General features: G+C 37.4%; 1 pseudogene; it reads left to right on the top strand.

Annotated features, from left to right (window-relative positions):
• Positions 1 to 35,524: 35,524 nt before the first annotated feature.
• Positions 35,525 to 47,743, top strand: LOC114626426 (annotated as a pseudogene).
• The last annotated feature ends 24,346 nt before the right edge of the window (positions 47,744 to 72,089 follow it).

Raw genomic sequence — 72,089 nt, 5'->3', positions numbered from 1 at the left:
TAAACAAGGAAAAATTAAAATGTAGGATGTGCACACTTTCTACTAGGTTGTTAATTCCCATACTTTCCACAAAACTTGGGGGTTTTATATCTAGCTATCCAGAAAGTCTACATAGACAAGTTGATAAAGACAAGATCCAGACATTAATTTGAGTCTTAAAGAAATAAGGCATTGATTGCCATCCTTGATATTTCTTGGTAAAAATGTCTTTGATTTGTAAATTCAAGACCGTCATTGGACCAGTACATTCACTGGCTACTGTTAAGAGGTAGAGAAGCTCTGATTTAATATACATTATTAACCAAAAGTTACCCAGTTGGCCTTATGTGTTCTTCAAGTAATCCATTTCTTTTTTATGGTAAAGTTTTTATATTTAAGCATGATAACACAATAAAAGTTACCTTCCCAATCCTTATAATTTTTGACATCTATTCTTTTCTGATTTAACAATGTAGAACATTTGGGGATTTTAACGTTGTTATCTCACTGTGTTTAAGATATGTATGTATGTTCTTGTGTGTGTTCACTTGATTATATGAGATGTGATATGTGAGATGAAGGTCAGAGAACAATCTCAGGTCTCCTTCTTCCTTTTGTATCTTGTTTGAGACAGATTCTCAATGTTACTGCTAAGTACACTGGGATTTTGCTATGTGAGCCTCTCATCTCACCATGGGACAGCTGGCTATTGCATGTTATAACATCCAGTTTTATATAGGGTGTGGGGTTCTGAACTTGGGTCTTCATCTTTATACAACAAACACTTTTCTTATTAAGGGTTCTCCTTTTCTTCAACTAGACAATTCTGGATGGATCTTAATAAAAGTAAAAATCCACTTCCTCTGTGTCATTTCATTTCTCTAGAGTAGACTAATATAAATTTTGAGGTTTACTGTACAACTCCTAACTTGAAGACATTTGTTTTCCTTACTTTCCTGCTGTTGTGAAAAATTTCTGAAAAAAATCTTCAGAATTTACCATGTCATGAGAATATTCTGTATTTTTTCTATTTGAGGGTATTCTGTTAGTAAATGATGTGTGCTAAAAATGTCTCCTGATTAATGTATTAATGCTTAACTTGTATTTCAATGGAATACTTGGATGTTTTTCTTGGCTCTACTATTTGTAACCATGATTATTTGTATGAGACTTGGTCTCCATAGACTCATGTATTTTAACGTTTCTCTCTAATTGGTGGTACTGTTTGGAAAGATTTTAGAACCTTTAGGAGGTAAAGTATTTTAAGAAGAACTAAGTCACTGGTTTGCCCCATATCCTCTTCTCTTTCTGCTTTTTATGTGTAGATGAAATATAAAAATTACTTATATTTAGCAATATTTCTTGTAAAAGCTTGTCAGTTTTATGTTGTTATTATCAACTATTTTAGTATTACTTTTATATATTTTATTATTACATTGTGTTTAATATCCTTGCACATGGATATTTATGGAGTTTCTACAATAGCACATTGTTTGTAGCTGGTCTATTTTTGTTTTCTTGGCTACTTAGTGTATTTAGTCTACTTTCTGTAGTCACTGGAGTATGGATTATCATTCATCTATCTGACTTTTGACTTAGTAATGTACCAGTTTTCTTTCTGTCACTCTTTCCTATATTCTTTTCTTACCCCCTTTTTTTGATTTTATATTTTATATGGATTATCAATTTTCTCCTCAATTATCTTGATAGTTAAATATTTACATGTAGCTTTTTATTCTTTTATATTGAGGCCATTATATATGATGGTGAACATGATTTACCACCATTAATCTCTTAAAAATAGAGACACATTCTAAGAAAAACATCTTTAAACAATATGTCACTAAGCAAACAACATAGAGTATAAATACACAGAAGCAAATGCTACTGCCTGCTACATAGCTAAGCCATATGGTGTGCTCTTCTGTTCTAGGATACAAACCTATGCAACATGTTATTATAAAGAAAACTTTAGGCAAATGTACCCAAATATATCTGGGCATAAGATAAAAATATATCTAACAAGCATGTTTAGACTGTAGTACAAATAATCATACCAATGTATGCTACTTACTGTATGTAAAGCTGGTTGGCTGAGAGCTTTTCTGAACAAGTTGGTTATGATGAAGCAAAGGCAGAACATTGTTACACATGGCTGTAGGATACATAGTGTCTACTGATGTTGCTTCTACTTTTTAAAAAATATTCCTTTTAAAAAATTACTGACTCTTAAGGAAGGAGAGATGGCTCAACAGTTCAATGCTCTTGATATTTTTCAAGTAGACCTGAAGTTGGTTCTTACTAACCCAATGTTGAGTGATTCACAAATCCCTATATCTTTAGTTCCAGTGGATCTAACACCCTCTCTGGTCTCTATGCATACATCCACATATGTAAAAATAAAAATAAAAAATAATAACTATGACTTTTTTACTTTATAAAACCTTAACTTTTTTAGTAGTACTTCCTTAAAATATAAAAAATCTTTAATTATAGAATTATTTTTATTTTCATTACATAAATTTTTCTATATAGTTTTAAACTTTAAAAAGATTTTTTTGCTAAAAAGTAGATTACAACCACACAGAAATTTAGACATAAGTTTTTTTCAACCTTCTTCAATAAGTGTTCAATCTCTCCTCTAGCCCACCATGCACCAGAGGTAGTGGGAAAGAAAAGTTATTAGGACACAAGGGAAGTAGACCAGTTTAGAAATAGTTCTTGAAGAGTGTGTCCATTCTTCATTATAAGGATACCAGCAGTTCACTTCAGTAGCAAACACCAAACACAAATCAGAAGCTGCAGTTCAGTCTACTTGGGAGTCACCACACATGAGGCAACAAGGGCAGGCAGTTCAATCCAGAAGTAACCACAAGGCTTACCAAATGGCTCAAGACCAAGAAGCCCCAAGAACCTCAAGAGAAGGTCTTTGCCAAATCTCACTCAATGGCATCACAACAAGCTGAACTTGTTCATTGGTAAGGCAAACCAATGCACGCATGTCTATATGTTGTTAGCAAAGAATAGTAAGGCTAAACAAAGCAAACCAATGCTCAGGCTTCCACTTGTCTGTGGGGTCTTATTTATATTCCTTCTTAACATCATACATCTTTTCACATATTTGCTATAGCAAAACATTCACCTGTGTCAGCTTCAGAAAAACATTCCTTTTTATTAATTATTTTATTTATTTACATTTCAAATGTTGTCCCCTTCCCTGGGGACAACCCACAACCCCATCCTCCTCCCCTTTGCCTCTAAGAGGGTGCTCCCCAACCCACCCACTACTGCCTCACCCCTCTGGCATCCCCCTTCTCTGGGACAACAAGCCTCTATAGGACCAAGTGCCTCCCCTCTCATTGATGTCAGATAAGACAATCCTCTGCTACTTATGTATGAGAGGCCATGGGCTACTCAACAATACTCCTTGGTTGGTGGTTTAGTCTCTGGGAGCTCTGAGGGGTCCAGTTAATGTATATTGTTGTTCTTTCTATGGTGCAATCATCTCCTTTAGTCTTTACCTAACTCTTCCATTGAGATCCCCCAGCTCAGTCCCACATTTGGCTGTGAGTGGCTGCATCTGTCTTAATCAGGTGCTGGCAGAGTCTCTCAGAGGACAGCCCTACTGGGCTCATTTCTGCAACCAGTTCTTGGCATCAATAATAGTGTCAGACTTTGTTTTCTGCTGATAGGATGGATCCCAAGGTATGGTTGTCTCTGGACGGCCTTCTCTTTAGTCTCTGCTCCATTTTTTATTCCTGTATTTTCTTTAGACATAAACAATTCAGAGGTTAAAATTTTTGAGATGGGTGAGTGGCCCCTTCTCTCAAGTGGGAACCATGCCTATCTACTGTGGATGGCCTCTTCAAGTTATATCTCTCCTCTGTTTGGTATTTCCACAAATGTCATCCCCACTGGGTCCTGGGAGCGTCTCAGGTTCCTGGCATCTGGGACTTAATAGTATTTCCCTCTCCCTATTCCCCACTCCACATTGCTACATATTTCTGCTTATTCTCCTGGCCCTTTGAACTTCTCTCATGTCTCATCCCATAACCGATCCTGTCCTCTCCTTCTTCATTCGCATTCCCTCTCCCACCCATATTCCTTCCTCTATCTGCTTCCCACTATTATTCTGTTCTGCCTTTTAAGTAAGATTGAAGGACTTTGCCTTCCCATCTAGTTAAGCTTCACAGGATCTTCATAAGATACACCATGTTGTATCATGGGTATTCTGAACTTTTGGGCTAATATCCACTTATCAGTGAGTACATACATGCAATGTTTGTCTTTTTGCATCTGGGTTACCTCACTCAGGGTGATATTTTCTAGTTCCATTCATTTGCGTGCAAAACTCGAATTCATAGTTTTAATAGCTGGGTAGTATTCCATTGTATAAATATGTACTACATTTTCTGTGTCCATCTTCCACTGAGAGACATCTGGGTTCTTTCCATCTTCTGGCTATTATAAATTAGGCTTCTATGACCATATGGGAGCATGTGTCTTTGTTATATGTTGGGGCATGTTTTGGGTGTATCCTGGAGAGTGGTATAGCTGGGTCTTCAGCTAGAACTATTTTCAATTTTCAGGGAAAATGACAGATTGATTTCCAAAGTGGTTTTACCAGCTTGCAATCCCACCAGCAATGGAGTAGTTTCCTCTTCCTCCACATCTTTGCCAGCATCTATTGTCACCTGAGATTTTTGTCTTACACATTCTGATTGGTATAAGATAGAATCTCAGGGTTATTTTGATTTGCATTTAGCTAATGACTAAGGATGTTGGAATTCTCTTTAGGTGCTTATCAGCCTCAGTTGAAAATTCTTTGTTTTGCTCTGTACCTCATTTTTATTAGCGTTGTTTAACTCTGTAGAGTCTAACTTCTTCAGTTCTTTGTATATTTTGGATATTAGCCTTCTATCAGATGTAGGGTTAGTAAAGATCTTTTCCTAATCTGTTAGTTGAGGTTTTGTCTTATGAATAGTGTCCTTACCCTTACAGAAGATTTTCAACTTCATGAGCTCCAATTTGTTAATTATTGATCTTCAAGCCAGAGCCATTCGTGTTCAGTCCAGGAAAATTCCAGTCGTGCAATGTGTTCAATGATTCTTCCTAATATTTCTTCTATTAGATTCAGAGTATCTGGTTTTATGTGGAGGTCCTTGATCCACTTGGACATAGCTTTGTGGAAGGTGATAAAAATGGATCAGTTTGTGTTGTTTACATGCAGACCTCAAGTTAGACCTGCACCATTTGTTGAAAATACTTTCTTTTTCTCACCATAGGGTTTTAACTTCTTTGTCAAAGATAAAGTGACAATTGATATGTGAGTTTATTTCTGAGTCTTCAATTCCATTCCATAGATCTGTTATTGTTGAGAATTGTTTTTGCTATTCTAAATTTTTTTGTTATTCCAAATGAAGTTGAGGATTTTTCTATCTCTGTGATAAATTAAGTTGGAATTTTGATTGCATTGGGTATGTAGATTGCTTTTAGTAAGATGCTCAGTTTTACTATGTTAATCCTACTGATCCATGAAGATGTGATATCATTCCATCTTCTGAGTTCTTCTTCAATTTCTTTTTTTAGGACTTGATGTTCTTGTCACACAGATCTTTCACATGCATGGTTAGAGTTACACTAAGATTTTTTATATTATTTGTGACTATTATAAAGAGTGTTGATTCCCTAATTACTTTCTCTGCCCATTTATTTTTTGTGTACAGGAAGGCTACAGATTTGTTTGAGTTAATTTTATATCCAACCACTTTGCTGAAGCTGTTTATCAGCTGTAGGAACTCTCTGGTAGACTTTTGGGGGTTGTTTTGTATATTATCATAACATCCTCAAGTAGTGATACCTTGACTTTTTTCTTTCCAATTTGTATCCTTTTGCCTCTTTTTGTTGTCTAATTGTTCAAACTACAACTCTGAGTACTATATTGAATAGGTAGGGAGAGAGTGGGAAACCTTGTCTTTGTTGCTGATTTTAGTGGGATTGCTTCAAGTTTCTCTCCAGTTAATTTGATATTGACTGTTAGTTTGGTATATATTGCTTTTATTATGTTTAGGTATGTGCCTTGAATTACTGATCTTTCCAAGACGTTTAACATGAAGGGGTGTTGTATTTTGTCAATGATTTTTCAGCATCTAATGAGATGATCATGTGATTTTTTTTCTTTGAGTTTATTTATATAGTGGATAACATTAATGTATTTCTGTATATTGAACCATCCTTGCATCCCTTTGCTGAAGCCTACTTGATCATGGTGAATGATCATTTTGATATTTTCTTGGATTCAGTTTGCATGACTTTTATTGAGTATTTTTGCATCAATATTTATTAGCAAAATTGGTCTGAGTTTCTCTTAATTTGTTGGATCTCTGTGTGGTTTAGCTAAGCATAATAGTGGCTTCATAGAACAAATTAGGGTAGTATTCTTTCTCTTTCTATTTTGTGGACTAGTTTGAGAAGTTTTGGTATTAGGTATTCTTTGAAGGTCTGATAGAATACTACAGTAAAACCATCTAGCCCTGGGATATTTTTGGTTGGGAGACTTTTAATGACTGCTTCTATTTACTTAGGGGTTATGGGCAGGTTATATAGTTTATCTGGACCTGATTTAACTTTGGCCCCTGGTATCTGTCCAAAAAGTCATTCACTTAATCTATATTTTACAGTTTTGTTGACTAAAGCTTTTGTTGTAGGATCTGATAATTTTTTTAATTTCTCTATTTCTGTTGTTATGTCTTCCATTTCATTTCTAATTTTGTTAATTTGGATGCCATCTCTGTGCTCTTTATTAATTTGGCTAAAGGTTTATCTAGTTGTTTTTCTCATAGCTTTGGTGATTCATTGTATTGTTATTTTTGTTACTACTTAGTTGATTTCAGCCCTGAGTTTGGTATTTCCTTCTGTCTACTCCTCTTGGGTGTGTTTGCTTCTTTTGGTTCTAGAGCTTTCATATGTGCTGTTAAGTTGCTAGTACAGGATCTCTCCAATTTCTATATGAAGTGCTGTGTCTTCATTTGCATTAAATTCCAGAAAGTCTTTAATGTTTCTCTTCATTTCTTTCCTTACCAAGTTATCATTGAGTAGAGAGTTGTTCAGTTTGCATCAGCATTTCGGCTTTCTAATATTTTTGTTGTTGTTGAAGAACAGCCTTATTCTGTGGTGTTTTGATAGAATGCAAGGTTTATTTCAATCTTCTTGCATCTTTTGAGGCTTGTTTTATGTCTGATTATATGGTCAGTTTTGGAGGAGGCACCATGAGTTACTGAGAATAAGGTTTGTTCTTTGTTTTAGTGTGAAATGTTCTGTAGATATCTGTTAAATCCATTTGTTTCATATATTCTGTTATTTTCACTGGATCTCTTTTGAGTTTGTTTCAATGCAGTGTTTATTGGTAAGAGTGGGGTGTTGGAGTCTCCTACTATTATTGTATGAGGTTCAATGAATGTTTTGAGTGTTAGTAACATTTCTTTTACAAATGTGGGTGCCTTTGCATTTGGGAATATATGTTCAGAATTGAGAGATAATCTTTGTGGATTTCTCCTTTGATGCATTTGATATGTCCTTGCCCGTCTTTTTTAATAACTTTTGGTTGAAAGTCTAGTTTATTAAATATTAAAATGGCTACTCCAGCTTGTTTTTTTCAGGTCATTTGCTTGAAATTAATTTTTTTTTTTTAGCCTTTTACTCTGAGGTAGTTCTGTCTTTGTCACTGAGGTGTGTTTCCTGTATGAAACAAAATGCTGGGTACTATTTATGTACACAGTCTGTTAGTCTATGTCTTATGTTGGGGAATTGAGTCCATTAATGTTGAGAGATATTAAAGTCCAATGATTGTTGATTCCCCCTATTTTGTTTTTAGAGGTGATATTATGTTTGTGTGGTTCCCTTCTTTTAGGTTTGTTGTGAGATGCTTAATATCTTGGTTTTTCATGAGTGTAGTTGCCCTCATTATATTGGAATTTTCCTTTTAGTATCCTTTATAAGGCTGGATTAGTGGAAAGACATTTGTCTTGGAATATCTTGGTTTCTCCATCTATGATCATAGATATTTTTGCTGGGTATAGGAGCCTAGGCTGGCATTTGTATTCTTTTAGGGTCTGTGTGACATCTCTTCAAGATCTTCTGGCTTTTAGAATCTCTTTTGAAAAGTCTTGTGTAATTCTGATAGGTCTGCCTTTATACATTTCTTGGTCTTTTTCCCTGAGTCTTTTAATATTCTTTCATGTCTGTATTTAGTGTTTTGATTATTATGTGGTGAGAGAAATTTCTTTTCTGATCCAATCTATTTGATGTTCTTTAGACTTCTTGTATGTTTATGGCCATTACTTTCTTTAGATTAAGGACATTTCCTTCTATGATTTTGTTGAAGATGTTTTATGGCCCTTTGAATTGAGAATCTTTACTCTCTTCTATCCCTATTATTCTTAGGTTTTGTTTTTTAATTGTGTCCTGAATTTCCTTCATGTTTTGGGTTAGAAGCTTTATGCACTTTGTATTTTCTTTTTACTTTTCTGTCAATATCTTCTATGGAATCTTCTCCGCCTGGGATTCTCTCTTCTATCTTTTATATTTTGTTGGTGAAGTTCTTGCATCTATAAACCCTGATCTCTTTCCTAGGTTTTCCATTTCCATGGTTACCTGTGTATGTGATTTCTTTATTGTTTCTATTTCCATTTTTTAGATCCTGTGTGGTTTTGTTCAATTCCTTCAACTTTTTTGTTGTGTTTTCTTGTATTTCTTTAAGGGATTATGTCTTTCCTCTTTAATAGCTTCTACCTATTTACCTGCATTCTCCTGTATTTCTTTAAGGAAATTATTTATGTCCTTCTTAAAGTCTTCCATCATCTTCATGAGATAAGATTTTAGGTCAGATTCCTGCTTTTCAGGTATTTTAGGATATCCATGGTTTGCTGTGGTGGGAGAACTCGGTTGTTATGGTGCCAAGAGGAATTGGTTTCTGTTGCTTATGTTCTTTTGCTTGCCTCTCACTATCAAGTATTCTTGGTGTCAATTGACCTTGCTATCTCTGACTGGAGTCTGTTTCTCTTATGAACCCGGTTATGATGGATCTCCTTGAGTCAGGCTGTCTCTGGGAGTGTGAGTGGGTCTGGAGTGTTAGATCTGTCCCAGCTGAGTTGTAGACCAGAAGGAAGATGTGTCTCTGGCAGGGTGGATAGATCCCACATTTGTTGGACTCCATGGGATTCTTAGTTATGTCAGGTATTATGTCGGGAGTCGGGGCGGGGACAGGGGAGAATGTATCACCTATGAGCCTTATTATGACAGACCTCCTGGGAGTCAAGCTGTCTCTGGTGGAGGTGGGGAGTACCCGATATGCACCAAGATCATTTTTTCACGTTTTCTATAGCATAACATCCTTTACTGTTCATCAGTAAAACTTCATTAGGCATAACTGACTTTTCAAAAGAACTAGAAATTTCCACTTCATATCTGCCTTTCTGTTTAAGAATTGTCCTTTTCTCTCTCTAACATTAACAACTTACACACAGTAAAAATAATTGTAAAGAAGCATCACATTTTAAATAAATGGTCTATGTCCAATACAGTCAAACAATAGTCTAACAAAGCAATTTATATCAATATATAATAAACAAAAACCTTAAATTTCTATCAGTATAAAATAATTCAAAGATCTTAAATTTCTATCAATATACAATAATTCAGACAAAAATATATAATGTTTATTAATATACAATAATTCAAACAAAACTTTAAATTTTTGTCAATCCCTGATCATATCCAGTAACAACCTCCTGTCCTAGATGATAACTATAACATATTAAATGACCAAACCTATACACCCTAGCTTAAGGACCTAGGGTTACAGTCTTCTTATAATTGCATCCCGTTGAACTGAGGTGAAAAATTCTTATATGGGCCCCCAAAGGGGAAAAAATAGTTAGTCTTAAAAAAGCTAGTTGTCTTGCTTGTTCCTTATTTGCATATATTGTATTGCTATTCCCTCAACCTAAAACTGATCTTAATACTTGCACTTAATTAAAATGGTATAAAAGCAAAAAGGAGGAGGGGAGATGGTATGGGGGGGGTTCTACAGAGGGGAAATGGGAAAGGGGATGACATCTGAAAAGTAAATAAATAAAATATCCAATTAAAAAAAAACAAAAATTTTTAAAGCTAGTTGCATCATTTGTTGCCCAATCTCTGTGTTTATCCAGTCTCTGTGTGATCATTCATTAGTGATAGCCTTTTTGAAGTTGATTTGCATACAAATTTGGAAGAAACCAGAAACTGAGACACTCTGTGAATCACCTAAGCTATTTGCTTTGTGAAGGAATTCATGTCTCAGCTGATAAGATATTTTCCCTGGTCAGATCTAATCTTTATAAGTTTTGTTGGTAACCAACAACTTTTTCCCCTGTAGATACATAAGCCTAACCACATCCCCATCTTAAAACTATTACAGGTTTCCATTCTAACGTCAACATATCCTAACAGTATATTGGTTAGCCCAGTTCTTCAATATTTTCAACACCCAGTGTCTCTCAGATACTGTTGTTCCTTTTCACTAACATTAACAAAATTTCAAGTTAACAATGCATTATTTAGGCTATCCATGGGGTTTTATTCTTCCTTTTTGTTTAATGAGCATTTATTTTAAGGTACAACTTACTCTATAACTGCTTGTTCTGTGTGATTATCGGATATATTAGTAATATGTTTTGTATTGTAATATGCAAAGAATTATTTACTCTTACTGGATACATATACAGAAGCATTATCAATTTTAATTTGTTCAAGTAATGCCATAATTGCCATTATTTCCAATAAATGTGTAATCATAGAATACAACTTTTCAGAACTTAAAGCAGTTGCTCATTAAATGGTGTGATGTATATACTTTTTTTTCCAAATTCTGCACAATAGAAAATATCCATCTGCCAAAGATCATTCTATTGGTACCCCTAAGGTACTAACAGCAGGTAACAGTGTTTGGTTGTATAGAGAACATATAGGACATTTTTTTATTGTTTATTTGGCTTGCAATATATGAGACTGAATATGAATAATATATAATGGATAATTTCTACTTCTGATAGCCTATTGTAATTGTATAAATAATAACCTTAATTCTGAGTTATCAGGTACAAATTCAGCAAAATATATTATCTATATGCAAAATAACTATTTCTACATATAAAGAATTAGTAATTATGTAAAGAGGTTCAGTATAATTCAATAATACCATAAAAATATCATACAATTGTTTTTTGAACCAATATATATAGACTTTTGACCACCTTGCTTATTTTATCTGACTTATAACCTATCGTTCCTATCTACTTTTGCATCAGTATAAAAAGTTAGTAGCTTTGGAATTGGTGCTCTCTTTTCAATACTTGGAAGAATAAAATTAGTTGTTTTTATAAACTGTATACATTTGCTTTTTGTATGTCTGTTAATAACTTTGTCCAAGTAGTTACTACAAACATTTTGCCAATCCTCATTGATTACCCAGCATTTGTAAGAAGTATTACAATTTCAGCCAGATCTGTTACTGACAATTGACAGCCTTATTCTACCTTTGATAATTAATTAGAATTTTTACATTATTTATGATATTAGAAAATCCATTCCATAACAGTATCTTCCTTTTGCATAATGAGCCCAGTAGGGGAATGACTGAAGGATAAACTGACCAAAATACAATTAAGTTTAAGACCAATTTAATCCACATATGCCTATTGCAGTCTCTGTTCTACAATTTAACTCTTATGATTATGCTTAAGATTTTGCTTAATCTGCTTATGATTTTGGACATCTTGGACTGTTTAAATTGGAATATCCTTGCAATGTTTAAAGCAAATTATTTAATTCATATGTGCTTAATCCAATTGCAAGCCTCAGCCATTTAATATCTCCCATTAATTTTTGAAATAGTTAAGTGTCTGCAATTGGTCCTACGGATCTGTAGCTTTTGTGGGTGAATTTTCTGTTGATTGATTTTATAGCCCAAATAACTAAGAGAATCTCTTTTTTTGTACTTTTTCGGGAACAATCTGTAAACCCCAGCATGGCAGAATTCATTGGATAACCATAAACATATTCTCTAAAACATCTTTGTAAGAATTTGCCAACAAAATGTCATCCATATAATGATAAATGATAGATTACAGAAATTGCTTATGAATAATTTCTAATGGTTATTGCACAAAATACTGACATAATGTTGAACTATTTAACATTCCCTGTGGAAGTACCTTCCAGTGGTATCTCCTTAATGGATGACTATTATTCAAAGTAGGCTCTGAGAAAGCAAACCTTACCCTATCTTTCTCATGAAAGGGTATTGAGAAAGAAAAAAAAACAACAACCTTTCAAATCAATTGTTATTACAGACCGTGCTTTTGGTAACAAAGAACATAAAGGAAGTCCAGGCTGTGAAGAACCCACTGGATGAATTATTTTTTTAAACTGCTCTTAAATCCATTATTCTCCATTTACCTTATTTGTTTTATACTACAGACATGGGGATCCCACGGCCTGCTAGACTCTTCTGTAAGTGGAGCCTCCTGATGCTGTAATACTAGTTGTTCAAGTACCTGAATTTTTCTTTTGTTATGGGCCACTACTCTTGCCAGATATGTTGGTTTGATAACCACTCTAAGGGCAAGGCTGTCTGTACGTCACCAGTGACCTGTTCTATAAATTTAGAAATTCAATCACTGTGATATCCTGTTTTTGACCATGGGCACAGTGTGAATTTTTTTTTATTATCATTTGTATCATTTCTTCTCCAGGAACATCTACCACATCACCTCTAATTTCCTTGTTTACTAACCCCAAAATTTCAGAATATTAATTTGCATAACTCATTGTTGTAAAAGTTCTCTTCCTCATAATTTTATGGGCATGTCTGCCACATAAGGTTTCAACTTCCCTGTTTGCCCTTTTGGTGTTGCATTGGTTATCTAGTGGACACTTTGCCTTATTTATGATAATTTACCAATTCCTATGAATTTTGTGTCCACCTTCTGAAGTGGCCAATGTAGATTCTAAGACTCTGGAAAAGTACACAGTATCAGCTCCTATATCTACCAACCCTTCTATGTCCATACTGTTCAGTTGTATCATTCATTTGGGTCTCTGGTCATTGACCATTGTTGGCCAGAATATATGTTTTCCAGTGCTACCAAAAGTCCCTGTTTGTTCAACTGTAGGAGCCTTTCCCTAGATCTAAGGAAACAATAATTGAGCAATTCTATCCCATGATTTAAATTTTATCTTCCTTGCTATCTCCATCTACTATGCCTGGATATACAATAAATCCTTGTAAGTCAGCAAAATGCCCTCCACCAAGCAGGTGGTCTTTACAGTAACATTTATTCCCCCTGCTAAATTACACAGTGCTATTTTGAGTGTTCATGCCCCCACCATGACAAGCATTATAATTGTTGACAAATGTCTAGAGCAGATGATATCAATCTCTTCCAATCTTCTGGGACAACCGTATGCTGTGTTGCCCAGTTATTAAAATTTCTTTAAGAAAAAGAGAATGCAATCCATATGATATAATAATGTCTTTAAAATTCTTTAGAACTAGGATTTTTATCAGAAGCCAGGTTAATTCATTATAGGCAGGAATACCATCATTAACAGGCATATGCTGCATAAAGACTGGGAAGACTGAAGGTGCCTGTGTAGACCCAAGCAAATCCTCTGGTGGTATACCCAGTTGCACATTAACCTATTGTCCCTGTGCTGCCTCCTGTTTTTCCCCACCCCTTATCTCACTGAAGTATTTTGGGCACCTGGTGACGAAAGAACATGGAGCAGGGTGGAGTGGCTATTTACCTTCCAAACTAATTTGCTTTCCCTTTTCATCTTGTAATACATTCCTGGTCTCATTCACCAAGCCTGGACTCTGCAGTTCTCTTAGCCTTGGCTCTTGTAACTTTCCAAGCATTTTGACCTTTATTCAAAAACTCTTTATGTGCACAGCTAACTCTGCAATCCTTTTATACATAAGAGAATTGAGTGAACCTTCTGAGTTTTCAGTGGCCTTCCCCCAATATTTTTCAAAATGGTATACATGAAGACTATGATGCAAAACCAGAAAACCCCTTCTAGGACCACACTAGAAAACCAGCCAACAGCAGTAGCTGAAATTTTTCTGATATCATTAAGCGACATTGCTAACCTCTCACAAGATACCATTTCCTCTACCATATAAGAAGCAGATTTACCCACTATGTCAAAGCTACATTGGCCATCGCCAATAGGCATAAATTTTTCTCAACCTACTTTAATAAACATTTAAAGTCTTTGCATAAGTATCATCAATGATCAAACTGCTATATGATATATGATTATGTTAAGACTTTAAAAACTTCCCAGATAATCAGAGACTTAGCATCATTAATGCAATTGCTTCCTGACTTGGAGCTCATTTTTTGTTTTTGTTTTTTGTTTTTGTTTTTATTTTTCATATTATTTTGTCAGGAGCCATTTAAGAAAGACTATGTATGGCATCTGACTTTCGTGGAACTGGTCCACTGTTTTGCATGGGTAAGCTCTGACAGGCAAGGGCCCAACATACTTGACCTCAGGATAGCTTCTTGTAGATGATATGCTTTTCCAATACACTTTCCTGTAGCTCATTAGCCTAAGGATTCTTGGACATCAGCCTACCCTATTAGGCAGATTTCCTGCAGATCAATATAAAAAAGAACTTTCACAAATTAATCATGTTTAGAAGAATTAACTATTTTTATAGATTTACTTATTTAATTCAAATAATCTTAGGAATAAAATGTTGAGATGGTTTTAGTTGTTTTGCTAGGAAGATGTAATAAAGTTAGAATCAAGACTAGAATATGTCCAGTCCTCATAATAGTAAGTAAATGCTGCATAATAGGAGATACAATGGAAGGCAACCAGGAGGGGGAATGGGATGAGGAACTCTGGGGGAGGCTAAAAAGGGGGAGTAAAGATGGGAATGTAAATAACTAAAATAATAAAAATTTTAAAAATAAAATGGGCTTCCAACATCACACTAAAAAGAGAAATAGACCTGTGACAAATTTGTGTTGAAGGAAAAACATTCAGGTTCAAGGAAGAAGCCACAGGTGTGTACTATGATAAAACAAGGATTTCTGAAAGTGTTGTTTTGAATTTATAATGAGCATATGGAATGACATACTGCTTTCCACTTAATATCAACTTCCTTCTGTGATGTAACATTTTATCTATGATGTCATTTTCTAAATAGCTTTTGTCTAAGAAGGTATTTAAAAGACAGAGAAAAGAAGTAAACATAGTGGCTTGGGGTCACTATCTCATCCATCTATCCATCCATCCAAATGTATAGGTGGTAATTGTTTTCTGCTTTACTCATTTCACTTGATGTGTGTGTGTGTGTGTGTGTGTGTGTGTGTGTGTGTGTTGTCTATGTGACTGATTTGTTTACTTTCCTTTCCCTTTCTTTTCTTTCCTTTCCTTTCTCTCTTTTTCAAAAAGAGTTGCCAAGAGTCCTGACCAGGAAGAGACTTCTGGCTGACTCTCCAGAGAAAGGAACTCTAACAGTTAATCCTTACTTAATTCCTTGCTGTTGTCAGGCTGTGCATTCTTGCCAATCCAAGATATTTAAGTTTCCTTTGATCAGTACTATTGACCCAATAAGTTGCCAGTTGCTGCCACTGGGCCTATCTGCTATCAGCATGACCTCAATCTCAAAGGCTTCCTCTTAGTCACTGCCTTCCAGAGAGACACAGAACTGATGACAGGTAGGCTCACTCCATTATTTCCCCTGTGGGGGAACCACAGGAAATAAACTCAATATCTAGAGAAACATGCATAAATAGTGTATTAGACCTTGAGTCTGATAGAGGTACCTGCATGTGTTAGGCATACACAAATATAAAATTAAATATAAATATAAAATAATAATCTTTTACTTAAAGTACCTTAAATTTTAAAAAAATGTAATTTTAGTAATTATTTTCATATTTATTACATAAACTTTTATTTCTATTTATTTGCTTTCCTAATTTTCTAATTTACTCGTACCAACATTTTTCTCCACATTAATTTCAGCAGTTCAACTAGTTGTAGTGTGTGTGTGTGTGTATGTGTGTGTGTGTGTGTCTGTTCAATGCATGTCCCTCTATGTATATGCATGTGTGTCCATATATGTGAGGACCAGAGGAAAACTTCAGGTGTTGTTCTTCAGAAGATTTCCTACTACAGGGGGAGGATTATGGTTGACTTTTATAAATTTTCTAGATAGAATCTTCACCAGACTACAACTTAGCAAGTTAATGATGATGAGACAGGGATATTCATGTATCCTCTTCTACAATACTGAGATTATGAATTCATTCCACCACATTTGACATTTTTTTACAAAAATTCTTCACTCAAGTCCTTATGCTATCACAGCAAACACTTTAGTGAACCAGCTGTCTTTAAGCCCTTCCTCTATATTGGTTAACAGATGTTATAATATTTTATCATGCTCTGAGAAACAATAACCTTATTATCATTACAGTTTGCCTTGATATAGCTTATGGATGATGAGTCTGGAGAGCTCCTATTGACTTTTGGTTTCTCACTGTTTTCTTTTTAATACATATTGATTCATATCTCTGGCTTGTTTAAAGTGGTTGTTTTCTTAGACTTTTATATTTATTTATATATTCTGAATACTAAGCACTTTTAAGACATATTATTTGAATATGTGCTTTTATTGTATAGCATACACCATAGTTCTTTGATGTATTACAGTTGAAAATTTTCCTTCTTTTAGTTGAAAATATATTTTCCCATACACTATATTCTGGTTATTATTTCCCTCCTCAAACTCCTCCCATATAGTCAGAGACACACATTCACAATCACAAAATTCCATAAAAACACCAGAAACCATAGTGTGTATGAAAAGGACCTAAAAGGAAATAAAAATTAAATGGAAACCAAAACAAAACCAAATTAAATGACCAGATAGCACATTATAAAACATGAAACCTCCAAAAATTAAATTGAATTCATTTTTGTGTTGAACATTTACTTCTGGGAATGTAATCTGTTCTTAAGAGTGGTTTGCAGCCTTTTGGCTGGGGCAGACACTTGGCTGGTCTGCTCCCATGAAGACACCATATCCTGAGCCACCCTAGAGGAGCCTTTGTACTCAGAGCAGCAAATAAGAACCCTCTCTCACCACCCTATTCCCCAGAGCCACAGTTGGGAGCTTGGGACACTCAGGACCCATCAGCCACCCAAACTGCACCCCTCCAGAATGCCCTTCCCCTTCTGCCCCTCACTTGGTCCTTTTGGCTGGGGCAGACACCTAGCTGGTCTGCTCCCAAGAAGACACCATATACTGAGCCATCCTAGAGGAACCACTGCACTCAGAGCAGCAGACACCATATCCTGAACCATCCTAGAGGAACCTAGGATGGATCCTCTGTGCTCAGAGGAGCAAAGGAACAATTGGCCTCAGAGCAGCAGGATTTCAGGATCCCAGAGCTCAGGATCACAGAATCACAGAGACATCTGGACTCTGAGGAGTTCTGACACAAGCAAGATAACTCGAAAGACAGGCTCCAGTCAGAGTCAGGGAGTACAGGTAGCACTAGAGTTAACCAGATGGTGAAAAGCAAGCACAAGAACATAAGCAACAGAAACCAAAGTTACCTGGCATCATCAGAACCCAGTTCTCCCAAAATAGCAAGCCCTGGACACCCGATCACACCAGAAAAGCAGGATTCAGAATTAAAATCACTTCTCATAATGATGATAGAGGACTTTAAGAAGGACATAAATAACACCCTTAAGGAGATAAAGGAGAACACAGGTAAAAAGGTAGAAGACCTTAACAAAGAAACACAAAAATCCATTGAAGAATTACAAAAAAATACAACCAAACAGGTGAAGGAATTAAGCAAAACCATCCAGGATCTAAAAAGTGGAAGTAGAAACAATAAAGAACTCTCAAGGGAGACTACCCTGTAGATATAAAACCTAGTAAGGAGTCAGGAGTAACAGAAGCAAGCATCACCAACAGAATACAAGAGATAGAAGAGAGAATCTCATGTGCAGAAAATATCATGGCAAACATTGACATAACAGTCAAAGAAAATGCAAAATGAAAAAAGCTCCTAACCCAAAACATCCAGGAAATCCAGGACACAATGAGAATATCAAACCTAACGATAATAGGTATAGATGAGAGTGAAGATTCCCAACTTAAAGGACCAGTAAATATCTTCAACAAAATTATAGAGGAAAACTTCTCTAACCTAAAGAAAGAGATGCCCATGAACATACAAGAAGCCTATAGAACTCCAAATAGACTACACCAGAAAAGAAAAACCTTCCACTATATAATAAAATATCAAATACACAAAACAAAGAAAAAATGCTAAAAGCAGTAAGGGAAAAATGTCAAGTAACATATAAAGGCAGACCTATAAGAATTATACCAGACTTCTCACTAGAGACTATAAAAGCCAGAAGATCCTGGACTGATATCATACAGTCCCTAAGAGAACAGAAATTCCAGCCCAGGCTACTATACCCAGCAAAACTCTCAATCATTATAGATGAAGAAACCAAGATATTCCATGACAAAACCAAATTTATGTAATATCTTCCCACAAATCCAGCACCACAAAGGATAATTGATGAAAACCTTCAACACAAGGAGGGAAACTACAACCTAGAAAAAGCAAAAAAGTAAACTTCCAACAACCCCAAAAGAAGATAGCTACACAAACATAATTATACCTCTAATAACAAAAATAACAGGAAGCAACAATCATGTTTTGTTAATATCACTTAGCATCAATGGACTCAATTGCCTAATAAAAAGACACAGACTATCAGACTGGATACATAAACAGGACTCAGAATTTTTCTGCATATAGGAAATGTACCTCAGTGACAAAGACAGACACTACCTCAGAGTAAAAGGCTAGAAAACAATTTTCTTAGCAAATGGTCCAAAGAAACAAGCTGGAGTAGCCATTCTAATATCAAACAAAATCAACTTTCTACCAAAAGTAATCAAAAAAGACAAGGAAGGGCACTTCATACTCATCAAAGAAAAAATCTACCAAGATGAACTCTAAATTCCGAGCATCTATGCTCCAAATTCAAGGGCACCCACATACATAAAAGAAACTTTACTAAAGCACAAAGCACACATTGCACCTCACACGATAATAGTGGGGAATTTCAATACCCCACTCTCAGCAATAGACAGATCATGGAAACAAAAACTAAAAAGAAACACAATGAAATTAACAGAAGTTATGAACCAAATGTATTTAACAGATATCTATAGAACATTTCAACCTAAAACAAAAGAATATACCTTTTCCTCAGCACCTCATGGTACCTTCTCCAAAAATAGACCATATAATTGGTCACAAAACAGGCCTTAATAGATACAAAAAGATTGCAATAATTCCTTGCATCCTATCAGATCACCAGGGACTAAGGCTGGTCTTTAATAATAACAAAAACTGTGGAAAACCCACACACAGAGAAAAACCTGAACAGCACTCTACTCAGTGATGACTTTGTCAAGGAAGAAATAAAGACAAAAATTAAAAACTTTTTAGAATTTAGAGAAAATGAGGACACAACATGCCAAAACTTGTGGGACACAATGAAAGCAGAGCTAAGAGGAAAACTCATAGCTCTAAATGGCCACAAAAAGAAACTGGAGAGAGCATACACTAACAACTTGGCAGCATACCTAAAAGCTCTAGAACAAAAAGAAGCAAATGCACCCAAGAGGGGTAGACAGGAGGAAATAATCAGACTCAGGGCTGAAATCAACCAAGTAGAAACAAAAAGAACTATACAAAATATCAACAAAACCAAGAGCTGGTTCTTTGAGAAAATCGACAAGATAGATTAACACTTAGCCATACTAACCAGAGGGCACAAAGACAGTACCCAAATTATTCAAATTAGAATTTAAAAGGGAGATATAACAACAGAAACTGAGGAAATTAAAAAAATCATCAGAACCTACTACAAAGGCCTATACTCAATAAAACTGGAAAATCTGAATTAAATGGACAATTTTCTAGACAGATACCAGGTACCAAAGTTAAATCAGGATCAGATAAACCATCTAAACAGTCCCATAATGCCTATAGAAATAGCAGCAGTCATTAACAGGCTCCCCACAAAAAAAAAAAAAAAAAAGCCCAGAACCAGATGGTTTTAGTGCAGAATTCTATCAGATCTTCAAGGAAGACCTAATACCAATTCTCTTCAAACCCACAAAATAGAAACAGAAGGAACATTACCCAATTCCTACTATGAAGCCACAATTACATTCATACCCAAACCACATAATGACACAACAAACAAAAAAAAGTTAAACCAATCTCCCTTATGAATATTGATGCAAAAATACTCAATAAAATTCTTGCAAACTAATACCAAAACCACATCAAAACAATCATCCACCATGATCAAGTAGGCTTCATCCCAGGAATGCAGGAATGGTTTAATATCCAGAAATCCATCAATGTAATCCGCTATATAAGAAAACTCAAGAAAAAAACACATGATAATCTCACTAGATCCTGAGAAAGCATTTGACAAAATTCAATACCCCTTCATGGTAAAAGTCTTTGAAAGATCAGGAATTCAAGGCCCATATCAAAACATAGTAAAGGCAATATACAGCAAACCAGTAGCCAACCTCAATCTAAATAGAGAGAAACTTGAAGCAATCCCACTAAAATGAGGGACTAGACAAGGCTGCACACTCTCTCCCTTCCTATTCAATTTAGTACTGGAAGTCCAAGCCAGAGCAATTAGAAAATGAAAGGAAGTCAAAGGGATACAATAGGAAAGGGAGAAGTCAAAATTTCACTCTTTGCAGATGATATGATAGTATACTTAAGTGACCCTAGAACTTCCACCAGAGAACTCCTGAGCCTGATAAACAACTTCAGCAAAGTGGCTGGATATAAAATCAACTCAAACAAATCAGTATCCTTCCTCTACGTGAAAGATAAATAGGCTACAAAAGAAATTAGGGAAATGACACCCTTCACAATAGTCACAAATAATATAAAATATCTTGTTGCAAATGTAACCAAGCAAGTGAACAATCTGTTTGACAAGAACTTCAAGTCTCTGAAGAAAGACATCAAAGAAGATTTCAGAAGATGGAAAGATCTCCCATGCTCATGGATTGGCAGGATTGAGAGAGTAAAAATGGCCATGTTGCCAAAAGCAATCTGCAGATTCAATGCAATCCCCATCAAAATTCCCACTCAATTCTTCACAGAGATAGACAGAGCAATTTGCAAATTCATTTGGAATAACAAAATCCCAGGACAGCAAAAGCTATTCTCAACAATAAAAGAACTTCAGGAGGAATCACCATTCCTGACCTCAAGCTGTACTACACAGCAATAGTGATAAAAATTGCAGGGTATTGGTACAGAGACAGGCAGGAAGATCAATGGAATAGAATTGAAGAACCAGAAATGAACCCACACATCTATGGTCACTTGATCTTTGACAAAGGAGCTGAATCCATCCAGTGTAAAAGGACAGCCTCTTCAACAAACAGTGCTGGTTCAATTGGAGGTCAGCATGTAGAAGAATGCAAATTGATCCATTCTTATCTCCTTGTACAAAGCTCAAGTCAAAGTAGATAAAGGACCTTCACATAAAACCAGATACACTGAAACTAATAGAAGACAAGGTGGGGAAGACCCTTGAATACCTGGGCACAGGGGAAAAGTTCCTGAACAGAACATCAATAGCTTAAGCTCTATGGTCAAGAATTGATAAATGGGACCTCGTAAAATTGCAAAGTTTTTGTAAGGCAAAGGACCCTGTCAATAGGACAAAATGACAACCAACAGATTGGAAAAAAATCTTTACCAATCCCACATCCGATAGAGGGCTAATATCCCATATATACAAAGAACCCAAGAAATTAGACTCCAGACAACCAAATAACCCTATTAAAAAATAGGGTATAGAGCTAAACAAAGAATTCTTAACTGAGGAAACTCCAATGGCTGAGAAGCACCTAAAGAAATATTCAACATCCTTAGTCGTCACAGAAATGCAAATCAAAACAACCCTGAGATTCCACCTCATACCAGTCAGAATGGCTAAGATCAAAAACTCAGATGATAGCAGATCCTGTCGAGGATGTGGAGAAAGAGGAACACTCCTCCATTGTTGGTGGGATTGCAAGCTGCTGCAACCACTCTGGAAATCAGTCTGGCAGTTCCTCAGAAAATTGGACATAGCATTACCTGAGGACCCAGCTATACCTTCCTGGGCATATACCCAGAAGATGCTCCAACATATAACAAGGACACATGATCCACTATGTTCATAGCAGCCTTATTTATAATAGCCAGAAGCTGGAAAGAACTCAGATGTCCTTCAACAGAGGAATGTAAACAGAAAATGTGGTACATTTATACAATTGAGTACTCAGCTATTAAAAACAATGAATTTGAGAAATTCTTAGGCAAATGGATGGAACTAGAAACTATCATCCTGAGTGAGGTAACCCAGTCACAAAAGAACACACACGGTATGCACTCACTTATAATTGGATTTTAGCCCATAAGCTAGCAAGACCCAAGATACAATTCGCAGACCACATGAAGCTCATGAATAAGGAAGACCAAAGTGTGAGTGCCTCAGTCGTTCTTCGAAGGAATAACAAAATACTCATGGAAGCAAATATGGAGACAAAACATGGGACAGAAACTGAAGGAGGGGTCATCTAGAGACTGTCCCACCTCGGTATCCATCCCATGTGCAGTCACCAAAGATAGATGCTGATGTGAATGTCAGGAAGTGCATGCTGACAGTAGCTGGATATAGTTGTGTCCTTAGAGGTCTCCAAGAGTCTGACATATCCAGAGACAGAAGCTCACAGCTAACCATTGAACTGATCATGGGGTTCCCAATGGAGGAGTGAGAGAGAAGACTGAAGGAGTTGAAAGGGTTTGAGGCCCCATGGGGAGAGCAACAATACCAACCAACCAGAGCCCCCAGTGTCTAAACCACCAGCCTGGGAGCACATAGGGAGAGACCCATGGCTCCAGCTCTATATGTAGGGGAGGATGACATTGTATGGCATAGGTGGGAGAAGTGTCCTTGGTATAGTGAAGGCTGGATGTCCCAGTGTGGGTGATGAGGTGGGAGTGAGCGGGTGGCTGGGGCCATTTCCTCATAGAAGCAGGAGGAGGGGGGATAGGATAGGGGTTTCCTGGGTGGGAGGGAAATGGGAAAAAAGGATCACATCTGAAATATAATAAAATATCCAATAAAAAATAAAAAAAGAAAGATTATTTGGTACAATGAAAAAAAAGAGTTGTTTGCATACTCATTGAGACTTTATTGAAGGAAACTTTTTTCTTTACAAGTTGTTATCAATTGGACATAACTTCTGGGTTAGTCATGGGGCCTAGTTCACTTGCTCTGTCAGTGATGATAATGAAATTTTTTATATTTACTTTTCAAATATACATAAAATATTTACTCTTTCTTTCTATAATAGCTTATGCTTTGATGCAATGTTAAAGAAAAAAATATGTTTTGAACAAGATACTATTCTATAGGTATAGAAGTATGTCATTAAGAGTCATTTTATTAAAATATTCCTTTAGCAACAAAATATATTAGGCTTTTCTCTAGGGTCCATGATCTACCAGTCTATTATACTTGTTGACTTAAGAAGATTCATGTATGGGTTTCATCACATGGATTGGAGTTTATATACAAATTTTTAAAAAGTGGTTGGTTACTTCCATAACTTCTACCATTATTGTATCACTCAGAATTCTCAACACCAATTTAAAAAATGACAGTACATGCTGGCAAGAATGCAGGTTAAGGGGTACACTTATTTATCACTGGTGGAAGTGGAAGCCACTAAGAAAATCAGTGTGATCATTCCAGAGGAAGTTGGGAATTTATCTACCTCAATATTCAGCTATATCACTTGGTAATAAACCCAAGGACTATATACTTTACTGCAGAGAGACCTGTTGCTCCTTACTTATTGCTACTCTATTCACAATAGCCAGAAATTGGAAACAGCCTACATGTTCATCAAACAATGAATGGATAATGAAAATATCACATATTTATACAATAGATTATTCAGCTGTTCAGAAAAATAAAATTTACAGATAAATAGATGGAGCCAGCAAACAAATCATTCTTGAGTGAGGTAGATAATTTAGCCTTGAAAGACACATAGAGCATGTATTCCTAACCTTTTTCTGTATCTTAGATAAACATCCAAATTTCACCATACCTTTCCAGGATGGCTTTTTAAAAATTGCCCCATGGCCATATTAAGGAAGTTTCACCCTGTCTTATTCACCTGTATTATTGTTCTGACAAAATCAACTTTAAAAATAAAGGCCTTATTTTCGCTCATAGTTCCAAGGTATCTTCCTTTATGGCAGGGAAGTCACAGTGACAGAGGCATAAGACATCTGATTACTTTATTTCTTCAGTCAGGAAGCAGATAAAAAGAGATCTGGCTCACAACTCTAATTTTCTTCTATATCCTGTTCAGGATCTCAACCCAAGGAAAGATGCCAATCACATTTATAGTGGGTCTCCTTACTTCCTTTTATCAACACAATCTGGAAATTCCCTCAGAGATAAACAGAGTTTACTAGATGATATTGTATCCTATCATGGTAGCAATCAATACAAATCGCCACACCCTCTGTTCCTGAGTAGCAATGTGGTGGTTTCAATAGATATGACACCTATAGACTCACATGTTTGAGTGCTTGGTCAATAAGGAGTGGCCCTGTTAGACAGTGTGAATTTGGTAGAGTAGGTATTCCCTTATTGAATGAAGTATCTCACTGTGGGGCAGGCATGAAATCACCTATGCTCAAGCTAAGCCCAGTATTATAAATAGTCTTCTGCTGTCTGTGGATCCATGTATTTGTATATGATGTAGAACTTTCAGTTCCCACTCCAGCACCATGTCTGCCTATATTCTTTCACTGTTCTCACCAATGATGATAATGATCTAAACCTCTGAAATGGTAAACAATATCTAATTAAATATTTTTTATAAGAATTGTCATTATCATGGTATCTCTTCACAGTAATGGAAACCCTAACTAAGATAGAAGTTGCTAACAGGGACTGGGGTATTTCTGTTATAGGCCTGAACATGCTTCTGTTTGGAGGAATGTGAATTTTGTGACTTTGAATTAGGAACACATTGGAATGCTTTAAGCAGGTCTTAGTGAACCATCCTATTGGGAACATGGAAGATAGTAGTACTCAATATGATTTGAACTGTGGGATTTCAGAGTAGAAGAATTTTAGTATGTTGCCTAGAGATCATTCTTGGGATATTTTCAGGAAGAATGCAGTTGCTTTTTTTCTTATCCAAAAAAAAAAAAATGTGCTGTAGGCTAAATTGAAGAGTTTGGATTAATTGCATTTGCAGAGATTTCAAAACAGCCCGGTGTAGACTGTCTTGTGGGTATTAGTGTTCAGGCTTACAAAGATCTATAATGAAAAGGAGTAAGCTGAGTAAGAAACAATACAAAATGGATTGTTCAAGAAGAAAAGGCGTATAGGGAATTAGAATGGAACAAAATCCTGTGTTCAAGGAGATAGGCATATTAAAGATATTAAATAGAATAAAGGGGCTTATGACCTTAGGGAAATATCCTATCCAGCTAAGTTTCCATATTGTGAAAAGAACAATTTAGGTCCAGGTATAGTGGTCCACTCTTTTGATCCAAGCACTCAGGAGACAGAAGCATGCAGATCTTTGAATTCAAGGTTACCCCAGTATACTCTCAAGCTTAAGCAGTGAAGGAAACCATTGAAAACAGAAAGGTGATGATGATGGAATTGAAAAAAATCAGCAGAACTTGGCAGCTTCAACCAAGTGGTTCTGGCTTTTAGTCAAGGACAGAAGAAAAGGGTTATAGAAATTCCCTCCATGATTAATGAAAGACTCTCAGACAAGGCATGTGGCAGGGATGTCGTGCATAGAGACCCACAGAGGCCATTATGTGAAGCCAGGAAGGAAAATTCTGGATTGCCTTGGATATCCTAAAAGGTTAGGGATGCCAAAGCTCTGGGATAACTGCTCAGAATAGATTCTAAACAAGGAGATAAGATCTAAACGAAAGAATTGTGTTGCAGTCCACAAAACTGAAATGAGTTGGAAATTTTAAAACCCTTTTGACATCAAGCATGAAGATGCACACTTTGGAGTTTTCCCAGCTGTTTTTCAATCTTGCTTTGGTCCAGTATTTTTTTGATTATACTCCCTTCTCTACATTTTTTTAAACTGTAATGTATACGTTGTGCCATTATGCTGAAGTAAGTGATCTGTTTTTAATTTTGATTTTACAGAGGATTACAGTTAAGAGATTGCCTGAATCTCAAGAGAGATTTTGAACCTTTGGCTTTTATACAAGTTTAAGACTGTTACAAACTGTGAGGATAGTTGAAGTTAGACTAAATGCTGTTTGTTATGTGTAATGGCTATATGCTTATGGTTGCCAAGGAGTAAAATGTGACAGTTTGAATAGTTATGGCACCCATAGATTCATGTGTTAGAATGTTTGGCACATAGGGATTGGCACTATTAGGAGGTCTGTCCTTGTTGGAGACAGGGTGTCACTGTGGATGCAGGCATTGAGGAATCCTATGCCCGTGCTGCACTCAGTGTGACAGACAGTCTCCTTCTGCTACTTAGGGATCAAGATGTAGGACTCTCAGCTCCTTCTCCAGTACCATGCTTAGCTAACTCTACCATGTTTCCAGCCATGATGATTATGAACTAAACTATTGAAACTGTAAGACATCTCCAATGAAATGTTTTTGTTTTGTTTTGTTTTGTTTTGTTTATATGAGTTGCCATGGGCATGATATCTCTTCCTAGCAATAAAAACCCTAACTAAAACAAGCAGACTCTTTACTATCACAAATAATTTTATCAAATCCTACTTATTATTAATTCATATGATTCTGTGGTTGTATTTCCATTTAACCTATTAGCTCCAGACTAACTTAAATGGTCATTATCAAACCATACTTCTGTCTCACAAAAAATTTTATTGGTTACCAAACTCCATTCCTTTAAATGTTAATTTTTTGCAAATGTTTTATTTCTTTATCTTTGAGTATTTTTTATTCAAGATTTTTTTAATTCAAGAAACTTTCTTTTGCATATCAAATACCACACACACACACACACACACACACACACACACACACATCATAGGAGACATAAATTCTCCCTTAGGCACATGAAACATTTTCTCTTTTAGTTTGTGTTCTTCAGGCTGTAATACTGACCCATACCAGCTACATCATCAACCATCATGAAGAAGAAAAGAAGAACACTGTAGTGTACCTGCCTTCTCTTTCTCTTTCTTTTCTTTCTTCTCTTTCTTCTAATGTGAGTTATGCATCTTTATGTGTACAGCTCTTGTTGGCAGAGTTTTGTCCCAAACTCTTGATTTCATTTTCTCTTCTCACTTCACTCATACCTTTATACTTCCCTGCCAACATTGTTTATGCTTTTGAAATGATTTGTTAAATTCACTTTGAGATGAATAATTTTATGAGTGCTTATATTTACCACAGAAAATCTGAGTGATACAACTTCCATTACTTTCAGATAAACTATAAACCTTGAGCTATGAAAAACTACAAGTTTTTTTCCATCCATCTTTTCCATTTCTTCCTATTGCACCTCCTCACTTTTTTCTAATAGTGGAATCTTATTGTTTTCTACACTGTTGATACAATAGTATCTTTCCTTCAATACATTAAATGACATTTGTTAAAGTATTTGTTCCCATACCATCTATAGTTTAGGGTTCTTATTTGCATTGTTGTGCTGTGGAAACAAATGAGCGAGGAAAAATACAACTTAGAAGATGTTAAGAACAAAAACAATTGACTCCACTTTCTGAGAATATGCTCAAAAATAGTACAATTACATAATATGTAGAAACTTTCCACAAAATAATAAAATATCCATTTTTGAAAATTAAATTAAACAAGTAGTATTTAACCTTTTACGACTTTCACAATATTGTTTCAACAGTGAAAGCTTATTTGCATAATCTACATATGTATATTCTGAACTTTATCTTCCCTTAGTATCTATCTGCAGTTTAAGTGTGTCTATGACGCTGGATCTTAAAAATTCATTTAGGCAGCCCTTACCGTACCCACAGGGTGTTATCTTTTTTTATACTGTTTCTATTAAAATGTGTAAACGTTTGCTTGATTTAGTAACAATAGCAAAGGTATAAGGAAAGATAGTGTCTATGAAACTGTCAGCCTAGCATTGTGATGTATAAGACACAATCGGAAACACTTCTCCAGTATTGTTGTGTTAAAAGTTTATAATAATGAATGTCTGGGTGGAATTTATTATGCAATAAGATATTCAGGAAAGGGGAGTTTTTGGCTAAACAAAGACAGTGAACGAGTTCTGGGAAACCTGGAAACACTAGAGACTAATGAGTTACTTTGTACGACTGGTAAAAAAGGAAATGAGGGATAGACAAGATAACTGCTGATGCCCTAACCAATTTCATCCCTGGGATTGCTTTCGGAATCCTGTTTACTGTACATCAGTCCTGCTACCATAGATAAGGACATGAGCCTGAATCCAACTTTGTTATTCTGTGTTTGTGTGTGTTTGTGTGTGTTTGTGTGTTTGTGTGTGCTTCCCTTTGTTTTATTTTGTAATCATTTTTTGTCTTTTATTTATTGATCTTTTTATTTTTTTTACATTTTAGAATTTATTCCCACCCCCCAGTCCAACCTCTTACTGTTCCACATCCCATACCTCCTCCCCACCCCCATCTCCATGAGGCTGTTCCCACAACCCACTCTCCTCCCAGCCAGACCTCTAAACTCCCTGGGGCCTCCAGTCTCTTGAGGTTTAGGTGCATCTTCTCTGACTGAACCCAAACAAAGCAGTCCTCTGCTGTATATATGTTGGGGGCCTCATATCAGCTGATGCATGCTGTCTGGTTGGTGGTCCAGTGTCTGAGAGATCTTGGGGCTCCAGGTTAATTGAGACTGCTGGTCCTTCTACACGGTCAACCTCCTCCTCAGCTTCTTCTAGCATTTTCCTTATTCAACCACAGGGGTAAGCAGCTTCTGTCCATTTATTAGGTGCAAATATCTGCATCTAACTCTTTCAACTGCTTGTTGGGTCTTCTGGAGTGCAGTCACAATTTCTTTTTTTCTTTTTTCTTTTTTTTTTTCAGTCATGATTTCTTGAGTGCTCCATAGCCTCAGTAATAGTGTCAGACCTTGGGACCTCCCCTTAAGCTGGATCCTACTTTAGGCCTGTCACTGGACCTTCTTTTCCTCAGGCTTCTCTCCATTTCCATCTCTGCAGTTCTTTCAGACAAGAACAATTTGTCAGAGTTTTGACTGTGGGATGGCAACCCTCTCCCTCACTTGAGGCCCTGTCTTCCTGCTGGATTTCTTTTTGTTTCTTTTTTCTTTTCTATTTTTTCTTTCTTTTAAATTTTGTTTGTTTTTTAATTAATACATTTATTTAAATCCAAAATGTTGCCCCCATCCAGAATTTCCCCCATCCTCCTTTCTTTCACCTCTGAGAGGATGCCACCCTGAGCATCCTCTTTCTCTGGGGCACCAAGTCTCTACAGGACTAGGCACATGCTCTCCACTGGGGCTAGACAAGTCAATCAGTCTTCTGCTACATATATGCTGGGGGCTCTTTGGTTCAATCTTTAGACTCTGGGACCTCCCAGGGGTCCAGATTAGTTAAAACTGATGGTCTTCCTATGGGGTTGCCATCTCCTTCAACTCCCTTAACTCTTCCACAGTCCCCTGAGGGGTCCCCGACCTCAGTCCAATGGTTGGCTGTAAGTATCTGTGTTTGTCTCAGTCAGCTGCTGGTAGAGCCTCTCAGAGTACAGCTATGCTATGTTATCGTCTGCACGTACAACATAGCATCAGTAAAAGTGTCAGGGTTTAGTGTCCTCCCATGGGATGAATTCCATGTTGGGCCTGTCACTGGTTGGCCATTCCTTCAGTCTCTGCTCCATTTTTGATGCTGAAATTCTTTTTAGAAACAATTCTGAGTCAAAAATTTGAAGGTAGGTTGATGTCCCCATCCCTCCACTGAGGGGTCCTGTCTAACTACTGGAGATTGACTGTTAAGGCATTTTGCCTAAGGTCACCCATATTGAGTACTGGGTGCCTCTCACGTACCAGGTCTCATGAAATGAAATTGTTAAGCTGAAGCTGGGGTTTGATTCTTTTAATGAAGCTTAGTTCAGAATCTTGTCTAGCCTAGAATCTCTATTAGTGCCCTTTATAATCATAACCAGACGTATCACAGAGTTAACTAGACACCAGTCAATATCCTCACCATTTAAAAAACTTGGTCGTGCTGAGAAACAAGAGACCACATTGCAATTATGAACCAGTCAGTTGTGATATGCCCGAAGCTTTAATTGATCTTAACCTACTCACATTTATACAAAAGACCTCTGAAGAGAGCCCACATTCCCATGCTAGGAAGACAGTATGCTTGTGTTAAAACTCTTTATTTCTTTAAAAGACAAAGTTAATCTGAAAGAAAATTGGCAATGTTTATTTATCATGTGGTAGCTAGTTATTTAAAAACTGTAAGTATTTGTAAACCTATGATTTTGTATTCACAGGTTTATGGGTATTTATTGACCTTGATGCTTATGCATAAACCCTTCTGCCCTCATTCTTTTCCACCAATGTCTCAAAGGTATTTCCAAAGAAGACCCATTTTAGAGTAAAATTAGGTAGCATTGATTGGAAGATGTTTGACTAAGATAGTGGTCTTGAAAGCAGAAAGTTTTCTCATCACTCTTTCCATGAATTGAGATTGTTTGATTGGCTTGGAGGAGTGAGCCCTCAAGGGGTAGTTCTTTTTAGGAAGACTGATTGTGTTAAAGGCAGAGTGTTTTAAGTAACTACCAGTCTTAGTTATCTCTGATACAAACAACTTAAGGGAGAAAGGGTTTCTTAAGGCTTGTAGTTCAAAGTTAGAGTGTATTTTGGTAAGTAACTCAGAGCAGGAGGAGTTGAAATCAGATGATCACATGTCATTTATAACTGGAAAGCAGAGAGCAATGAATACATAGCAATTTTCAACTATTGTCCTCTACCTTGTATATATAAACATCCCTTGCCGGAGGAATGGTCCTTCCTACAGTTAAGATGATTTTCCTCACATCTATAAAGCAAGATACAAAGTCACCTAAGAATTCATTAGATAACACTAGCCATACCATTGTCCATAGCTGGAATAACTGGGACAACAGTCCCAAAGTGTGCAATAGAGTGGCTGGAAATATCTTGCTCCAGTATGTGCTATTGGAAAGGATCAAGATTATTCTCAGAAACTTTTCTTCAAAAGATCTCATTCTTTTGTGAAACTCATTCCAACCATGAAGTGCCCTGTCTGCATCCACTGCCTAGTCTATGTTGTGGCTTTGTGTCCAGCCCAGCAAATACAAATATGACAGAGTAATTACATTTCTTAATCTGGAGAGGAGGAAGGCCACATATGAATTTTTCTTTGACTTTCAAATACCAAACATTTGTCCTATGAAAGACTTTATTCTTTTTTTAAAAAATCAAATAAAAATGCTGTATTAGAAAATTTGGGTTCAGAAAATTCTATGACATGAATATAGTTAAGCAGACAAATCTGTGGCCTGAGTTAACCTCTTGAACTCTCAGTATGTGTGATTACCAGCAGATGTCCTGAGGGACTATGGTAAAAACAGAAGAAAGGAACAAATATGACAGTTTTATAGAGAGGTTCCCTCAAATATGAGCAGTTCCACCCCTTGTCCTTGGCCAGAAATCTATGGTATCATTTTTGCTTGTGTATTTGTTGCTTGGTTGTTTATTTAAGTTTCTTTCCCTTCAGATGCCAGAAATACTTAGGGACACTGATGGATACTTTGGTTTCTTGCTGTTTTTCTTATCCTTTTCTATAAAAATCCAAGTAAACATTACTTCCTGTAAGTACTATGTGAGGATGTGACTCTTCCCAGTCAGATACCTGGGAAAGAGAGGTACATAAAACCCTTCTGAGTGGAGCAGTTAGAACTGAATTTGCCAGCTCACTCCTCGTGCCTCTGTCCAATAAAGCCCTATCATTCCATGAACACAAACTGCCAATGGTACCCCTTTCCTGGAACCCACTCCTAATATACAGGAGCTCTGCTTGCCTCCATTCTCTTAAATTTTATGTCACCTTTTAATAAAAAGTCTTTTCTAAAGCAGTCTATAATACCCAAAAAAGTCATTGTTTAAGTTTACAGAAGCTGCTGGCCTGGATAAGTTGATGAGCATTGAATACCAGAGACCCTTGCCAACCCAAATTATATTCTCTGTCCTTCCACTGGGATACCAGAACACTGTCTTGTCTTTCAGGGGAGGTGAAACACAGGGATGTTAGGCTGCACTTCTTCCTCACCTCTAGGGTGCCAGGCAGCTGACAAGCCACTAAGGGAAGGACTTAGGCAGTTCTAAGGTAAGGATCCCAACCCATGTTTCTCCAGGGACAGAGGCTGTCTTTCCCGTACTCCTGTGTATCCAGATGCAGCTGCAGACAGCAAGTAGTCAGGAACAGGAGCCACAAGCCAGCAGTGAGCCCAGGACTTAGCAGAATCTTCCTGACCTCTGAATGAGTGCCGGAAATAAGGAGGAATTGGAAGGGGGGCCTCTATGGAAGACTCAGGCATGGCTCTGTATGACTAAGGCCTCTCCAGGCAGTGATCCAACAGGAAGTTGGTCAAGAGCTAGTTCGAATTCCTGCCATTTTCAGTTATGAGATATATCAGGGGTTCTGAACTTGCTACAACCCTAACAATTCTTCTGTCTGGTGGCACAGTCCACTGCCCCACAAGGCTACTTCACATTCCCTGTATTCCCCCAGTTCAATTGAGCCAAACAATAGTCACTCATGAATGTATGAGGAGAGACATCTAGTGAGTTGTTGCTGTGGGAAATGATGTGTCAGGCTGTATCCCTGTCTGAGGAAGTACAAATTGTTAATAATTGTTAATGATTGACATACTTTCTTTAGTGATCTAGTTTCCCCTAAATTATCCATACTTTCATAAGTAAACCATTAATCTGTGCTGCTGTAAGTAACCAAATTATACTAGTTCATCAAGCAAAACTGGCTAGAATTCTAAACACAAAACTACACCAAAATCATCTGTTTAAAACTTGCCTAAGAGCATATAAATAACTGACAGCAGATCACAGAAGTAAGGACGCTGAAGAGTAAACTAATCTGTGTAGAATCAGACCTCACATGCTTGAACTCCCTCAGCACTGAGTTCTCCATAATTCCTGGATGACACTGGTAACTCCCATGAAGGCTATCAGGAAAGCAGCACAAAACTCAACTTTTGGGAGCAGCTGCCTTAGGTCTTCCCCGTGGAAGAACTTCACCATAGTTACATTTTGATTCATGGAAAACACTGTTGCCTCCCAGAAAACTCTACTCAGCAGCAGAACCCCACCACTCAGCTTTTCTCTGGATAAGCATAATACTTGATAAAATCTGAAACTATAAGGTAATACAGGCACTTTAACTTTGAAGAGATACTCCTTTGAGTTTTACATAGAAATGCAAAGCCAAGGAGTTTCTAAGAAAGGAATTCTATTCTGCTCACCTCTGAGACAGGTTTACCAGAGGGCAGTGAATCTGTTTACTTAAATCAATATGCATTGATTTATCGTTTATGTTTTTGTCTTTATAAATTATGTCCTCCTAGGAGAGAACCTTGCTTTCTTGTTTAAATTAACTGGGTTTCTCTAGAAAGGCATAAGAGCTTTTCAGAAGAAAAAAAAAGTGCTGATTGAACTCTCAGAGGAATCCTGTTAATATTAAGTCTGTGGCTTCTTAATTCTGACCAGTCACCTTTCTGATTTAATGCATACCAGCATGTAAACACCTTAGCAAATCAAACCTAAGGATTATCCCACGCATTACCAGAGGTCTTTAGTATCTGGGTTATTCAAGTCATTCCTAATTCTTCCACTATGAACAGTACCACTTATTATTTCTGACACAAAGTTGCCACCAGCTACTTCCTATAATGGTGTATATTTGCGACCAACTGTCCCTGCTCCGTATAGTGATTTTCACAGTTACTTAAACATAAATTTACTGAAACTATTTTAAATTCGCTATGATGGGTCAGCAGCAGGTAGTCTTGTGACTGTCTGCTTGCATGTGTATATCATTCTTAATTACATTTATCAGTTACTTTTCTCATTGTGGCAAACTGTGTACACAAGCAATTACGGTTCAAGCATACTATCCATTATGGTGGGGATGGCATGGAGAGAGGAGGCTGCAGAAACTAATAATGTGACATTCACAGTGAGGAAGCAAGGGCAAATGAATGCTGTACACAACTCTGCTCACTGTTTTCGTTCAGGTTAGGACTTCAGCATGTGCATTGATGCTGCCCACATTTAGGGTGCTCTTTCTTCCTCCATTAGTGTAGTCAACAAACTCTTTTGCTCCAGTAAACATATGTGACAGAAGTTCTGTCGTTGGATACAGAAGAGACAGGTAGAGCTAGGCAGAGGAAGAAGGAGGAGGAAGGAAGGAGAAGAAAGAGACGGAGAGGTGGAGAGACAAGATGGCAGGAGATGTTACCTTCGTGTCTCTAGCAGTTATTCATATCAAGGTTAGATAATTTGGGTTAACAATTCTAATGTGTGGGCATCTTGTGTATTGAGTATTTGGTGATATATAAATCTATTTGGTTAATCTTTAAGCATTGAGAGTCTTATTTCTATCTGGTACTGGAATTGTTATATCTACTGTATGGAGGCAGCGGATAGTCTCTGGGTTTGGGGGCATGGACTCCATGGAGCTGATCTGAGGAGGCAACAGCCATGCCAACATCTCCTGGGTCCCAGGCTGGCTCTCCTGACTAGCTAGGGTGCCATTAGGGTGGGAACATGGTGGCCAGGCCAGGGAACTAGCCAAGCCACCTGCCTTTTCAAATACCCCACCGCCCTACACTACAGACATATTCAGACAATTGTCTCTTGATGATGGTAGACCTTATGAAATTGATAATAATAATTTTCACAATAGATATTGGCATTTATTTTATATTGCTCTAGGCATATTGTATCCACATAAACATGTATCTTAAGCCATATACATATATATACAAATATATATATATTGCTTATATATTAAATAGATATATCATGTATGTAAAATAATTACATAATGATTTTTTCTAAAGACTCCTAGATTTGAGAAAAATCCATGTCATTTGGAGAAGAATGAACACATCTTCCAACTTATTGTAATCTTCACTTACTTCAATGATTTTGAACATTCAGGAATCTCCAGCACAAACCTAAACCTTGATAGTTTGGAGGAGTGTTCAACAGAGCAAAACTGTATTTTGTATCTTGTGTCAAGGTTTGGCACTGATTCATGTTCATGACCTCGGGAACACTACTGGCTGCTCATGAGCTTCAGCTTCCTCCACAGGAGCCAGAAGGGAGAGGTATACTTCAGGAGTTTACTGTGAAGAGATCCTCTTGTAAGCTGGGTGGAAAACATCTTATCTATAGTAGAGATTTAGACAATGTTTCTCCTTTACTGCAGTGGCAGAAGTTTGGAGCTACAGAAAGGCCAGGGCAGCAGGGAGTCCATGAGAAACCTTTGAGAGTCTATCCTCAGCTGTGCATGGCCCTCACCCACAGTCAGGCAGAGAACAGAGGACTGGAGGTGCTTTGAAAGCTGACGCATTCTGTAAGTCCTATGTATTGTTCTTAAACAGATGGCTAAGCATTTCATGGCCTACTCAGACTGTAAAACCTCAGCACTCCCATATTTCTATCCACTGGGCACATATCAGTGTACTGAGGAAGTCTGTTCTAGGGTCTTCTCTCCAAATCCACCAACCTCTGCTAGTTCTTTTATAAACATACAGAAAGTAGCCATGCCATCTAAAATAGTGTTTACTTCCTCTACTAGTTTAAATAAAGAAGAGGCTGGAAAAATGGACCAAGCCTCAAAGAAAAAGAAAAAGAAAAAAGAAACTTGTGTTTCTTTTTAAAACTGGAGGAGTGAGATTTCAAAGGGAGCTCATCAAGGGCTTCTTTGAATAGATTTTAGGAGCAGATAACCTAGTCAGTGACACATTTTAAGCATGAGAACCTGAGTCTGATCCTAGAACCTAAATAATAATAATAACAATAACAATAATAATAATAATCCAACACAAGAGAGATCCTGTGGGCTCTTTGATTAGCCAGATGGAGATTTCTTGCTTCCTCCAGGACACAGAGCAACTTTGTCTCAAAAAAGTATATACAGTGCTGAAGGAACCATATAGGCACTTATCTGCTGGCCTGAACTCATGCACACACACACACACACACACACACACACACACACACACACACATACAGGTTATTTGGAGTCTATTGGCCGTGTTGCTGGTATTCCATTACAAAGACCATGCTGTTCCACATAGTAAAAACGTAGTTGACTTGAATAAATTGGTTAATGGGTCTGATTGTAGTAGTAAACATGCTAATATTCGGCCCAAGAAAACACTACACAAGTGGGTATGAATTACACTTATCTTGTTTCTTCCATGTGTTTCACATGCTTTCAACACTTGAAGTTCTGGTGCTGAGATCTACCAGATAGGAGGCTTTGAATAGGCCAGACTGTTTATGTAACATCATAGAATAGATTTCTATCTGCATTGGTAGCATATTCTATGCAATAGCCCAATGTATAAGAGAATATATTCTAGGACCCTGCTTTGTTTTGCTGCTCATTCATTTTCTACCTATTTGTTTAGTGTTACCCAATAAATACATAAACAAAAGGGTAGATAAACACATTCTTATCTAATTAGACTTACTCATGCATTTTCCGATTTCTCAAAACAACCTTCAACCAACTCAAATAAACTAAGCTCGGCAGTACAATATTGTAATTTTCTCTTTGGGGTCTAATAGGAAACACCTGAGAAGACTTGCCACTATGCAATGTCTTTTTGAAAACACTTTATACCTGTATTTGTGCAACAGAAATGAAATAAATCTCTTGATTTTGTGCTAATGATGACTCATGGTTTTTAGCAATAAAGTTTTCTTTTAAATTCCAGTCAAATTTTTATTTAATTGTTAAGAACATATGTGAGATTGGACTGGGGTTTGACTTAATTGGAGAAATACTTAATGGACCAGAATATGGATGGAGTTTGGTTTTGTAGCCCACTATTGTTCGTCTTTATCCCAGAACTAAGAATGCAAAGACAGCAGATTCCTTTAGTTCACTGGTTGGCAAGACTGACCAAATATATGATCTCTGGGTTCAAGCAAGAGTCCCTGTCTCAAACAAAACAAAACAGAACAAAACAAAACCAATCAACCAACAAACAAATTGAAAAAGAGGAAACAAAAGCAGGTGGAGATCAACTGAGGACACTCAATTTTTACCTGTAGCCTTCAAATACACTTTGTACAAATAGATTCACATACACCTCCATAGGTAGCTACACACATATGAACATGTACACATACACATAGAAGTAAGAATACATCACAAAAAAACTAATTGGACCTGAGTTTTAACTTTTTGAAACTCACTTTTACTGAAAATTCAATAAGAATAGATTTATCTTGTAGGGGATTCTAGAAAGTATCAAATTGGAGAAACTCTATGTCAACCAGTTTATACAAATGATGTTCCAAATACCAGAAACTCTAACTGACTTTAAATTTATTCAGCTCAAGTTTAAGAAGTATGACTTCTTTTTAGTTCTTAAGCAATCTACAAACACCTTCCATTTATGAATAAGATTAAAAGCCATAAACTAAATGAGCAAAGATAAAAAGGGAATCATCTGAGGAAATCTTTGAGCCATGGAAATGGACTGTGTGACAAGTCAACTATGTCTGGCATTAAAGGGAAATGAGGGAAGCATCTTTAAGCTGGGTCAATTTATAGCATGTCTCTTGTATCACATGTTTCATTATTTTGATTTTGTTCTTAATTTATGTGATTAATTATAAAATCTCTGTGTAAAAAGAGAGAGAAGCACTATTCTACCCACCCAGAAACTCACTGAATGCTGAGTTATGGACTCATGTGCTCTGGTGGTAGGCCCAGACGAGAGTATTTACTACAGTATCCCTTTTAAAAATCTTATGAATATAATATTTATTTGTAGCACTTATCAGCCAAATATGTCTCTATTCTTATTAATAAAAGACAAAAGCAAATGCCAGACATAGAATTATTGAAGAATTTATCACCTAATTGGAAATAAGTGAAATTAGCATGGCAGAAACCTTACAATTTTCGACGTTAATAAACTGTATTTCAATTGGAGCCCTATCTCCCTTCTGATCCACACCTGTTCCTGCACTCACAGCAGATTGGCTTTCCCAACCCATACCCCTGCCTGTCTCCCAGGAGGACTGATCTAACCAAGGACAAAGGTGAGACTCCATTCCAACCCCATGCCACTGGAGACCCCAACAGACATGTCTCATGTCAGAGCCCCATCTCCCTTCTGGTCTGAACCTCAATCTGAAATTGTAATGGATTGGCATTCCCTCTCCCATCACAAAGGCCTGCTTGTCTCCCAGAAGGTCTGCTTTAACCTGAAACCCACAGAACTACCTGCATCCTGGGAGGCCTAGTCCAATCCAAGACACCCAGGCCAGTTAACAACAGAGACATCCAGTTGGCAAAAGGCAAGTGCAAAATACATAATCAACAAAAGCCAATGCAATTTGACACCATCAGAACCCAGCTCTCCTACTACAGCAAGCCCTAAATATCCTAGCAAATCAGAAGATCAAGATTCTGACTTTAAATCCCATATCAAGAAGATAATAGAGCCGGGTGGTGGTGATGCATGCCTTTAATCCCAGCACTTGGGAGGCAGAGGCAGGCAGATTTCTGAGTTCGAGGCCAGCCTGGTCTACAGAGTGAGTTCCAGAACAGCCAGAACTACACAGAGAAACCCTATCTCGAAAAACCAAAAAAGAAGAAGAAGGAGGAGGAGGAGGAGGAGGAGGGGGAGGAGGAGGAAGAGGAAGAGGAGGAGGAGGAGGAGGAGGAAGAGGAGGAGGAGGAGGAGGAGGAGGAGAAGAAGATAGTAGAGACCTTTAAAGAGAATATAAATGATCCCCTTAAAGAAATACAGGAAAACAGGTTGATGCTCAGCCCAGCATGGGCCTGGTGCGGACACCATGACATGGTTCCTGCCACTGGGATAGGGCCCCAGTGTGTGCCTCCACAGTTGTTGATGCCTGCAATGAGCATACAACTTGTTTGTGTAATAATATACATACTTTCTAGAACCAGTGCTATCAGTGGAGGACTCTCCTTTTTTGAGGAATGTCCTCCTTGCCAACATTAATTATACCATGATAATTAGAAACAGCTCATGTCCAGGAGTCAAGGGTATGGCTATGTCTTAGTCAAATGGTGAACACGAGGACTTACATGACAACCCTTAAGGCTATGGAAAAGAACTCTAGATACCTGAGTTCAAAAATATATAATTTCTCAACTACAAAAGCTAAGGATGCAATATGAATTATACAATGATCTTCACAAATCTAAAGAAACAAAACCAGCTGCACTGTGAGCCAACTTTTAGAAAGTTACTAACAAAGGTGATAAAAAAGATATAAGAAGTGGTGATCTCAGGAGATCTTACTCAGTACAAAGGGCCAGAAAACATCTTTAGCAAAATCAAAGAAGAAAACATCCCTAACCTAAAGAAAGAGATAACCAAGAAAATACAGGAAGCCTACACAACACTAAATACTTTGGAAAAAGAAAAAAGAAAGAAAAGAGTAATACTCCTGCCATATAATAATCAAAGCAATAAATGTATAGAACAAAGGAAGGATCATAAAAGCTCTAAGTGGAAAAGGCCAAAAACTATGTAAAGGCGCCCTATCAGAATTATGCCTGATTTCTCAACAGGTACTACAAGAGTCAGAAGATCCTGGACAGAAGTCTTACAAATCCTTAGAGAGCACAGATGCCAGTCCAGACTATGATACACAGGAAACTTTCAGTCACCATAGTTGGAGAAACCAAGACATTTTATGAAAAAAGAAAATTTAAACAATATCTTTCTACTAATTCACCCAACCAGAAGATATTAGAAGGAAAACCCCAACAAAAGAAAGGTAACTACACCCAAGGAAACACAAGCAATTAATCATATCACAACAAACCCAAAAGAAGAGAATCACACAGGCATAATACTTCCTCTAACAACAAAAAAACAGGAACTAACAATTATTGGTGATTAATATATCTCAACATCAATGGACTCAATTCACAAACTAAAAAGACAAAGGCTAACAGACCTGATATATAAACAGGATCCATCATTCTGCTGTATACAAGAAACATACCTCGACAATAAAGATAGACTCTATCTCAGAGTAATGGGCTGTAAAAATGTATCTCAAGAAAATAGTTCTAAGAATCAAGCTGAATTAGTCATTCAAATATCTAATAAGATACAATTTCAACCAGAAGTAATCAAAAGAGATGGAGAAGGACACTTCATACTCATCAAAAGAAAAACCCACCAAGATGAAGTCTCAATACTCAACATCTGTGCCCCAAATGACAGAACGTATTGAATTTCACAATATAGTGAGAGGCTTCAACACTCTCATCAATGCACAGGTCATCTAAACAGAAATTAAACAGAGACACCATGAAACTAACAGAAGTCAGGAACCAAATAGATTTAACAGATATCTACTGAACATTTCACCCCCTTAAAGAAGTCTATACCTTCTCCAGAGCACTTCATAGTACCTTCTCTAACGTTGACTACATATTCAAACAAAAAAAAATAAGCCTCAAGATGTATAAGAATACTTAAATAGCCCTGTGCATTCTATCAGATCAACATGGATAAGGCTAGACATCATCAACAACAGAAACAACAGAAAGCCCCCATACTCATAGAAACTGAACTCTCTATTCGATGATAATGTGGTCAGGGAAGAAATAAGGAAAGAATTTAAAGGTTTTAGTGCAGAATTCTAATATACTTTCAAAGAAGAGCTAATAAAAATTCCTCAAACTATTTAACAAAATAGAAACAGAAGGAAAAATACCCAATTCATTCTATGAGACCACAGCTACACTGATACCTAAACCACACAAAGACCCAACAACAAAAAAAAAATATTCAGATCAATTTAGTTTATGAACATCAATGCAAAAATACCTGATAAAATTCTCACAAACCAAATCCAAGAACACACCAAGAACCACCACTGACCATGACCAAGTAGGCTTCATTCCAGGGATGCAGGAGTGGTTTGATATATGAAAATACATCAACATAATCCATTATATAAACAATGTCAAAGAAAAATCACATGATCTCATCAATATATGCTGAAAATGTCTTCAATACCCCTTTATGCTAAAAGACTTGGAGCCATCAGGAAATTAAGACACATATCTAAACATAGTAAAAGTAATATACAGTAAGCCAATAGCCACCATTAAATAAAATGGAGAGAAACTTGAAATATTCCCACTAAATCAGGGACAAGACAATGCTGCCCACTCTCTCCCTATCCCATATGATATGTGAAGTTCTAGCCTGAGCAATAAGACAACAAATGGAGATCATGAGGATACAAATTATAAAGAAAGAGTTAAAAGTATCAAAATTTGCAGATAATATGATAGTATACATAAAAGACCAACACATTTCTACCAGAGAACCCATACAGCTGATAAACATCTTCAGCAAATTGTTTGTATATAGCATTAACTCAAAGAAATCAGTAGTCCTCCTTATACAAATGCGAAATGGGCTGAGAACAAAGTGAGTGGAACAATGCCCTTCACAATAGCATGAATAATATAGACTATTTTGGTGTAACACTAACCAAGCAGGTGAACAATCTATATGTCAAAGACTTCAAGTCCCTGAAGGAAGAAGTCAAAGAAGATGTCAGCAGATAGATCTCCTCTGCTCATGGATTGGTAGGATTAACATAGGAAAAATGGCCATCTTATCAAAATCAATCTACAGATACAATGCAATTCCCATCAAAATTCCAACACGCTCTTTTTTGTGTGGAACTTGAAAAATCAATTATCAACTGCATATGGAAAAACAACAATCCTAAAATAGCCAAGACAATTCTGAACAATAAAAAAATTTCTGCAGGAATCACCATCCCTGACTTCAAGCAGTACTGCAGAGCAATGGTGATTATAAACTCCTTGATATTGGTATAAAAACAGACAGTTGATCAGTGGGATAGCAACGAAGACCCAGAAATAAACCAACACACCTACGGACACTTGATTTTTGACAAAGAAGACAAAAGCATGCGGTGGAAAAAGGAAGGCATCTTCAACAAATAATACTGGTCTAACTTGATGTCTGCATGTATAAGAATGCAAATAGTTTCATATTTATCATCTTGCACAATACTCAAGTCGAAGTCGATAAAGGAAGTCAACATAAAACTGGATATACCAAATCTATTTGAAAAGAAATAGGGAAATAGTGTTGCATAAATTAGTGGAGACAATTTTCTGAACAGAACAAAACACAAATAGCTCAGGCTCTGTGTTAATTGATAAATGAAGCCTCATGAAATTGAAAAGCTTATGGAAGGCAAAAGACACTGTCAATAGGACAAAATAGCAATCTATAGATTAGGTAAAGATCTTTACTAACCCTCCATCTGACAGAGGGTAAATTCCCAAAATATATAAAGAACTCAAGAAATTAGAGTCCAGCCATCATGCTGGAGACTATATGGAGAAAGGAGAACATGCCTGTATTCCTGATGGAATTTCAAAATTGTACAACTATTCTGGAAATCAATCTGCCACTTGCTCATAAAATAGGAAATTGTCCTACCTCAACACCCAGCTACCTAGACCTGGGCATATACTCAAAAGATGCTAAACTGTATTACAAGGACACATATTCCACCCTGGTCACATCAGCCTTTTTCATAATATGGAGAAACTGGAAGCACCCCAGATGTCCCTCAACAGAAGAGTGAATACTGAAAATGTGGTTCATTTACGGAATGGAATATTAGTCAGCTATTAAAAACAAGGACATCATAAATTTTGCAGGTAAATGGATGGAATTAGAAAATACCATCCTCAATGTGGTAACCTGGACCCCAAAGGACATCCATGATATGTACTCACTGATGTGAGTAACCAAAATGGCCAACAGTGGGGATATGGACTGAAGAAACCACATCTAGTAGTCAGACAGGACCCCTAGTAAAGAGATGGGATCTCCAACCCACCTACAAAATATTTGACCCAAAATTGTTTCTGCCTACAAGAAATGCAGAGACAAAAATGGAACAGAGAAAAACAAATGGTTGACCAGTGACTGGTCTAAATTTGAATCCATCCTATGGATAGGCACCAATCCCTGACACTAGACAGGAACCTACTATGGCTATCTTTTGAGAGGCTTTATCCAATAGCTGACTGAGACAGATGCAGATACCTACAACCAAGCATTGCAAGGTGGTCTGGGAACCCTATGGAAAAGTTAATGGAAGGATTGAAGGGTCTCAAGGAGATGGTAATCTCACAGGAAGACCAACAGTATCAACTACCCTGGGCCCCTGGGAGCTCCTAGAGTCTGAGCCACCAACCGAAAAGCATACAGGAGCTGGTTTGAGGCCTGAGGCATATATGCAACAGAGGACTATCTTGTCTGACGTCACTGGGAGAGGATGCACCTAATCACGTAGAGACCTGCTACCCCAGGGTGGGTAGATACTGGGGTGGGACACTCTCTCAGAGGCAAAGGGGAGAGAAAATGGGAAAAGAACTCTGTGATGGGGACCCGGGTGGGTGTACTGCAAAAGGCAGCCTGGTTTCTGGTTGATCTAAGGCTAGAAACCCAAGTGACACTAAAGGGGATGGTAGAAGTTTCTGCTGTTTCTGGACACGAGGCCACTGTCACTAGCTGCAGCTCCCCACAGATTTGTGACCTTTAGTCACATAAGGGCAATACCCCAAGACCCTCCACAGGTAGAGGACATGACCTGTGGTCACATAGGCTCAAGACAGATCTCCATTTTAATGAGGTACCTAAAGGCCTGGAGGACTTAGCCAATAAGCTTTTCTTCCCAGACATTTCTCCCTGCAAAAGGTATTTAACTTCAGGTCCATCCTGAGATGGGGAGGGGGAATATGGTTTTATTCATCCTCTTTCTGCCATGACAATAAATGCCTTAAAACCATGGACTGCTTCTTTTTCATGGGTATATGCTGTGGGGAGCCATGGAGAAGGGCTTTGCCTAAAAAGCCACAGTCTAATCTCCTGTAGGATGCTGCACTCCCAACCCCAGCCACAACCAAGCTCAAGTCTATAGTCCACCACCACCACCAAGCCAAGGACTCTACGCATGGGACAAGCTCCTCCTCTTTTCTTTTTCAACCCAGGACAAAATACAGTCAGAGTGTACCCACTCCATTCTCAGCTCTTCTTTGTCTCCCAGCAGCACCAGGGTGTCTGAGAGCCAGAGAACCAGATGGCCCCAGCCTCGTCACAGGCCCAGGGACCCCTGAACCAGCTCTGGCTTTCTTGTGCCTCAGACTGTGCTTCTTCTCCACCCTGGAGTGGTGTCCTGGGGCTGTCCTATGGCTTGACACCTGCCCAGCAACAGTGGTGGGCCATACAATGTGGCAAAGCAGACATCAGACCCCATAACCCTGCAGATGGAGAGCAGCACTTGGAATATAAAGAAATTCTACTTCTTTGACCTATTATGTTAGTTGCTTTTTGTTGTTGTTGTTGTTGTTGTTGTTGTAACTGTGACAAAATACTCATCAATAGCAACACAGAGAAGAAGGATATGTTCTGGCTCACAGTGTATTATGGTGGGGAACTCATAGTGGCAGGAGTGTGAAGCAGCTTTTCACATTGGATCAATGTCAGCAAGCATAGGAGAGGGATGCTGGTATCCATTATATTTTAGTTAGTCCTGGCTCCAAGACTTTGTGATGATGAAACTCACATTTGGGATATGTGTTCTCTCTTCATTTAAACCTTTTTAGAAACAGCCTCATAGACATATCTAGGGTGATATTTTCATGGTAAATTTAAATTTCACCAAGTTGACTGTCGATATTCAAAATTACATTGATAAGAGCTGCAAACATTTGAAAACAAATTAGTCAAAATATAGCATGGAATATGATATATATTGCGCGTGCACACACACACATATATGTGTATGTGTGTGTGTGTGTGTACAATATATATACACATATAGACTCACACATATGTATATACACAGTTGCATCCATCCATTGCAGTCAGTACTTTGTCTTAGTAATCCTTACAGCAAAGTAATTGAAAGTTCTAGGTGCTACTGCACTAGACTACAATAACCAATATGTTTGGCAGGTGGATAAAATGTTAATTACCACTTAACAAAACCTAGACCCATCAAGGAGACTCATCTCTAAATGGCTATAGGGGATTTTCTTGACTGTATTAATTGATATAAGGAAACTCTTCTTAATTGTGTGTGGGACCTGGGGTGTATAAGTAAGTGAAATGAGCAAGTATTCATGTGTCCATTTTTCTTTTCTTCTGATTTTGGAAATAAGTGGAGTAGCTCTGTAGCCTTCTACCTTTGTGAAATCCCTGGATAAGCTCTCAGGCTGCTTTTGCTGGACGAATTATTTGTCCTTTCGTCCTTTCTTTCTTCCCTTCTTTCTTTTCTTCCTTCCTTCCTTCTTTCTTTCCTTATTTCTCTCTTTTTCTTTGGTGTGATTGTTTTTCCCCTAGTTGTTCTTGTTTGGAAAATAAGTTACTACTTTGTGTCATTACAGTATGGCAATGTGTAACTTTGGTTTTGTTGAACTGACTTTTAAAGGATTGAGACTGTTGATGACTAGGAACTGTTAAATTTGGACTGAAAGTATTTATAAGATGGTCTTAATCTTATGGAAATGTAAGATTAAAGGATAGCCCTTAAAATTTATGTGATTTTAGCAGCAAATACCTGAGGATTTGTAATTGTTATTGATAACTGTCAATTTGACAAACTCCAGGAATTATGTCAGAGACAAACCTCCGGATTCTCTTGATTATATTTATTGATATGGGAAGATCTGTCATAATTGTGTGTGAGAGCAGGGAGGATACCCAGACAAAATGAGCTCAGCATTAGTATGCATGCATTCATTATTCTTTCCTGACTGTAGCAGTACTTGAACCAGCTACCTCAGGCTCCTGCTATTGTGAGTTCCCTATCACAACAGATTATAACCTAGAACTGTGATTCAAAAGAAATCCCTTTTCCTTGTAAGTTGTTTTGACAGAGTATTTTATAACAGCAGTACGAAAAAAAAACTAACTCACAAGCTCAGCTCTTCCATGTATATGTGAAGCTTTAGTTCTTACCCTCAAATCAGATTTCATTGACTATGGCTGTGATACCTGGACAAGGAGAATGACTTTTCTTATAACCAGCCCAAAGGAGAAAGTAAACCACAGTTGAAAGATAAGAAAAAAAAGTATCCTGTTATATTTAACCTCTGTTATTTCCTGAAAAGAAATAATATAGCTTATCTCTTTGCAACTATGCCATACCACTAGCCTTTATTACCTAAATATCACTAAGCATGATTTTTTTCTATTTGCAACCTGAACACACATATACATGCACACACATACTCAGCCTGACAAAGAAAAATACATTGTAAATCATATTTTCTGCTTGTCTGTGTTATTTCTTATATCTGATTCTATCCCTGGTGCTCTTCGGTCTTCAAATACAAAACTGGATTTTTTTTAAAAAATACTCCCTTGAGGCTGTTCCAGAGAAGAAAAAGAAGGTTGCAGGTGTGCCAGAAACTCATAAGAAAAAGGTTCCTGCTGTGCCAAAAACTCTTAAGAAAAAGGTTCCGGCTGTGCCAGAAACCCTTAAGAAAAAGCGAAGGAATTTCGCAGAGTTGAAGGTTAAGCGTCTGAGGAAGACGTTTGCCCTGAAGACACTCCGAAAGGCAAGGAGGAAGCTCATCTATGAGAAGGCAAAGCACTATCACAAGGAGTACAGGCAGATGTACCGGACTGAGATTCGGATGGCCAGGATGGCAAGGAAAGCTGGGAACTTCTATGTGCCTGCAGAACCAAAATTGGCGTTCGTAATCAGAATCCGATGCATCAGTGGAGTAAGCCCAAAGGTCCGCAAGGTACTGCAGCTCCTTCGCCTTCGACAGATCTTAAATGGCACCTTTGTTAAGCTCAACAAGGCTTCCATTAACATGCTGAGGATTGTGGAACTGTACATTGCATGGGGGTACCCCAACCTGAAGTCAGTAAATGAGCTCATCTACAAGCGAGGCTATGGCAAAATCACTAAGAAGCGGATTGCCTTGACGGATAATTCCTTGATTGCTCGGTCTCTTGGTACATTTGGCATCATCTGCATGGAGGATCTAATTCATGAGATCTATACAGATGGGAAACGCTTCAAGGAAGCAAATAACTTCCTGTGGCCTTTCAAATTATCTTCCCCACGAGGTGGAATGAAGAAGAAGACAACTCACTTTGTAGAAGGTGGAGACGCTGGCAACAGGAAAGACCAGATCAACAGGCTTATTAGACTGATGAACTAAGGTGTTGCCCGTGATATTTTTGTAATCTGGTCAGTTAATAAACAGTCACAGTTTGACAAAAAAAAAACAAAACAAAAACAAACAAACAAAAAAAAACCAAATACTCCCTTGAAGATAAAGAGGACTAATAGCTAATTCTATTTCTTTTTGGGTTGATTTTGAGACTATAATTTAGTTACAACATTTCCCATCCCATTTCTCTTTCTAAACCTTCTCATATACACCTACTGAGAGCCTACTGTAACAATTTAATGTTATATATATGTGTGTGTGTGTGTGTGTATGTGTAATATGTGTATATATGTAATATGTGTATATATACAATAATATATATATATATACATATAATATATATGTAATATATATGTGTTTGTAGCTGACCACTTGGGATGTAACAATCTACTAGAGCACTCATCTCTGAAGCAAATTAGCTCTCTCTTAAGAGCCACTGATTAACTAACTGTAACTCATCCTCTTGAGGAAGGTATTTTTGAAATTTGCTTTATCCACATTGGGATGCCAGTTGGTATTCTCAGTATTCCAGACATTTTAGACAACTACATTGTTGAGGTTTCATTAACGTACCTTCTTTGTCATGTCTAGAAGACACTACCACATTTAGAAGATGGAAAAGGTATCCTGGTTATTACAGTCTTGAGCTCTCTGTGTGTTTGTATCCATGTACATGTGGAGGCTATAGAACAATGTGAGGTGAGGTGTCATTTTTCAGGTCCTATTCACCTTACTTTGTGAGATAAACTCTCATTGGTCTAAAGTCTGCCAAACTGCTGGCCTGGATTGCCAGCAAATCCCCGGGATTTACATCTCTTCCGCGCCAGTGCTGAAATTATAAGTGTGTTCCACTATAACTGGCTTTTATGTTTACATAGGTTACATGAAATAAACTCTGTTTCTTGTGCTTTCATGGTACACCATTTGCTTTTTGACCAATCTCACCAGCTCCTGAAGTCTCCAAATGATTTGGTTGGGTATTAGTCTTACTACAACTTTGAGAAAAAATAAATCATAGTTTTTCTGTGAAGCACATTGACATGCCCATAGTGTGCCCCCAAATTAGTTACCCAACTTGTCTATTCCCAAATGAAGTTGGAATAGGTAGCAAATGCCTTATATGCTAAGCTCTTATGTAGGATACCCATGGTGCACAAACACTAGTGGGCTAGACAATATATTATAGGGTAAAAGGTTCTAGATTTTGGTCCAATTTAATGACACTTTAATCATACCTGTGGTGCTTGTTAGTGAATCTGCCTCAGGAAAATAACCTTATAGTTTTGAATCACATTTTCCCCTCTATAAGTTTAAAAAAATATGATCCATCAGAATGAATTGTTTTTAAAAATTATGTGTATAGACAAAGTAACATATTTAAATGATAAAATTATCCCTATAAACCCCTAGGGTCTAATCTGAGTTAACCACTATCTATGGTGAGATTAGAGAACACTTCTGAAAATGGTACAGACTGTCAGTCTTTCTTCTGAAATGATTCCTGAAATGATTTGAGGAAGGGGTGCAGTACATGTATTCTATTTATGGATAAACATTTTGTAATATCTTATTCTTTGTAACTTGGCCAATTGTTGGTCTCTTTGTTAACCATCATCTACTGCAAACAAAAGTTCCTCTGATGAAGGTTGAGAAATGTATTAATCTTTGTGCCATTAATGTTGGTTTAATACTATGTATATTTAGCTGACTAATAAAAGGTTCGCTTCTAGGTTCTATGATATGTCTAACCATATGCCTGATTGTTCAGCAATTTTTAAAGCCAACAAGAAAGTGGTTAGGTACTTCCTCATAATTTGTGTCGCTACTATAGCAGTAAGCATGTCTTGTCAGGCTGGCTGTTATAATGGCTCACTGGGTTCATTCTTAGGTAAATTAATGATAACTTTTCTCCTCCAGTAGCATACATAGCACCTTCCAGCACTATGAAAGCTACTCATCCAGGGATGAAGCTTTCATGTCAGTATAAGCATGATTTCTCAATATTCTGTAAAATAGGCAACGTCTTCAGTGAAAGGATCTTACTGTCAAGTGCTACATGGTAACCAAGAGCATTAGCAATAGATTGCAGTGTTAGTAGAGCTTTGGCACTTCGCTACCTAGCAACCCATATAGATAATCTATTTCTACCACTGTTCTTTTTTTTTGTCTCTTTGTTTGTTTTCTATGTGTTAGCCTCTGGTAAACCATAGGGGTACTGTGGCCTCTGATGGGTTAACTCCATTTTCACTCTATCTATCTATCTATCTATCTATCTATCTATCTATCATCTAATATCTGTTATTTATTTATCATTTTATATCTATCATTTATCTTTGTATATCATCTTTACCCCATCTTATATCTCTCATGTATAATATATTTATTTATCAAGCATCTATCTGTCATCTACCTGTTATCAAATAGCCCATCTTTATCACTTCACACTTTCTCATTCCTACTGTCTCACAGGTTCTTAATATAATATTGTTTTAATTAATGGTCTCATAGATTTTTATATTTTTATTAATTTGCTTATTTTTTCTTCCCCTGTATTGATTAAACATATTCATAATGATTAAGTAAAATTTTCTACTAATAATTTCAAGGTGTATGTTTTCTAATGGAAATTTTTCTTGTTACTTTTTTGTTTCTATGCCTGCATTGGCAATACAATCTTAATTTTGGAATAATTTGCAGTTCATTTATAGCATTTGCATATGTTATTTAATAACTTTTGTCAAAAATTAAGCATGTAAAGTATATATGTCAACTTTGGAAGAGATTCATCTGTGTGAGCATGGATTGTTGATGCTTACTCTTTTGTTTTTGGTATTTGCTGCATGACTGTAGACTCACTCTGTGAAGTCTAATTCATTATACTTATATCATGAAGTCTCTGCTTATCTTAGTAATCAGTTAATGTTTAGAAGAACATTTATTTTTCTTCATGGAAATAATGTATCTCCAAGTCTTCATTGTTAACCTCCATAAATGTGCTAGCACAGCCTGTAAACCCTATGCCAGCTACTTGATACATCTACCTTACTTCATCCTTTTTGTTTGTGTAGATCTTCAAAGTTTCCAGATATGCAAGATTGTTGTGATCTGAGATATTTTCTGATGACATACCCAGTATGAGCATGTACAAAATCCTATATACTTATTTATTTCTATATAGCTGAGTATGTCAGATACTTTTCAAAGTCTCTAATACCTCATTCTTCATATTCTCTTGGGTCTTTTAGGTTTCCATTGCCCAAAGTAGCTGCATTGTTGAGCAAATTTTTCTTTACTTTATTCAACAATATTTCATAAAAGAAAGATTGTTCTCATTAGGTGAGCCTCAAGACATTTAATTTAAGATATCTTTAAAACAGAATTTTCCTGAAATCTCTCAGACAGCCTCAAATGACAATTCTTTGAAAATAGGTTTGGATGAACAATCATCCCATATGCTCCTTCCATTGCATTTTTTTTACATACATTTTCATCATGACTATTGATGCTAGATTTTCAAGGGTATATGATATTAGACATGAGATACTTTATCTGCACATAAATAAACTACAAATGCACACATGGGCTAAAACATGACTTGCTTCAATGCCAAGAACAGTTCCCTCTGAATAACAATTGTGATTTATTTTTGCTTGATGCCTTTCTGCATGTCCCTCATTTTTTTAATATTGGACACCTTCAGAGATCATTTGGAGATCTGACATTAAACTGTTAAATATTTATAGGCATTGTAACTGGCTTATCTACTTTGTGAGAATGCCACATCAGAGGAAGAGAAATAAATCAGTCCTCAGAGCACCTTTTAAATGCAGAGAACATGGACACACCAGAATTCTGATGTGCTCTTCTTTAATGTACCACAGAGCCTTCTAATAGCCTTCAGAACAAACCCAGTCCAGATTAAAGAATTGTAGTGAGCTGTTCTACCAACCCAACTTAGATGATATATAATTAAAAATCTCTGCTGCAGCCCTTAATACTATCTTGATATTATCTAATATCATGAATACTCATTCCAGCTGCCTCTCATGAAATGATCCAGCCAACATGCATATCATTCTGCCTTGATCATGATGTTTAACTGCAGTTAACAGTCCTTGGCTTGTGGCTAGATAATGTATTCCTAATATCACTTAGAGTCTAGCAAAAGCAAAATGTTATAATATATCCAATTGCCTTTGAAATGCCAGTAAGAACATACTCACTGTTGCTTAAGACAAGAACTAAGTCAAATAAATTTGAAAGAAGGAATAATGATAGGCATTTGTTAGATAAATGCTAGTCATTGTTGCCCTGACATTTTCAGTCTTAAAGAGTTGAATGTGAAAAGAGGCCATTTCTTTTCTCTTAGTTAAAAACAGGCCCACAACATCCACAAGGAATCTAGTCATAGTATCTACATTGCCCCTTTCTTTCTGTATTTTTATTATGTCTTATATGTATGAGTGCAGTCATATATATTCCAGAGTGCAAGTGTGGGCATCAAAAGACAACCTCTGTCTTTATCTTTTATCTTGGTTGAGACAATCCGTGTTTGTCACAGAACTTCAAAATTGTCAGACCACTCGGCCTGTCTTTAGCTCCTATTGTGACATACAAGTTTTGGGATTATAGATGTTCATTAATATACCACATTTTATGTTATTTGCAGAATCTTAACTCAGGTGCTTAACTGATTGAACCATTTTCTGTGTCTGTTCTAAACTCACTTTTTCCTTGAAACTAGGTATAGCTAAAATTTAAGTGATATTTTTGGTATTATCATTTCTTAAGCTCTCAAAAGGTTTTAAAACATATTTATTGTTTTTATTTTTACTATTACTAATACTATTACTAGTAGTAGTATGTATTTGTGTGTGTATGTATGTGTATACCCATAATGTGTTTGCATGTATGCCATGATGCACATATGGAGATCAGATGAAACCTTTTTTTCTTCCATCTTTACAAGGATTGTTGGAAAAGTTTCAGGTCAATACACTTTGCAGAGAAAACAACTATTTCCACTGAGACTTTTTTCTGCCCCTCGTGTGGGATCTTTGAAGTCTGGCTTCTCTTTCAATTCAGACTGAATGTGAGTCATTGAAATCTCTGATGATAACATCTGTCTGTGTCAGCTTTTAACTGTAATTTCACACTTCTACCTTGTATATCTTGTATCCATTCTATTATCTTGTTTTACTTCAATTCTCTTTGATCAGCTCTCTCAAGTAGAGTTCCACAAGGATTGCCTATTTAGTGTTCTCTGGTGCTTGTTTCCTTATCTCTTCCTTGTCTTCCTATCCATAGTCTTAGTACAAGGCAAGCCGATTCTCTGTGATAAGCCAATCTTCCTCAAAGTACAACACAGAGCAGAGACTCCAGCCTTAGGCTTGGACAACAATGTTTTGAGAATTTTTTCTGATCTCCTTAGGTCCTATTCCAAAAAAAAAAAAGTATTATAAGAAGCCTATGCTGCACATTCATTTAAAAAAAACATTCAGTGATTAAATCTTTAAATAGTTCTTTATTCAGAAATACGGTAATCCCTTGCTAGGAAGTCAGCAAGGTTTCCCTGGAACAAAGACAATAAATCAATTCAATTCAATGATCAGGTGTGACTTCAGAGTTCAGCCTTTTTCTCTTTCTGGACAGGCATGTCTTATTACTGGGATTCCTTCTCATCATTATTATGCCTCCGAGTGTCCAAGAGATGATTTACAAATACCATAGTAATTTAATATTGCATACTTCTCAGGCTATCTAAATAACATCTACATTTTAATATAATTGCAAAACAAGACAGCCATTAGCAGTGTGTACCTGTCTTAGGGTTACTAATCTGTAATGAAATAATATAGTTGGTACTGTTGTGATGAAGTACCATGACCAAAAGCAAGTTGAGGAGTGAGTTTATTTTACTCACAATTTCACATAACTATTCATCATCAAATGCAGTGAAAACAAGAACTCAAACAGGGAAGGTAACCTGGAGTCAGGAGATTATGGTGAAGCCATGAGTAACACTTCTTACTGACGTGCTCATGTTGGCTTGCCCAGCATGCTTTCTTATAGAACCTGGGACCAGAAGCCAAGGGATGGCACTATGCACAATGGTCTTGGACCTCCCACATCAATCATTAACTAAGGAAATGTCCTACATGTTGAGCTTATGGAAACATTTTTCTCAAATGAAGTTCTCTACTTTCAGAAAACTCTAGCTTGTGTCAAGCTGATGTAAAATTAGCCAGCACAGTACATGAATGTGATGACATATTACTATGAAAATATCTCTTACATTGTAAAAGACTAGAAATTATTTTGGGCATCACTGCCAGAGTTTAAAAAATATCTTGAGATTACTTAAGAATGTATTTATATATGTATGCATCTATGTATGTTTGTATGTGTGCATATATGTATGTATGTTATAAATGCTGAAAGTGGCAAATAATTTGAACATATATACTGAAATAAGTTGAACATAAATATTGAAAGCAACATGAAGATATTTCTTGATAGTGTAGGTTTGTTTGTTATCTGGTCCATTTAGGGTCAAAGTCTGTAACATTTCATCCCTTATAAAACTCTGTTAAAGATTTCTGTGAAGTATCCTTGTTATCTCCTTCCTGATGCCATCAAACCAGAGTAAAATCAAAGTCCAACAGTGTAAAAAGCACGATGTTGGATACTTGAAATTCTTTCTCCATCCTCTGGCTATCAGAAGGTTTGGAAAATTGGCTTTTCCAGTTCTACCATCTGCCAGCAGCTTCTTTGTAGGCTCAGGCTGGCTCTGCTCTATACCTGTTACTGTCCTTCGTATTCATTTCAGTCTATTACTGTCTACAAAATGCTTGGTTTCTCCACTAAAACTGAGCTGCACCTCTACCAGTAGCCTCTCCTGGGCTCTCTTATGAGACTCTGACCATTTTACGTGGTTTAAAATGTCATATTCTCCCCATGACTCCTTCAGTCTGGTATTTCTACTGCAACTGAGGCTGCAACCTCACTAACTTTAGGCATTCTAACCTGCCTCACAGCATCAAGCTTCAGCTTCTCTCCATGACCCCTTTAGTCCTTCAGATCTAGTACCTTCTGGATGATTCTTACATGTTACAAACTTTGTCTGTCAGCAGGAGAAGAAGAAACCTTACCTGCCTCTAACACAAATCTGTATACTGATAGAGAAAACCCTCTCCAAGATGATTTGGCCTCAATGATGCAAATCTAATTTTAATCACAGTTTATTCTTCAGCTCAAAGCTGACCAGTATTGAATGTTCCAGTGAAGGAATGGTTTCATTTTAGTTATTCTTGTATCTTGTTAATAACAGCCATTTCTTTGGTTCCATTTGAACAACGCCACTGATTTTTAACTCAAAATATGTGGCTGCTCCAATAAAATCTTTAAGGATGTATTAAAACTTCTCTTTGAATCATCACAAATTAGGTCATTACTATTTGCACTTCCCCCCATACTCTTTATCCTGTAAATTCCTGCAGGGCTGTAGCTTGGGCGTGGGCATGGGTCCTATTGGGCTGTGTTGTGGTACCTGTGTGTCTGCCACGGCTCAGGGAGGCAGAAGAACGAGAATTTGACTGAGTTCACTCCATGCGGCACTTGGAAGACACTAGACTATGAAGAGAGGTCTCAGCTTGAAGTCATGTAGGGGCAGAGCCCTGAGTGGGGGTCTCCAGGCCAAAAGGGCTGACCGGGAGACCAGTGGTCTCTGTCTTTGGGCTCCCAGACCCATTGGGAGCCTCAGAAGAACTGAGACATGAGGGCATACAAGCTAGACTGGCCTGCAGTCAAGAGAGACAAGAGGGAGAGGCTCTGGTAGCACCCTGCTGGGTGAGAGAATCTTGGTTATGGCACTTGCTTGGCTGAGTTGGCTAGCTTGCTTGAATTGGCAGGGCTCCATGGCTGGAACGTAGAGAAGTCTTCTAGCGGGAGATTAAGCAGCAGCGGCTCAGTAGTCAAAGGCCTTCTCCACAGTTCCCCATGGCAGACCCCCCAAAGACATGAGGAAGTCCATGGTTTTAAAAGGTTTATTGTCATGGCATAAAGTGGACAAAGCTGTACCTCCCCCACCCCCATTTCTCAGGGTGGGCTTGACTTAAATAGGGAGGGAGGATGGTCTGGGAAGGAATGGTTAATTGGCTATGCCTTCTGGCCTTTAAGTATCTCATGAATATGGAAAATCTCTTGAGGCTCTGAAGCCTGTAATCACACCCTCTACCTGTGCTAGGTGATACAAACCTCTCTTTGGGAGGGGCTGTAGGGGCATTGCCCTATGTGATTGAAAGGCACGGATCAATGGAGGTCTTTGGCTGAGTGTCAGGAGCCTGGAGTCTGGGAGTGTGACAAAACGTATGCCATCCCTTGCAGGGATACCTGTTGGGGCTCCGGCCATCTCTAGCCAGTGATCCACCAGAAACCAAGCTATCCTTTCATGGTCCCACAAGTTCCCACAGAACATCCCACCAATCTCTGAGCTCTCAATGGCTTTTGCAGCAAAAAAAATTAATGCTACCACAGCCCTCCCCAAAACACATGGTCAGGCCTGTCACAGAAATATTCCATGTACCTGGTAGCAATTATATCTGTGTTATTGGGGTTTTTATTGCTGTGATAAAATACAAACACTAAAAGAACTTCGGTAGGAGAGTGTTTATTTCATCTAAAGGCTCATAGTTCATCATACAGGGAAGTCAGGGCAGAAATTCAAGGCAGGAACCTGGAGCCTGGAACAAAAGCAAAGACCATGGAGAAATATTGCTTACCACTTTGCTCTTGTGGCCTACTCAGCTTGCTTTCTTATGTATTCCAGGAAAATTTGCCATATGGAATGGGCTGCCATCAATCAATCGTTAATCAAGAAAATATTTCACAGGCTTGCCTACAGGTTAATCTTATAGAGACATTTTCTCAATCGACCTTTCCTCATTCTACTATGGTAAATTTGAATCAAGTGCACAAAATACCACCAGCAGAAGGGGTTAAGACTCTTGTCATTGTTCTACATAAAGTCGTTAGCATCTTGTCCTACCTCCCTTTCGATCTTTACATCATCTTCCTTGACAGTGCTGCTTTTCAAGATCAGTTTACGATGTATAGCAGGCAAGAAATATCACCTGGTCACTATTAGTTGGCATTTCAGAATGTCTTTCCTCTGCTCTTCATACTTCTTATACATCTCCCTGTTAATGTGATCAACTATTGTTGCCTAGTTCATGGCCCATCATCAGAATGTGAGCTCACCAAGGGTATACCAAATTGTTTTCTCTTCATCCACAGTCCTTACCACAAACTAATGAAATGCATATGGAAGAGAAAATTGAGACTTCCTTGTAGCTGTGGTAGAAATGGGCCCCTCTGTGCAGGTAAAAAATGCCCCCTCACAATACACCCAGACATGAAAACATATGTATACATACATATTGTTTCTGTCTGTGTCTCCTCCCCCTCTCCCTCTTCCTCTCCCTCCCCTCCCCTGCCCCTCTCCTTCTCCCTCCCTTCCTTCTCCTCCTCCCCTTTTCCCTCCTCTCTTTCCCCCTCTCCCTCCCCACCCTCTCCCCCTTTTAACCTATTGTCTTCCAGGAAAGGTTAAAGAATTCACAAGAAATAAAAATGTTCGTAATAAGTTTTCAGAAGACCATACTCCCTCCCTAAGAACAATGTCATCACTGACTCAGTTTACCTTTTAACCTAGAACAATTTGTCTCTTCTATTCCTTTGGTGCAAATTGTCTGTCTTGTATGAGTAACATCAAATATGAGTGAAAGATGGATGTGCAGAGGAGCCACTGCTGCTTAAAGCACACCTTAAATGGGAGGGCTATGATGGATTCAGTTCTGCTTGTCCTTGAGAAAAGGCGGGGACAGCATGTTGGCTTATAATTGTTCTGCCTTGCTTAGAGGTAGAATACGTGGCTGATAAGACATTGGTTTGTTTCAAATTTTTGTCTCTTTTATCCTCAGGGAATATCCCAGGATTGAAATTGACACAGAGAAGGAAGAAATGGATGTGTAGAGGCTGTGGAGCCCTGGAGCTGATATTGATGAGGCAATGTCCTTGGTAGATTTTCTTTCTGTATCTTTTCTCCATCACAGAGAAAGCATTCTAGGACCACAACAACTTCCAAAACTGTGTTCACAATCAACACATTAAAAACCCCCTTTATGTTACTTCAAAGAGGAAAAAAATTACATATTTCCGGAATTAACAGCAAATGCCCAGAGCAAAGCTGGCAATGATACACATACAGAAACTTTTATCTAAGCACCTCTTTAGCATACAGAGATTCAGCTCTTATATCTGCTCATTCTTTAATTTTTAATTTTAACCAAGGACACACACTAAAGTTCTGTAGCAGCAACATCCAAATGCATACTTCTTGTCCCTGAATAACACAAAGCTCTTTTTTATCCCTATGAGCCAAGTAGATACTTCCTATCCCTCTGTACCAATTAGATACTTGCTGACTCTCTCAGTACCAATGAACTCTTCCTATCTCTTGTATCAAGTGGACAGTTCTTGTCCCTATTGCTGATAATTCTGGAATAAAATATATTTCCCCATTTATGACAAATTGTTAAATAACTATTTACTATAATAAAGTTAAATGTGATTACATTTTCTATCAAGAATCACTTATATAGAAAATAAGATGGAGACTCTACCAACTTTTTGCCCACAAGTACCAGCAGCTTGCCTGTCAGCACTCATTACATCACCACCTGTGCTTCTGCCACCTGTTCAAATCCTACATACCTCCATTCAGACCCAACCAGAGAGTCTTTTAAGATGGGCCAATTCCATGTTATGTAGTGGTGGAACACACACTTAATCCTAGCACTCCAGAGGTAGAGGTACCATATTTCTGAGTGGAAGGTCATACTTATCTACAGAATGAGTTCTAGGATAAACAGGGCTACAGGCACACCCGTTTTGGAAAAGACAAAAAAAAAACAGAAAAGGTTGGACCAATTCAAAATTATGAAAAACCCTATCTTGGAACAGTCTAATTCTGCGTCTGCAGTGGTTTAAATTCTCCTATAGGCCGAGGCATTCCTTGAAACACTTAATCTACATACTTGGTGGCACTGTTTTGGGAGGTTTAGGAAGTGTGGCCTTGCTGGATGAAGAATTACAATAGAAGCTGTCTTTGTGAGTTGGTAGACTTGCACTACTTCCAATTTGTTGTCTCTGCTTCATTATTACAGGTTATTATGTGACATCACATGGTCCTGTTTTCTGCTCCCAAGCTTGCTGTTAGCAATCAAGCCTTTCTGACATGATGAACATGGAACGATATATCAAATAAAACATCAAGATAAACTCTTTTTTATGAGTTGTTTTTAGTCATCGTGTTCAATCACAGTAACAGGACAGTAGCTAATACAGGCTCTGAGACTATGATGATCCATGTTCTTCCAACTTCTGTCTTAGAGACTCCGCCAAGGCTCTTTTAGGACAGTGATTTCCCAATGGGGTTAAATCTGGTATCTTTGCTCAACTGTAGGATTTGAAATGTCAATATCATCAATGAGAAAATTCACCCTCTCTAAGAACAGAACTTCTTCTTGTTTATTTCCTTTTTTTATATTAGTATTGCTTATTGCCTTCTCCTAACTCTCCTAACTCTCCTAACTCTCCACGACAGTGCAGATTCCCACTTAATTTTTCCAAATGATCCTTCCTTCTTATTGTTTTTATTTCCGTTACTCTAGACTTGCTCATGCCATCTTGTTAACCATGGATATTTGTACCTTGTTTTAGTTAAATACTTTGTATGTTTTCTCGCAATGATGAATTTCACTGTACACATGACATGTGAACATAATACTAATGGTTAGAAAGCAGACCTCTGGAGCTCACTGCAAAGTCAGCACATACACATTTACACACACACACACACACACACATGCAGAGAGAGAGAGAAAGAGAGAGAGAGAGAGAGAGAGAGAGAGAGAGAGAGAGAGAATAATTTTCTATCTTAGGATAGTTGCACTCCAGGTTGACTGCTTCTCTTGCCAGGTATTCCATAACGCTGACATCTCCAATGTCTTGGAGTCTCCAATGTCATCCAGGTTTGACTTTGACAGCTTCACATAATGGCCCCTCTAGGCCTCCATGCAAGTACACCCCTAACATATGCCTGGCCTCATTGGCCTTCCCTTAATCACAGAGGGAAATTCTATTACTCCTTTATTGTATCCTTGACACTAAAGCCAGAACCCCTGCCAAGTTCTGCTGCTTTCTGTGGCTGAAACATGACCCACTCACTCAAATACATTTTACCACCTTTCTGGTTTTTGATGGTTTCCTTCAGTGCCTAAAGTTGCCTGTCCTGGAACTTGCTGTATAGACCTTGAACTCAGAGATCTGCCTCCTAGGTAGTGGGATAATAGATTGAATCAGCAAGCATGGCCCTAAGGTTTTCGTTAGTTATTTTTCAAAAATTGGAAGCTTAGTTGTGCATGTATAGTACTTCTCTTCTTGATTTGTGCCTCATACTATCTATCTCTGTACAGCTTGTTGGACATGCTTCTAATAAAACGCTGTATTTCTCCATGCATGTATACCTCCATGAGGTAGGTGGCCACGTTCTGTTACTAGTTGTGGCAGGTCAGCTTAGATGCACATACACGGTGGAGCAGTGTACTAAGTCATATTTCCTAAAGGTTCCACTGTATCCCAGGAACATCACAGGCCTCTTACAACCTTAATCAGTGTGTATAGGACACATCTTTGTTTTTATTGAAGTGTTTGTATAGGATCTGTGGTGCTGTTCAGAAATTTTTCATTGAGTAGCAGCAATTCACAGAAACTATTTTGGTTCCAGTACTTAGGAACTCAGGCAGAGGTTTATGTGTTTTTCATGTACATTGTCTTATACAATTAACTACATAATAAAAGTGCCCCATGATGGTGAAGTAAATATATATTACTACTAGCTCTTCCACCATGTAGATTTGCAGTATAATTAACAGTAGGACTGTTACATTTTATAATTGCATTAGACAGCTTTTACATATCAATGAGAATAACAGTTATTCATTAATAATTTATCAAAACAAACCACTCTGACATAATAAATTAATTATTAATTGATGATTTTAAGGGAAATAATTCTGAAGAGGACTTGCTCTCTCTCATCTTCCGTGCTTACGTTTTAGGTTGCTACAATATTTGCAGGTGAAGCAGATGCCCCCAAGAGGAATCGTGTAAACCAATCAGGGAGCTGCTTTTTAAGGTCTGTCGCACTAATCCCAAAGACATTAAAATTAGTGCTTCCATTAACAAACTCCTTCATAGTGTGGACCTAATCTGGAGGCAAAGGAATAATATTTTACATTTTGTAGGATATCAGACCTTAAATTGATCAATTATTTGATAAAATTTGTCATTTTTTAAATTTAAGAATAATTGATGAATGAGTTCATATACAGCTCCCATTAAGAGCAGGAGGTCACTTCCATTTCTAACCTCCCTGGTTAAATCATACCCTGCACAGATACTAATGCATAGATGAAGGCTCTCAATGTATTTTATTATGTATTTTAAGTTTTCTTAATCCTAGCATAAATCTAATCAATCTGTGTATGGTATATGTTTGTATGAGTAGACCTTACCTGTAGATGTTAGAGAACAGCTTGAGGTGTGTCAATCCTCACCTTCCAGAAAGGGTGTCCTCCCTTGTTCACCACGTGGCAGACTCAGACAAGACTATGAGTTTTAAGGATTCTCTTGACTCTGTCTTTCTTTTTCTTGTATGATTACTGTGATTACAAACACTGAATGCTAGTTTTTATGTGAGTTCTGTAGTTATGAATCAAGTCCTCATACTAGTATAACAAGAGATTTATCCAATGAGCTATATGCTCACTTCAGATTTTTTAAAACATAATAATAAATCATGATGTGAAAGTTGATTTTGTGAAATGAATTTCCCAGAGTGGGTACAAAACACAAACAGAAATGTGTACATGTGCTTTAAAAACTTTTCAAGGGTGACTGACTGAGTGAAACTTCTTTGATTATATAAAGCTGATAGATCACCTGTTGGGAGCTAAATTGCTTTGAACTATCTTTATACTTTAAATAACCATTTCTTGTCTACCTCTATGCCTGATGAAACATTTTTGTGAACATAAGGTAAAGTTTCTTGTGGAGAGAACAAACCAATCCATTGGGTTTCACCAACCCAAGAGCTATGACTGATATCAGAATGCATCTGAGGCCTGTGGCAGAATCTTCACCTTACTGTAACCCACCCATAAAGTATTTGAAAAATTGCTTTGGTTTTTATAAAACTTCATAAAATGATTACCGTATTGGAACATAGTATCTAGATGAGTATGCATCTCTTTCTATGCCATGGTCACTTGTACATGGTTCCACAATGAACCATCTCTCTGTCCTCTGTATATTTACACTGACATTTTCATTAAGTTTTAGCTGAAGAAAGAAAATTCACAGTGTTCAGATCTTGCAAAGCAACTTTACAACATATTAAATGGCATACAGCAAGAAGAGAAATTCCATCCCCATCTGTTACTAAAGAGGTGAATGCAGGTCAATTATTCACATTTCACAAGAGACTCAGATTGAATAAAATTTGACCTTCACCTGTGAGAATCAAATGGAAAGAGAATTAACACTTGGATACACAATCCTCAGAGACAGATGACATACTGAGCATTCTTTAAAAGTTACCCTTCTAATTACAAAATTATTTAGCTGAAACATTTTGCTTCCCACTGTCTACAAAAGAAAAGTCAGGCATCTTAGTAAATAAAATGACGGCTCAAGTTTAATCCTACTTTGATCAATATTAAAAGTTCCATCCCTGCTTTATGTTTAACAGTACCAATGCTTGACCCTCAGGTGCATGAATATGTACTTTTCTGTATATGGAAACCCTACCTCCTACACTAAGTATACCTCTGTGCCTTAGATCCTCAAAGTAATTTAAGTCTTGTCAAGCTTTGGCTCTTAGTTCCAACTACTGTTTCAGATTCTGCTGACATAAAATCCTCTCCAGAAGCTTTTCTTTACAAAAGAATGAATGATTATAGGAAACAGCTTTAGTATTGTAGGTGTCAAGGATATATCATAGAACCAAGAGATCCACATGACTCTAGAGATAGTGTACAAGTGTTAACACCTAGGTAAAATATGAAGGCCTAGATGGAATCTTAAGGCCTAGGTAAAATATGAAGACCTAGATGGAATCTTAAAATCTAGATAAAATATTAAGGCCTCAAATTTAGGCCTATCCCATGGGCAGGCAACAATTCCTAACACTACTAATGATAATCTGTTATGCTTACAGAGAGGAACAAGTTGTCCTCTGAAAGGCTCCACCCAGAAGCTGACTCAGACAGATACAAACACCCACAACCAAACAGTGGACAGAGCTTGGGAACTTTTATGGAGGAATAGGAGGAAAGATTACAGCCCCAAAGGAGATAGGAACTCCATAGGAAGACCAACAGAGTCAACTAACCTGGACCCTTAGTGTTCTCAGAATCTGAACCACCAACCAAAGAATATGCACAGGCTGGATATGGTCATATGTAGCAGATGTGCAGCTTGGCCTTCATGTGGGTCTAACCCAAAATCTGCTGTCTGCACTTGGGATATGTTTTGCTGCCTGAGCTGTCTTGTCTGTCCTCATTGGGAAAAGAAGCTTCACAGAGACTTGAAGTACCAGAATGTTGGATAGCCAGGGAGCTCCCAACCACTCAGAGGAGAAGGAGATGGGAGGATGGGAAAGAATTTTGGGAGGATGTGCCTAGGAGGATGGCAGTGAGTGGGATATAAAGTGAATAAGTAAAAATATAAAATGAAATTTTTAAAACATTAAGTCCTAGGTAACTATCCTGGCTAGCCTGCCATTTTGTGTTATTACTAATATTATAAGGAAACTTTTTCATATGTAGTTTCTGCTGTTACTAGGAAACTTTTTATCTAGTTAGCCACAATACGCTTGGGTCTGAACCAACCATTCAGCAGCACTTCCTGGACCTGTGTGTAACCTTTTATGGTTTTTGCCTTTATATGCTGCTCCTGGAATGGACACCAACACAAGAGAAACACACACATCTATTTAGAATTAGACTTCCATTTTAAGTATGGATCCAATACAGGTGACGTTCCCAAGACCTCCCTAGGAACTGACAACTTGCTTGGCAGAAAGATGCATGTACACAGGTCACTGACATACTAATTGGAAAGTTAAGACATGAAGATTAGGTAAGTCCCATCCTGGATGACAAGACATGAACTTTAAACAAGGCAAGTGCCCTGCCATAGTTGAACATTCCAGCATACAGGAGCAGGATATTGAACAACAAAGACATGTTCCTAAGGAAATTCCCCATCCCTAAATCCTGATAGGTATAATACCTTGGAATAGATGTTTGTAGATCTCAGGCTTAAAAAGCACCATAGGATCTTGACTGAATGTCACAGGCAGTTCTAGAATCTGACCCATGGTCCTGATGAATCAGTCTTGGGGTATGGCATTCAATAAATCATCGCTATCAGACTGAGTTTGGTGTTTGAGTGTTTTGTAAGGTGATACTCAGACTCTAACACAAGGACCAAGTGGAAGGAGAGAAATCCACAGTAGAATGGCCATGACTGGGACTGACCAGAGAGTTTATCTTAGAAGTGAAAAGTCAAAGAAAAATATAAAGATTGTGTTGGTAAACACTTTGAATGAGCCTGTCAGTATTCCTGGTGCTAGAACACTAAGACAACAAAAAGAGAACAGGGAATACAAATTGGCAAAGAAGAATTAAAGGTGTCACTATTTGCAGATGATATGATAGTACACATAAGCAACCACAAAAATTCTACCATAGAACTTCTCCAGCTGATAAACAACTACAGCAAAGTGGCCTGATGTAAAATTAACTCAGATAAATCAGTAGCCTTCCTTTATACAAATGATAAGCAGGCTGAGAAAGAAAATAGGGAAACAATTTCTTTCACAATAGCCACAAATAATATAAAATATCTTGGGATAACTGTAACCAGCCAAGTGAAAGATCCATATGACAACAACTTCAAGTCTCTTAAGAAAGAAATCAAAGAAGATCTCAGAAAATGGAGAGATCTCCTATGCTCATGGATTGGCAGAATTAACATAGTAAAAATGGCCATTCTAACAAAGGCAATCTACAGATTCAATGCAATTCCCATCAAAATCCAAATTATTAAAGACATAGAAAAGTAATTCTCAAATTCCTCTGAAAAGGCAAAAAACCCAGAACAGCAAAAACAATATTTAACAATAAAAGAATGGTTATAGAAATCACCATCCATGACCTCAAGCTTTACTACAGATCAATAGTGATAAAAACCTGCAGGTATTGGTACAGAGACAGACATGTTGATCAATGGAATAGAATTGAAGACCCAGAAATAGAATCACACACTAACAGGTACTTGATCTTTGACAAAGAAGCCAAACATATACAATAGAAATAAGAAAGCATCTTCAACAAATGGTGCTGGTCTAACTGGCTGTTGATATGTAGAAAAGTGAAAATAGACCCGTATTTGTCACCTTGCACAAAGTTCAGGACCAAGTGGATCAAGGATCTCAACATAAAACTAGAAACATTGAATCTAATAGAAGAGAAAATGGGAAAGAGCCTTGAACTCATTGGCACAAAAGGAAACTTTCTAAACAGAATTCAAATGGCTCACTCTCTAAGATCAAGAATTGATAAATGGGACCTACTGAAACTGGAAAGCTTCTGTAAGGCAAAAGATATTGCCAATAAAACAAATTGGCAACGTACAGATTGGGAAAATATCTTCACTAATCCCACATCCAAAAGAGGGCTAATATCCAAAATATATAAAGAACCCGAGAAGCTAACCACCAGAAAGCCAAACAACCAAATTAAAAAAAAATGCGGTACAGAAGTAAACTGAGAATTCACAACTGAAGATCTCAAATGGATGAGAAATACATAAAGAAATGTTGAAAGTCCTTAGTGATCATAGAAATATAAATCAAAAGGACCTTGATATTCCACCTTACACCAATCAGATGGCTAGGATCAAAGCCTCAGGCAACAGCACATGTTGACCAGATGTGGAGAAAGAGGAACACTCCTTCACGGCTGGTGGGATTGCAAACTGGTACAACCACTCTGTAAATCAATCTGGAAGTTCCTCAGAAAATTGGAAATAGATCTACCTGAAGACCCAGCAACACCAATCTTGGGAATATACTCAAAAGATGCCCCACCATGCCACAGGGGCACATGTTTCACTATGCTCATAGCAGCCTTGTCTGTAGTAGCTGGAAGCTAGAAACAACCCAGATATCCCACTACAGAAGAATGGATGCAGAAAATGTGGTTCATTTACACAATAGAATACTACTCAGCTATAAAGAATGAGAACATCCTGAGTTTTACAGGCAAATGAATGGAACTAGAAAATATCATCCTGAGTGAGGTAACTCAGATCCAAAAGGACATTCATAGTATGTACTCACTAATAAGTAGATATTAGCCAAAACAAAAACGTGCCAAATACCCAAGATTCAGCTCACAGAACTCAGAAAGGTCAACAAGCTGAAAGGTCCAAGTGAGGATGCCTCAGTCCCACTTGGGAAGGAGAAGAAAACAACCATAAAGGGGCAAAGAGGGATCTTGTAAGGAAAGGGGATTGGGGGAGGAGAGGGGAACATGATATGGTACTAGGTGGGAGAAAATGACTGAAATCCCTGAGGGCCATCAGAAAAAAAAAAAAAAAAGAAACATGCAACCTCAAGAGGTAGGAGCTTGGGGGATCTTCCAGAATGTACCAGAGATCTGGGAGGTGAGAAACTCTCAGGACTCAAAGAAAGGGACCTTAAATGAAATATCCTACTTTGGGGAGAGAGAACTTGTAGAGTCCATATCCAGCAGAAAGACAGGACATCAAGTGAGGGATGGAGTTGTTATCCCAGTCAAAACTCTGACCCACAATTGTTCCTGTCTGAAAGAATTGCAGGGATGGAAATAGAGAGGAGTCTGAAAAAAAGAAGGCCCAGCAACATGCACAAAGTGGGATCCTGCTTAATCTTTTATTTTTATGTTTACTCTCTCTCTCTTCCTATCTGTCTATCTCTAATTCTGTTTCTCATTCTTTGAGTGTATCTCTGTCTCTACATGTCTATCTGTCTGTCGCTGAGTCTCTCTCTTTGTCTGTCATTATCTCTTTTCTCTGTGTGTATGTCAGTGTTTGTGTGTCTGTCTCTGTATCTCTCTCTCTCTCTCTCTCTCTCTCTCTGTGTGTGTGTGTGTGTGTGTGTATATATGTGTGTGTCTATGTGTGTGTGTGACATGTACTTAGGTCAGAAGAAGACATCAGATCTCTGCTGGGACTACAGGTGTAGTTGGTTGTGAACCATTTGCACAAGGTTCTCAGGTCTTCTGGGAAAGCAGCAAGTACCACTTGAGCAATTTGTCCTGCCCCAAGATTAAACAAATAGTTGAAGAACAAACTGGATTTCATTTCCCCTAGTCTATTTAATGTGAGTTAAATATATTATCAGTTCATTAAAAGTGCTACCAAACTTCTCTTTTATTTCCAGTGATCAGTGAAAAGCAAAGTTAAGATTTTTGCATCATGAAGTCCCATCCTCCAGGGATTCATACAAATTGTAATTTTAAGTGAACTTTTAGTATATTCCTGGCTTTTTTTGTACTCTGAAAACAGATGGAGGGAAAAGGAATAATATATATATATATATATATATATATATATATATATATATATATATTCCAAGTAAACATAGAAATGGGAGAGTCACTAGTCCCAGAAGAATCTAACACAAGGAGTATCTAGCTACTGTCAAGGAAAGTAGCTAGACCCTCTCTGTTCTAGTGCATTCAGCTATTTTGGACTAATATCCTCAGTGAATTTTCTGCCACTTTTCTCTTCCACATTTTCTAATGTTTGTGTCTACAAAATACTTTATGCTTCTAAGGCTCAGGGACTAATGCAGAAGGGTAGACATAATGACTCTAGTAGCCAGACAATCAGGGAGGTCACTATGAGATTGTTTCTCCTACTGCATCAGAATCTACACTTGTAAAGTTTCATTAAGCTAACTAGCCAAATCTGAGCTGAACAAATATGACACCAGAGAAAATGTCAAATTGGACAGTGAAAAGCATATTAGGTCTCAACACCCCACAAAGAGCTATGGGAAACTATGGAAATCTGGGAGTAAGACAGATGCTTTTCTTCACGAAAGATAAAATCAGCTAGTTTTCTAGTGCTAAGCAAATAGTACTGAAAATGTGTGTGAATGTGTGTGTGTGTATATATATATATGTGTGTGTTTGTGTGTATGTTTGTGTGTGTGTGTGCAAGTACACACACTCTTTAATATATGAACTTTACACAGAAGCCATGTGGAGATCAGACAAAACCTTGGGTGCTGGTGCTCCCATTCTACCTTGTTTTAAGATAAAATTTCTTTGTTGTACATCATCCTATTCACCACCTTCCAGGCCCAGCAGACTCAAGCAGTGTCTTCTTCCTGGCTCCCATCCTGTCATAGGAGCACTAGGATTAGATACATACTATATTACTCGGCTTTTCTGAGTTCTGGGACATGCCAACCTGTCTGCACTCTCGAGGAACAAGTTCTTTCCCTACTGAGCCATGTCTTCAGCCATCAGAATGAGGCAATGCAGTTCCTTGCCCCATGATGTGAGAAAAGGGTGGCATCACAATTAGAACTTTCTTTGAGTAATAAATAAAAGTTGATTCACAAAATCCTTAAAAGTAACACACACACACACACACACACACACACACACCCCTACCTGTTACTAGAGCTTGAAGTTCAGCACTAACAACCTAATCAGCAGCAGAGATTACTTGGTAAATGCTTTCACAGAACTGGAGTGAGCACATGGAACTTCACTAATAAGGGAGAAGTAATTCTGTATGCAGAATAGAGAGATCAGCGTCTACAACATCTCTATATTGTATGTAACCCTACCTTCTTCCTGGTTATAGCACTGTGCTAAATAAAACGAAAGTATGTCAAGAAAATGAGCTGAGTTATTCAGATAATCCAGATAACTCTTGAATATATACGTATATTCCTTCTAAAATACTGTAAGAGAAGCATTATCCCCAAATATCCAGGAAATTCAGGACACAATGAAAATATCAATTTAAGAATAATAGGAATAGAAGAGAATGAAGATTCCCAATTCAAAGGGCCACAAAACATCTTCAACAGAATCATAGAAAAAAAACTTGTCTAACCTAAAGAAAGAAATGGCCATAAATGTACAAGAAGCCTGTAGAACACCAAATCAATTTGACCAGAGAAGAAAATCTTCCCATCATATAATATTAAAGATATTAAATGTACAGAACAAAGAAAGAATATTTAAAGTGGTAAGAGAAAAAGGCAAAGTAACATATAAAAGGAGATCTATCAGAACTACACCAGACTTCTCAACAGAGACTCTAAAACCCAGAAGATCCTGGACAAATGTTATGCAGACCCTAAGAGAACAAAAATGCCAGTCCTATATACTTACTCTACCTAGAAAAACTCTTTATCATCATAGATGGAGAAACCAAGATATTCCATGACAAAACCAAATTTAAACCATATCTTTCTACTAATCCATCCCTACAGAAGATACTAGAAGGAAAATTGCAACACAAGGAGGGTAGCTATACCCAAGAAAACACAAGAAATTAAACACCTCACAACAAACCCCAAACAAGAGAATCTCACACACATAATTCCACCTCTAACAACAAATATAACAAGAACAAACATTCATTGGTCTTAAATGGCTCTCAACATTAGTGGACTCAATTTCACAATAAAAAAAAAGAGGCTAACAGATTGGATATGTAAACAGGACCCAGCATTTTGCTGCACACATAAAACACATCACAGCGACAAACACAAATACTACTTCAGAGTAAAAAGCTGGTAAAAAGGTTTCCAAACAAATGGTCTGAAGAAACAAGATGGAGTAGCCATTTTAATATACAGTAAAATAGACTTTTAGCCAAAAGTAGTCAAAAAGAGATGGAAAAGGATACTTCATACTTATTCATAAATTTGTTCAAAGTTTTGAGAGGGTAAAACATGTGTAAAAATTACAAGAATTCGTCAGATAATCTCAGTAAGGGCACTGAAAACAAAAGGTCATTCAGATACAGAAAAAATGAAAAAGTCTAATAACCCAGGGTACCAGAACAATTTCACCAGTGAGGAGTCATTCCAAATAATACAGTGGGAGATGAGAGATAGCTCAGTTGCAAAGTGTTTCCCATGTAGAAATGAGGATCTTAGCTTAATGCTCAGAGTTCACATGAAAAAACCCAGCATGCTGGTGTGCACTTGTGATTCTAGAACTGGAGACCGACATAGGCTTTTCCCTTAGCCAGATCAGCATATGTAGTGAGTTTTAGACCACTAAGAGACCTTTTTATCAAACAAACAAACAAGGTGGATAGTTCCTGAGGAATGACAGCTGAATTGACTTCTAACATCCACATACAAACACAGCCTACACATGTGCACACATCTCCAATTGAATACACTATACACAAACACACACACACACACTCACTCACTCACTCACTGAAAAACAAGTTTTAAAAGAGAAAGTAGACAGATAGATAAAGACAGTGAATTTGATCTGGATACTCTGCTAAAGAAATAGCAGCATATGACAAGTTTAGAGGGTGTCATCAAGTCATGCGATATAAAGTAAATAAATACATATAAATAATAAAAAAGAGAGATATTATGTTCTCTGTGATTTAGGATTGAAAAGTCCCCCCAAAAAAGTTTTGGATAAGAGACTTATTGAAAGCTTTAGAGAACAATGAAATTAGGATATGGCTTACTTCTAATGAGTTTGTCCATCCTTTTGGCCTTGGTGTCAGGGAACCAGGACATTTGCTTACTCTGTCTTCCTTTTCCTCACTTTGGGTTTTTTTTTTTTCCTGCAAGCTCTGTTTGGAGGGGACATTTTCCTGCTCACATGACATCATAAGGCTCTCTGATGAGATGTCAAGCTCTGGGAAGTAGTGATCCAGAGGCAATAGGACTTGACATTACCTATACAAGGTTTGAATCTAAGTGAGAACATTGAAAATACATCCTAGAATTTTCATCCTCAAAATGACCTGTGGCTTTTAATTTCTTGTAGAATTCAACCACTATTTGTTTTGGCCTCTGTTCTGTTGTCTGAACTGGGCCTCCTACAATTGTCCTTTCATGAGATAGTTCCACACAATGTTATTTAGGATTATTCTCTACATTGTGTATAAGATATGCTTTCTAAGTTAAACCAAAGGATCCCTTGTTAAAAATATTTTCACCTATGAATGCGTGAGGCAATGCTATTATTTTGTCATTATTCCTGCATGTTTCATTTTCACTTGTGAAACTGTTAAAACAAAAGCAATGAGAATCACTCTGGGCAATAATTTCTTGTAAAGCTAAGGCAAAACAATGTTATCTCTCATGGATGAGCATGCACAGTATTTAAACAGGGGTCTGTTTGGCCTCTCACTTCAAATGTTTAATTCAAACTGAATTAACCTTTACTTCTAATCTCTTGTTTATTTCAAAGTGCAAAGAGATTCCATTGTTTCCCTTCTTCTACAAGTCAATATTTTGTTAACTAATGTTATTTCATTTTTCCTGTAAATCCTACCAAATTCTATCTGCTTGCTCTATTAATGACAATTGTTTTTTAAATTTTGGAAAAATTTTGAGAAGCATTTCACTGGCTATACCACACTGTGTGTTCATATCTCTGTGTGTTTGTGAGCACGTGTCTAGTGTGGGTGTGCATGTATGTATATGTATGCATGTTTATATGTGCATGTTTTTGTATGTGCATGTCACTGTGTTATGTGTGTGTGAATGTATGTGGGTGTCAATGTGTGTGCACATTTGCATAGATGCCTAAGGTGTTTTGCACTATTGCTCTCTACCTTGTCTTTCAAGACAGGAATTTCACTGAACCTTAGGACAAGGAGTTTCAGTAACCCAGCTTTCTCTATCTGTCCCAGTATTTGAATCACATACTTATGCAGGTAGACTTGGCTTTTCCTTGGGTGCTAGGTGTCCAAGGGCAGGTGCTCAGGATTACATGAGAGAAATTGAAGTGTCTCATCCTACTTTCCAGTATTAACTCCTTAGGATAGTTTTCCTTGAGACTTGTTTGTCTTAAATAAGATAAAGTTGGAGAACATAAGAAGCGTTCTCACTGAGAAACAAAAAGAGATGCGCAGTTGGTCTACCTTAAAATGT

The sequence above is a fragment of the Grammomys surdaster genome, unplaced genomic scaffold, assembly GCF_004785775.1.
Source record: "Grammomys surdaster isolate TR1022 unplaced genomic scaffold, NIH_TR_1.0 235, whole genome shotgun sequence".
NCBI classification, from domain to species: Eukaryota; Metazoa; Chordata; class Mammalia; order Rodentia; family Muridae; genus Grammomys; species Grammomys surdaster.
The sequence above is the reverse complement of the archived record's forward strand: the minus strand, read 5'-3'. Positions and strand labels throughout refer to the sequence as shown.